At 39.4% G+C, this 72,089-nt stretch overlaps 1 protein-coding gene and 1 non-coding gene across 2 annotated transcripts; one reads left to right on the top strand and one right to left on the bottom strand.

Moving 5' to 3' along the window:
• Window positions 1-24,371: 24,371 nt before the first annotated feature.
• Window positions 24,372-24,444, bottom strand: TRNAA-UGC (transfer RNA alanine (anticodon UGC)). Its single transcript has one exon. It is a non-coding gene; the product is annotated as a tRNA-Ala (tRNA).
• Window positions 24,445-26,821: 2,377 nt separating this feature from the next.
• Window positions 26,822-69,491, top strand: LOC125934344 (uncharacterized). Its single transcript, XM_049647689.1, has 6 exons — window positions 26,822-26,958; window positions 54,400-54,557; window positions 56,384-56,426; window positions 58,123-58,309; window positions 66,981-67,116; window positions 69,070-69,491. The coding sequence occupies exons 1-6, from the start codon at window positions 26,932-26,934 to the stop codon at window positions 69,167-69,169; spliced, it is 651 nt and encodes a 216-aa protein (XP_049503646.1). The 5' UTR covers window positions 26,822-26,931; the 3' UTR covers window positions 69,170-69,491.
• Window positions 69,492-72,089: the final 2,598 nt, after the last annotated feature.

Here is a 72,089-nt window from a genome sequence, read left to right as displayed (position 1 = left end):
ATTAAAAATGAATTAACCTTGAAATGGCTTATTATGCCCCTTTTTGTTTTTACCCCTAGAGAATATTAGGTATATAACAGTAAATACAGATGCTAAAAAACCAGGAGATAAAATAAATAGCCTCCAGAGAGGTCCTCCCCACCTCCAAAGCCTAAATCCTAAGGCTTAGACTATTTTTGGCTTCCTTTCTGAGAAAGCTCAGAAAGGAGTCTCTACAAAGTAAAAGCAGCTCTTTTTTTTTTTTTCTGACCACTCCAAGATCTGTTTTTGCCACAACTTCATAAGTATTTCAATTACTTGTTCCTTCAACAATCCTGCAGAGAAACACTGCCCCCACCCCCCTTTTTATGGATGAAGATATTGAGGTTAAGTGATTTTCTCAGGGTTACAAAGAGACCTAGCAGCAATGAAGGAATGAGAACTAGCAGTTCAACCTTCTGGTGGATGAATAGATTGAGTCTCTGAGCAGCCTTGCTATTATATTGCAAAGAGGCCATGCGGACGCCTGGCTGAATGCGCAAAGAAACCGCGTCCAGGAAATGAAAGGGAGGCTGGGAGGATAGCATTTTCCTTCTTATTAATGACATAGGCAATTGTCTAAAGTTGGAAAGAAAGGCCTTTTAGAGAGAGGCTTTTAAAAAGAGGACAAACAGCAGGGCACTCAATTTGGGACCCCTCCTCCATGAGACCCTTGTTGTCTGTCTACTTGCAGACAGCGCCGCTGAGGAAGCCGGGCTCCAGATTGGAGATGTGGTGCTGGCTGTCAACGGCACGGAGGTCACCAGTGTGGAGCATGCAGAAGCCGTGCACCTGGCAAGGAAAGGTAGGTGGGCCAGCTACAGAGTTCAGCGTCATTCTGAAGAAGCAGAGGGCTTCGGCGCACCAGGGAGTTCAAACACGATGAGGACACTACACAACAGGTGTAACCGCACTTCTCCCGCCAAGCTCCTTTAATACCTTGGCATCAACATGGTGCTTCATAGCAATTAAATCATTTTTCAGCACCACGTTCCTTCTGTAAAGTGAAACCAGAAAATGGCAGCAGAATGTACTCTATTTATTACAAAAATATTTCCTGAAACTCTTTGCCACAAAAAATGTCATCGTAATAATACTCTCATTTACAATATATCTTCCCTTCCTCCTGTCCTCTCTCCCTCCCTTGCCTCTGTGTTCCTTCCTTCCTCTTTCTCTCTCTCTCTCTCTCTCTCTCTCTCTCTCTCTCTCTCTTTTCCTTTCTTTCCATCAGTTTTTAGTGGTAAGAACCTCAGGGGTTTCATGCTTAAAAAAGAGAGAGGAAGAAATAAAGAAATCACAAATCTAAAGCTTTCACAGATTCTCCTAGGGCCACTTAAGGAGGGCCTTTAAACCAATTCTGACACAGATGGAACCACGGAGAGAATAATAATAATAATACACGCCCCTGCCTACCCTTGTATCCACGCACATTTTGTGGAAAGGTTAATACCATCTTCCACTCTGCAAAACAAGTTACTTTCTTGACACCATGTTACAAATCCTTATCTCCCCATAGACCTAAAAATATATAACTGGTAAATGCTGTGTTCCATCAAGGGATTATTTGGTGAAGTGTCCTATTCCTGGCCTCCCAAAGGCTGCATACATATCTCTGTGCTCCTGAAATATATCCTCAGGCACTGAGCTATAAAAATGTGTACATTTTGTTTAGGCCACATGTGCCGTAAGTATTACTTGCTAAACAATAAATATTGTTTGTCCTTTCTCGTGATGCTATCATGCTTGAGGGTTAGCAAGAGAGAGAGAGACTTAGTGTAGACCAGGATGAGAAAATCACTAACAAATTTTGTATCCTGAGTAGCTATTGTAGACTTTTTTGGTGCAGAATTTAGCTGAATATGTGGCTTTTGTGTAGAACTTGTCATGTACTGGGTGCACCAGAAATCCAAGGACACTGTCAGTTAACATGTACACTACCTACTTGTAAGTCCTACCTAAATATTTATCCTATGTGCAGCAGAGATAAGAAATGAAGGTAATATGGTAACAATTATACTAATGAATTGGTGGTATCCCCCATAAGAATGGGATTTAGCTGTTCCTAGGTTCTTTCTCACAAATAATTACTTTTCCAATTTTTTAGTTACAGAAAACCTGATGTTAGTAATATTTCCACTCTTAGGACTTTTTATTTTTCCCCAAGGAGCTTAACATTCTTGGTAACACTGAACCATTCAGCCACACTCTATCAGTTAATGGAAGGCAGAAAACATCTCTAAAACTTAAATAGAGGATTTTCTCTTCTGTTTCCGAAAGATGATGAATTAACATTGATACTGGAAAAGAGCTACACTCAACACCCTAGTTTGTGCTGCTCCTGGCAGTTATTTGTAGCATGCCTTTATCTGCTGTTACAATCTGGGTTCTACCCGCTTTGCCTCCCTACCCCAAGAAGACCTTGACCCTCAGAAGCTCCTTGTATCTTTGCTAAACCTTCTCAAACACAACAGTGGAGATACCTCACAAGCAGGAAAGTGAGTTATAGATCTGAGACGCTACAGTAAGGACAGTAAGAGACTTATAGGGAAACAAGTCCATTGCATACCTGTGTATGTTCTGGGAGATGGGAAGTGTGGCCAATAGTAGAAGAGAGCCAAGTGTCTCACGCAGAAGAATGCTGAGGGACATATTCTTAGAGCTTTTCTCCCCAGCTTGGTGCTCAGCAGCCAAAACCCAACTTAACCACCCTACCGAGAGCCAGACAAACGGTAGCACCTGTTCCTCATGGTCGGTGGGAAACATGTAGGTGGTCCTTGAGCCCAGCTGTATTACGGACTTGATTGCTTCTTCCTCAGGCTGAATCTCTAAGACTAATTGATTATAACACAGCTCTTAATTGGGAAATAATAAAAAAAAGATGCAAATAAACAAAATAGAGAATAAAAAAAAGAGAAAGGTAAAACTTTTAAATAATTAAATACTACTTTGAACAACTATATAACAATGTGAAAACTAGATAAATAAGAACATTTTCCAAAAGTATTTAAAGTGCCAAAATCAGTAAAAGAATAAATAGAAAATTTGTCTAGACTCTAATAAAGGTATTTATAGAGTAAAGAAAGAGACCATCTCACTTCTCCCCCATTTCCACCCCCAATTCATCCCCCATTTATAAGCACAAGATACCAGTCACTTTTATAGATGAAATTTATCCAACTTTCAAAGAACAAATGATTCCTATTCTATAGAGTTTTCCAGAGACTAGGAAAGAGTGAAGGCTTCTCAGTTCATCTTATTAGGCTACTCTAACCTTGATTCCAGAACAGGGTAAGTGTAGTATAAAAAATGAAAGAATATGTCCATTTTACTTATGAGTATATAGATGCACAAATTCTAAGAAAAAATAATAGATACCTGAATAAAAGTGTTTATTAAAATTGCATATAATACATCATAACAAAGTAGGGTTTATCTGTAAATAAGGATGGCTTTATAATATTTTAGTACAATTCGTCCCATTAATGGACCAAAGAAAAAAATTGCATGACTATCTCAACAGAACAAAAAATCATGTAATAAAGTTCAACAAATGTATATATATTTTAAATTCCCTGCATAGTAGGAAGAGAAGTTTCTTCTATTTTATTTTTCCTGCATAGTAGGAAGAGAAGTTTCTTTTTACAACTTGATAAAGATTATCTACCAAAAACCTACATAAATTCCCTGCATAGTAGGAAGAGAAGTTTCTTTTTACAACTTGATAAAGATTATCTACCAAAAACCTAATCGTGAAAAGAGAAAAGTATAAAAGTATATATAAAACAACACAACACTTAATAGAGAAACTTTAAACATATTTCTTTTGAGATTGAGAAGAATAATGCCAATTTTAACAGCCTCTGGTCACCATGATATCTAAGGTTCTGACTTGTTCAATAACACAAGGAGAAATAAAGGTATATGGCCTGGAAGGAAAGAGATAACACTATTATTATTTACAGATTATATGATTATAACAAAATCAATAGACCAATGCTTAGAACTAATTAGAGAAAGATTGACCAAACCAAGGTCTCCTTATAAAAATCAGTAGTGTTCTTCTACACCACTAATAACTGAAAAGAAAAGAAAAGGAATATAATATATGTTTAATAACAGCAGCAACACTACAAGGTAGGAAAGAATTAATCCAACAAAGAACATGCAAGAGCTTCATGAAAAAATATTTACAACTTGACCAAAGTACATAAAAGGAGACTTAAATAACCGGAGATATATAGTATCCTCATGGATGGAAAAACTTTGTAAAGATCTTAATTCTCCCAAAATTAATCTAAATATTCAATAAATTTTCAATAAAATTTTATTAAAAATGTTTGAGTAGCTTTTCAAACTTATCCTTAAATATATGTAGAAAAATAAAAGTCTACAAATAGCTAGATCATTTATGAATAGGGCTAGCAAGGACAAAGGAACCTTTCATACCAAATATTAAGGTATATTGCAAAACCATAATAATAAGTAATAAAAAGGGTGGCATTCACAGAAATATACCAGTGGAATGGAATGGATTAGAAAGCTCAGAAACACACTCAAGTACTTATTAAAACTTGATATATGATAAAAGTAGCAGCACAATGAGGAGAGGATAAAATTTTTACTACATCATTTTTACAGAGAACCATAAATTGGATGGATTCATACCTTCATATATTATGCTTTATATTTTATACCATATATAAAGGTGGACTTCAGATGTATTAAAGACCTTGATTTTTAAGTTATAAGCATAATGTCAATAAAAAACTAGGATAATAACTTTATTTGTGATCAGAGAAATGCAAATTAACAGCAAGGTGACACTTTACATCCACCAGATTAGGGGAATAAATAGAAATCAGATTATAGCCAGCTTTGGTAAGGAAATGAGGAAATGAGAATCTTCGTGTACTCTTGCTGAGCTACTGGCATCTCAGAGAGCAGTCTGGCAACATCTAGTGAAGTGCCTATAAATCCTTTGTCCTAGCAATTGCACTTCTGTGGCTATAAGCCCAAAGAAACTGCTGAGAGGACATATACAAGGACGTTCATTGCAGCGTTCTGTGTGATAGAGAACAGTTAGAGGCAGTCTGAGTGACCATCACTAGGGCAATGGATAAAGAAACCAACAACAGATGCATACTCTGCACCTCTGTGCCTCACTTTGAAACAATATACAAGATGTGCATTTGGCCAGCAACATTGGTAGATGCTAAAAAACGTGGTTTAGAGTGGGGGGAAAAAAGAGAGAAATAGAATGAGATCTTAGCATAACACCGTTTGTGTGAAATAAAAAGACACACACAAAGGAGTGTATCCACAGTCCTATATCAAACATGTTCTGTGAGTACCTATTGTGAGGAGCAGAATGTGTGAGAAGAATTGGGAATGGAGGCAGAAAATAAAGTGAAACAAAACAAAAGGGGTCTGCACTCCAAAGACTATTGTGTGCAACAACCTGAGTGCTATGATGGGCTCAGCAGTCTGCACCCAAGTTCGTGAGCAACAGATGAAGGCCTCCTAAATGGCACGCACCCACACACACTTTTAGTTCCATCCATGTTCTAAAATTTATAGGTGGTAATGATGAGGGAAGGCAAAAACAAAAAACAAAACAGGATTACAGAGAGGCAGTGGGGCTATGAGAAGAATATACATGACCATGAAACTAAAAAAAAAGGGAAGAGAAAAGGAAAGAAATAATGGGAATAATTTAATTTTTATGTAGTGCTTTACACATTCAATTTTAGCGAGGCTGTTAATTGGGCAGGGTGTTTCTGGAATGTATAGAATTTAAAGCAAGCTCTTAGGGGGTTCTCTTTAGGACAGAAAAGTCACCAACTTGTTGAAGAAAGCAATAATCATGAAATAACAAATGGACCTTTTGTTAAATTTATATAATATATAGAGGTCTTGAAAAGTATATTTACATAGTGTCCAACAAAATAACAAACAAACATGAGGTTGTTTAAAAATCTAAATGTTTCCTCTTGCCTCTTGTACCTGTTTGCATAAACTTCTTAAAAGTCTGATATCTTTTTTTTACCTCTCTATATTTCTGTACAGTTTCATTCCTATGTATTTTAAACTTTTGTAAAATCTTATTTTATTACAGGTTGCTACTTTGTCGATTTAGATTATCTAAACATCAAATCACTTTCCTCAAAACCTTAAATCTGAAATCTAACTGTATGTCAGACTCACGCAAGAACCTCTTTTAAAAACAGAATTCCTGGTGGTGGCCTGCATGTTTGTAATTTTAATCAGCTCTCCCTGATGATTCCCTCACAGCAAGCCCAGCATAGCACAGAGCTCAGCATCTTGGAGGCATGGCCGGCCAAAAGTTTGCAACCATAAGATTAAAAATCTATTTTGTTACCTTCCAGTACAGGCTTTATCATGTCTCCCCAGACTAGCATAGAAAAGGGATCTACCATATGTAACAAGATCAAGTTTTCAACAATTCTACTGAAATAATAGTCCCATTCAATAATACTAAATAATATATTAGTATATATTACATTGTATAATATAGAATTATATAATATAAAATTAAAATTATCAAAAATAATCCTATTCAGAAATACTAAACACACACACCTGTACAAATTACCTTAATTTTGCCAATGGGAAGACTAAAGCAGATTTTTAAAAAATGTTTGGGATCCCAATGGGAATAACAATAGCTCCATGTGAATGTTTATTTCATTAGGTCCCCCATCCTTCTGGTTGGGGCTTTTGTAGGGCTAAGTGCTTGCAGACTAACATGGGAGATTTAATCATCAAGGAAAAACACGGAAAAGAAAGAGGAGAGGAAAACAATGAAGCTTTAATCAACCTGGAAGTCCTTTGGGGCCGTTCTGTTCCTTTGTCTCACCAAGAACAGCTTTGCTAAAAATAAGTACAGAAGTGCATTGGGATGTGGAACCTGGGCAGATGAACACAGTGCCAGCCCACCACGCAGCCCCGGGGACAGCGCACGTCTTGCACATTTCTCTTCGGCACCTGCAAGGGTGGTGGAGTTTGTCTGACAGCCGAGGTGCGACTCCGACACAGCTGAAGATTGGTGGCATAATAAGAAGACAGTGATCCAAAGAGAAAGTGTGAATTAGAAAAAGAAATCATTTTTCTCTCTCCTGTAGCTGTAAATAACCTCACCCACAACACCTTACTTCCCAAACTCTAGGCCCAAGTGCTAGGGAAGAAGAGTTTTGCCAGAGAGCTTCTCTTTGAAAGGGCGTCATCACCAAAGAGCTGTATTTGCTAAAGACATGGATTTTCAACCTCGTTCATCTGCACTTGACTCTTTCACTTCAGGCCATTTGTCTTCCCATGTCCCCCAAACAAGCAAGATTTCTGGGCTGTCCAGTAGAGGAAGGCAATGGCTGTGTGATTCCTTTCTCTAGGGTGGGGAGACACTTAGAGAAAGACATAAGCAAGCGGAAAAACTAACAATTTTGTTGTTGCAAAATATTGGGATTGAAAATGAAAGTATACAAGGGGAACTAAATCGTAGTCAAGGAAAGGAAGAAGCATAGTGGGTGGCGACAAAGACTGCTCCTGAGCAGGACCTCTCAGCAACAGAGAGTTGCCTGGCTACTTGCTACTGAAATTGTGGTCTGACATCAGCTGAGAACTTGTTACAAACACAGGATCTCAGGCCTCATCCCAGACCTAGTGAAGGAAGACGGCAATTTAACAAACCCACCTGGTGATTTGCATCTGCATGTACGTTGAGAAGCACTAAACTAGGGCATCTCCATATTTTTAGCTCCCAGTAAATTAACAGATAAATAATAACAAAACCAGGAGGGTGTCACTGTTAGTACTTCACAATTAATTCCTTTAGCACACATTCATGCACACACACACGCACGCACACACAAACACACACACACACACACACACTGCCAATGACTATATAAATAATCTATTTGGAGATAACATAAAAAATCTAAAGTCTCTCTGAGCATCAGACCCCCTGGCCCCTGATAGGACCTGCAAAGACTGTAAAACCACCATCACACAACAGCTGTTTGGAACTCAGCAACTCCCTGTGTGTCAGGATCATGTCCTCACTCCGAATGTAAAAAACTTTCCTTTAGTATGATGACACCACGTGGCAGCAGGACCATCTGTGTCCCTGCCCCAGAGAGAATTTTTTGGTGAACCAAGTTATGTTTATGGCCAGCTGAAGCTCAAGCTCAGCCTGCTCAGTGTCAGAGAACCCCATACGCAGTGTGTGTAAGCAAGAGGAAAATGACCTCAAGGGGCAGGCGACTGCAGCACCACATAAATAGATTGGCAGACGTGTCAGCCATGCATATTAGTCCAGAGTGCAGTCCTTCGGGGACTAAAGTCCAAAGACAAAGACATTTGTGGGTTGCCGGTCAATCTGGAGCATTGCTTCTAATTTTTCTGGATGTGTTTTTGACAGGAGCTTAAGGGCAGTTCAATAAATTAAAATGCATTTACATGGCAATGAAGAATTAGCTTGACACACAGAGTTATTTAATTACCAAGGTGCTTTGCGTGCTGCTAAAGTTAAGACCATGTCAGCCTTTCTGGGACAAATCTTTATTTTCAGGGCCATGTGGCTCAGCCAGGAATGATCCCCTGGGTTGGAGCTTGTCATTTATATAAGAGGAGTCTCCTCACTGACCCCCATTTCCATAGACAGCTCTAAACAGATCGGTAATCTCAATGTCAGACATCACGATGAAGTCACCGCTGCTAAGGCCAAATGTCCCCCTTCAGGGATGTGGCCTCCCTCTCTGAGGAATTGTAAATGAAGTCATACCCCATTTGCAGTCTTCAAAGCGTGTCAGGGTTGCTGTCTGTTGGAGTGACATTCAGAGAATTTCTTGAGGCATCAAGAGGTAGGCATATGATGAAAGTCTGTTTCCATGCTGGCAACATCAAAGCACAATTGGTAAATGGTGACCTTATATTATTAGGTACAGGGACAAATTCCCCCAAGCTATGCACTGTACTGATCATATAGGAAAGGGGGCACCACTGAGGTACAGGCCCCAAGGAGGTCACCCTGAGAAAGACGTACACGGAAGCTCAGAGTCAAACCCTCAGCACTAAGTTGGACAGAAAGAAAAAGGGATAAAAGCATGTGTGCCTCAGCTTTCCTAGAATTTCTGTCTACTTCCAAGTTCAAAGGCTTATCATTGATTTTGATCAGGAATAGGTGACAGATGTATTAGCGGTTTAGATCCTCCCTTTAGCTAACCCAGGTCAAGGAACCTATTTATCTTGAATAAAAGTAAGATAGAAAAGCCAAACATCACCTATATTCCTTTTTCAGATATAAATCAAAATATGTTAAAGATTTAGCTTGACATTATTATAGACAGTGAGAATGAACAGACTTGAGTCATCCATGATGAGACCTGACAAGACCACATGGTTGAATACAAAGTGCTCTGTACTAAGAGCTGGCAATTCCGGGTCCCACATCTGACTGAACCCCTTATGACCCAGTTATGGCCCTCAAAGAAGTCACTTTACCTCCCCTGGTTTCATTTTCGTCCTCGCCATGAGGGACTGAATCACTAAGGAACTCTCTCATCCATTCCAATCGTAGGATTCTATTTCATTTATCCTATGTATGCAAACTGTAACCCCCTTTTCATCCATTCCTTCTGAAAAGTGACAGTCTTTTCTGTTGGTTTAACATTTTCAGCCACTGCACTATCCCAAATTCGTTTCTCTAGGTCCAGACATCTTGACTCTGGTGGTGGGATCTGACATCAGTCGCTGTCCCAATACGCCTTGGCCCACCTGCCGCGGCTACTTACATAAAAGGACTCACTCCGGTTTTGTGAAGGGTTGGAGGAAGAGGTGGTTTGTGCTGAAGCATGATGGCTGCCTCCACTATTACAGACATAAGAAGGTAAATTTGCGGGGAGAGGTAAGGTTGGAGTGGGTAGGAACAAGAAACCCTGGGAAGTGCAGTCAGTCCATTACCAAAGTAGTGTCTTGTAAGGTACCACGTTGTAGGATTCTGGAAACAGTGTTCTCTCCTGTGGCTTTTAGAGTTTTCCTTCCTCAGAGGTACAGAGAATTATAATTTATTTTCTCTGCTGCTGCATAAATCAAGGCTGGCATAAATTTCTATCTCGTTTATTCCTATTTTCACATCCTCTGTGAAAATTTCCTTATCAAAGCCCAGAAAATAAGAACGAAACTGCATACCTAGTACCCTAGAGAAATCAAAGTGGACTAAGGCAAAGTGCAGTAACATCTCGCTGGACCACAGAGCCTGCACACTGTTCCCTAGGTTACAGGGATTGACGTTAGCAAGGCTTCTGAAGCCTCCGAGAAGCTGCCTGGAATACCTTGTTTGATTTCCCAGATTTCAATAGACCTGTGATTTCTGACTGTAAGTGGAGGTTGGATTCTTTGGGGGAATGTTCTCCAAATAGGCAGATGCAGTCCTTCTCCCAGACTTTTCTCATTCTGCAGGTGTGGGATGGGGCCTGTGCCCGGGGATCTGGGGAAGGCACTTCACGTGAACTACCAATCTGCAGGCCATGTCCTGTCAGCGCAAGTGTTTTCTTAGCCCCTATGCAATATGGTGTTTAATTTGTTTATTTTTTACTTATTTTTGAGAGAGAGAGAGAGAGAGAGAGAGAGAGAATGAGTGGGGGAGGGGCAGAGAGAGAGGGAGACACAGAATTCAAAGCAGGCTTCAAGCTCTGAGCTGTAGCACAGAGCCCAATGCGGGGCTCAATCCCACAAACCACAAGATCATGACCTGAGCTGAAGTCGGACACTTAACTGACTGAGCCACCAAGGCGCCTCTAATTTGTTTAATCAGATGCAAACATCATAAAATTCAGAGATTTCTCACAGAAATCCTGATTTCCAACTTCTCTTGAAAAATTCCCTAGCGCACTTGTACCCCAATGTTTATAGCAGCTCTCTCAACAACAGCCAAAGTATGGAAAGAGCCTAAATGTCCATCAACTGATGAATGGATAAAGAAATTGTGGTTTATATACACAATGGAGTACTACGTGGCAATGAGAAAGAATGAAATATGGCCCTTTGTAGCAATGTGGATGGAACTGGAGAGTGTTATGCTAAGTGAAATAAGCCATACAGAGAAAGACAGACACACATGTTTTCACTCTTATGTGGATCCTGAGAAACTTAACAGGAACCCATGGGGGAGGGGAAGGAAAAAAAAAGAGAGGTTAGAGTGGAAGAGAGCCAAAGCATAAGAGACTCTTAAAAACTGAGAACAAACTGAGGGTTGATGGGGGGTGGGAGGGATGGCAGGGTGGGTGATGGGTATTGAGGAGGGCACCTTTTGGGATGAGCACTGGGTGTCGTATGGAAACCAGTTTGACAATAAATTTCATAAAAGAAAAAAATTCCCTAGCAACAGTTGGTGGGAGCTGACTAGCAGCTGCCTCTTCTAGGAGCACATGGGCTGTCCAGTTCAAAGACGAGCTCACTGTGTCCTACTGACTTCTACCCTGTTGGCTTCATTCAGAACCACATGTGTGAGCTACCTCTAATAAGTGTGAAAAACAGGAGTTTGGGTTGTTTCCCTTGTATGTGACACAATCTTACTTTCTGAAACAAGGAAAGAAATATATATCAATTAAGAAATCAATACCCTTTGTAAAATGAGGAATGATTTTGCACATTGAATCATCGTGAAGAATCCCTTTTCCTAGCTTGTGAGTCACTTATTCATGACATACACAAAGAGGTGTCTGACTTTTGCAGGAATGTGAACCATTGCCACTTTGAAAAAACTTTGTCTCCCTCCAGTGCAGGAAAATAGGATTCTCTGTAATGAAGATGAGAAATGATGAGCCAGCCTTGTTCTCTATATATTCTGATTATTAAAGTGAAATGGGCCAGAGGTTTCCAATGTGGGTATGCTTCAGAAGGCCCTGCAGAGTTTTCCAAAGTACATGCCAAAACCATCTCCTTCCTCCAAACCTCTTGAATGGGATCCTGATAACCGTATGTTCTTTTCTAAGCTCTTTCAAGGTAATTCTCATAGAACTGATTTGTAACCTGGGTGAGTCCCAAGGCAAAGTGCATTCCCATCTACAGTCAGAAGACAAAAACAAAAACAATAATGCAAGTTTACCAGTTTTTCTTTAATGGGATAGAGAGTTCTTTATCTTGAGATTGTATCCTTTCTACCCTTTGCTGATAATTTTTGTTTCATTGTCACTATGTGACATAGTGACAAGACAACCTTAACTTTTCTTTAATGGCCTTCCTTAGCAAAACAAATACATAAAGCAACCTATGTCAAGTACCCTGGTCCCTGAACATTCTCATTATACAGCACTGAGCCCAACCATTCTTAACCACCTGATCCAATATTTTCCTTTGACCAGCATGCATAATGGCATTTATAGTAAAAAAATTTTTAGGTTCCCCATTCTTGAAATTCAGAATGGTTCATGGGATCCAGTGTTTTAGGGCTGGATTTGCCAGGTGGCAATCTCGGGACTGCTGCTGCCTGCAGATGTTATGTTTGGCTTGCACGATGTTTTTATAAATTTTTTAATTAAATGCATTCAGGTGAAGCATGTGCTGTCCAATTTGCCATAATCCCTAGTACTCCTCATTTCCTTACACTGAGTCCAGTCATTTAAGTTACCCAGTAGGCCCTCTAAGATTTTGAGTGTATGAATCCTGGGGTAGAATTTATGTGGAAAAATTAAAAGTGTAGTGGCATTGTGGTTAAAATTAAAATAGTTTTTTTTTAAACTGTTTCTAGTCCTCTTTGGGAAAGAAATGTGGATCTTATAGTCAGTTTGGATACAGAACATCATTGGCACAATAGGTTTTAATGTGGAGATAGAATATAAAAATAAGGCTTTATTATTTTTTTTTTTTTGATGAAGGACCAAAATCAGATCCCCTATGGAGCTACAAATTCCAGAATACATTATGTATGATCTTTAGAATAGACAGCAAGGACTGAGAAGAACTAAGGGGGCATAATAAGAACATGCCAGGATAAATTAGCAGAAAATGAACTCAGCCATACAGTATTCACTCAAGCAATAAATATTTATCAACTGCTTTTATGAGCCAGGCATTATGCTAAACTGTGGAAACATATATGAAAAAGAGCTGGTACCTGCCCTATTTGTGCTAATGGTTACATAGAGGAGACTGATATTAAGGAATACATTCATGGGGCACTTGGGTGACTCAGTCAATTAAGCATCTGACTTCAACTCAGGTCATGATCTCGCGGTTTGTGGGTTCGAGCCCTGCGTCAGGCTGTGTACTGACAGCTCAGAGCCTGGAGCCTGCTCCAGATTCTGGGTCTGCTTCTTTCTCTGCCCCTCCTCTGCTCACACTCTGTCTCTCTCTGCCTCTCAAAAATGAATAAACATTAAAATTTTTTTAAAAAATAATACATTCACAAAAAAAAATTGCAATTCTGAATAGTGCTATAAGTAAAATTACAAGGTGAGAGAAGAGAAAGTAGCAGTCTGGATCCAACCAAGAGATATAATCACACAGTGATTTAAATAAGTGAAGTTTAATACAAAGTTACTAAACTATGATAAAATAATAACTATAGGCTATAAGAAAACTATATGGTATGGGGTGGGGGAGGGGGTCCCCAAGCAAGGACAAACTTAGAAGTAGTTAGAAGTAGGACCCCTCTCCAAGGCTGGGGATTCAGATCTCCTTGGGAAATGTAGTTGAATCCATGGAATCGCAGGGAAGCTCACTGATTTGCTGGGCCATCCAGGGGCCTGCAGATTAAGTGTGCAGTCACAGGGCAAACAGGAAGCAACACTTTGGATCACAGATGGGGCAGATGTACAGAAACAGGTAGCCTGTGCATGGCTAGGTAACAAGAGTGGGGATGCCAGTGTGGCAGGAGGCCTGGAGCACAAGGTGTCCTTGTAGGAAAGACTATTTCTAGAGGGTGGTGGTATGGGGAAAACTGCAGGAGACAAATGTAGGGAAGAGGAGAAGTGAGCACATGGAATCAGGGTGCCAGCATGGCCAGGAGACCTGCAGCATAAGATGTCCATATGGAGAGGGTCACAGGAAGGTGACCACTAGGCCACACTGGAGCTGCAAGGTCTACAGGGACAGCATGTTGGGACAGAACACCCCCAGGTGTCCACATACCCACACTGCAGGACCCATCCTGAGCCACTGGCAAAGGCAGGAGCGCCCATGCTTCCTCCAGCAATGTGCCTCCAGCGCCCTCTACTGAAAAAGCTTAACACCACACTTACTGTAAGAGAACTGTAGAAAGGCATTCCATCCATTATTGCGGAGCCTATACTGAGAAGTAAATTCGGAGCTGAGAATCAATAAGTTCACAACTGGCACGAAAGTAAAATGGAGGGTCTAGGATAAATTAAGAAAAGGGGGAATAGGTAATAAATTCCTTCTTGAGGATATAACATTTTAGCTGAGGCCTGAAGGTTGAATACAAGTTAGCCAGACAGGAAGTTGGAATGAGCATTCTCCAGGCAGAAGAAACAACACATGGGAAGTCCCTGAGCTGTAAAAAAGCTTGCCAAGTTTAGATATCTCCAAGAAAGCCCAGTGTGGTTAAAACAGAGTGCACAGAGGAGGGTGGGGAAGGTGGGGGGTCAGGTTAAAGAGTTAGGTAGGAGGTTGGTGATATGAGAGGTCTGAGTCAATGACAGGGATCTTTGGATGTTCTCCTAACTACAATGGAAAGCCACCAATATATGTTAGGCAAAGGAATTCTCTAAAGTTTATTCCGACTGTTACATGGAGAATAAATTGGAAGAGGATAAGAGTGGAATGAAAATACCAGTTAGTTAGCTAGTCCCATAGTCTAAGCAAGAAGAGATAGTGGCCTTGACCAGGGTGGGAATAATAAAACTAAGTGGACAGATCTCCACACATATTTAAAAGCTAAAATCAACAGGATTTGGCAATGAATTAAATGTGTCAGGGAAAGGGGATATAAGGGACAATCAAGGATGACTTCAAAGTTTTGGCAAAAGTAACTGGCTGGATAAGGAACCATTTACTGAAGAGGGAATAGGTTACAAGAGTACAGGTCAAAATGAGATTAGTAGTTCAACTTGAACTACTATGGTATATATAAAGAGAGAATTTATAACATTGTATACACTGCATATGTTATAGTATAGCATATATATAGTACTTAAAGCCACATAAATTGATGAGATTGCCAAAGGAGACAATATAAAGTGAGATGAAAAGAGAGCCCTCAGCTTAAATCCCAAGGGTGGACAGAGTAGCAGAAAATAGGAATAGAGCATCTGGGTGGCTCAGTCAGTTAAGCATCCAACTCTTGGTCTCAGCTCAGGTCATGATCCCACAGTTCGTGGAACGGAGCCTTGTGTCAGAGTCTCTGTGCTTGGGATTCTCTCCCTCTCTCTCTCTCTCTCTGCCCTGCTCCTCCCACCTCCTCTCTCTCTCTCTCTCTCTCTCTCTCTCTCTCTCTCTCAAAATAAGTGAACTTAAAAAGGAGAGGGAAATATGGAGGGGGGTTGAGAGGGGTAGCCAGAGAGATATAAACAAAAAGTGTGTCATGAAACCACGATTTTTTTAAAAGTTTCAAAAAGGAGGGTTACCAGTGTCTCCCAGTGCTGCTGAAAGGCCATGCCATGATGCGTATTAGGAAGTATCATTGAATTTGGCATCATGCAAGTACTTGGAAGTTTTAGTAAGAGAAATCTAGCTTACACAGTGTGAAATAATTAATGTGCATTGAAAAAATGTAAACAGCATTTGTAGACCAGTCTTTTGAAAAGCTTGCCTATAACAGAGACTAGAGAAGTAGTGTGATAACTGAAAAGTATTTAGTTCATTTAGCGTGAATTTAATTACCTATATAATTGGGTTTACATCTACTTTTGTTATTTTTACTTTCCATTTGGCTCTCTATTCTGTTTCTTTTCCTTACCTTTCTTGCCTCCTTTCAATTAATTAGTTGTAAAATTCCACTTAACTTGGTAGTTATTAAGTCTTTTATTACTCTTTTGTGATTATCAAAAATATTACAACATGTGTTTAAACTTATTAGAATTGAATATAAATTTGTACACATACTATTTTATGGGCACAAATAATATGTTTGTGTTACCATGTATTTTAATTCTATACAGATTGCAAATCCTCTAAGATATTATTCTTTTAAACAACCAATATTCAAATATATATACATATATATGTGTATATACATATATGTATATATATATAGAGAGAGAGAATGAGAGAGAGGAAGCATGAGGAGGGAAGGGGATAGAGAGGGAGGAAGGGAGGGAGGGAGAGAGAGAGAGAGAGAGAGAGAGAGAGAGAGAGAATGAGAGAGAATCCTAAGCAGGCTCCATGCTCAGCGAGAACCCCAACACAGGGCTTGATCCCACAACCCTGGGATCATGACCTGAACTGAAATCAAGAGTTGGACACTGAACTGACTGAGCCACCCAGGTGACCCAATATTTTTTTATATTTACCCACATATGTATCTTGTTCTATTGGTATTCATCTGTTTCTGCATCTTCAAGCATTTAACCTGGCAACATTTTCCTGAACTTGTCAAGAGAAAGCCAAAAGAACACTCTCCTTGTCTCATTGTGCTTTATTCTGTATATATTCTTTGGACATACTTGCAACTGTATAGTTTAATAGCAAATTAACCCCCAAAGATCTTAATTTTAATAATTATATTGTCAGTACTAGTTCCCATTTGATTTGTTTTCTGTAGTTTCCTGCATATGCTGAAATGCTTCAACTTGTTCTTTATTTTTGAACGTATTTAAAAAACTTTTTTGTTGTTTTTATTTATTTTTGAGACAGAGAGAGAAAGAGACAGAGGGTGAGCGGGGGAGGGGCAGAGAGAAAAGGAGACAGAATCTGAAGCAGGCTCCAGGCTCTCAACTGTCAGCACAGAGCCTGACACAGGGCTCAAACTCAAGAACTGTGAGATCATGACCTGAGCCGAAGATGGATGTTCCACCGACTAAGCCACCCAGGTGCCCTTATTTTTTAACATATTAATCATAGTCATTCTAATGTCCACCCTTTATTAGGATCCCTTATAGGTCTGTTTCTGTCATCTGCTTAGAATGATAAGGCACTAGTTTCCGTTAGAATGATAAAGGTACTAACTAGTCCCAGATCATCTTAATCTAATCAGTGCTAAAATAATTGTAAGACAGCTTTCAGTCCTTGTGAGGGTTGGCCTTTTTGCCATTCACCCTGACTCCCAGGGCCATTGTTTGGGGTACTAACTCAGAGTCTGATTTATCTGGACCACCTCCCTGATGGGGTCTGAACTCTATTAAGGCTATTGAAAATTCTTAGCTTCTCAGCCTTTTCCGATGAAGTGACCCCAATGTTGGGCTCATCTCCTGCTGGATTTTAACCCCATTATTCTTTGCTGTCTTACAAGCTCTCTGAAGTATTTGAAGAGGCATTTATAAATATACCTTGAATTTTCTATTTTTCTCAGTAATAGAGTTGGTATTAATTAATTAGCCTGCCATTACCAAAACAATTCTAATGACAGCAGAAAAGGAAGTATGAGGGAAAAGTTGTCTTGTTTCTGTTTTTAAGGTACAAGGTACCAGTTTAAGTGTGAATGTTGCTGAGGGTAAAGTCAAACAGAAAGAAAAAAGTTGAAGATATAGGTAAAAAGAAATAACTGATGGATATGTTTACCTTATAAGCCATCTATCTTAAAATTTGGGTGTATCTAGCTCAGAGGTACCAGAAGAGAAATTGAACTTTATGAAGGTTAAGACTGAATGTTCAGCCAGATTAAAAACAAAAGGAAGCATTTTCTGCCCATTATAGAAAACAAGCCAGCTTTTGTCTGTTCTATAAATCTGTGCATGCAAGAACCCAAATGTGGGTGTGGGGTGTGGGGGCTAGTGGGGACTGGAGACACTTCTCACACTGGGCTGTACAGTGTTATGCTTTAAATATTTGTCTCTATTTCGGGAGTTCTGATCGTCACAGCATATTTACTTTGCTATGTTGGAGGAGGAGCCCAAGGGACTGAATAACACACAATAGTGTGAGAGACTTCATTTTGAACAAAAAGTAAAATTTGGAGCATGAAATAAGATTAATTATTTTGTTATATGTTTTGAATCTCTTTTGTAAGTGAAACTTGCTAATCTTCGATTTCCTTTTATGAAAGGAAAGTGAATGATATTCCCTTCCAATGTTGCCAAAATGCTAACAATTCACTTGCAAAAGCTGTAAATCTCTAAAAGTAAATGGAGACAGGGCGACATAGGATAGAGTGCAGGATTTGAAGGTGAATCTAGCTCTATAGCCCCCAATCTTAGAATAGTTTTTTATTATGACTTTTAGTAAACTAAGGGTTACCAGGAAATGGTTAAGTCTTGGTATTTGCCCCAGAACTGATCCAAGAAGCAGAGGAAACCAGGCTCACAGAATTGGTTTGATTGAACAGTAGAAGGAAGCAATAGAGATGATTTCCGATGGCACCTTATGGTTTTGCTTGTTACCAGAATGTTTCCATACTTTTAGATGCCCAGGTAACCATATGAGGAAACAGGATATTGGAGGTCTGGGGAGAAATCTGGTGAGGGATTCAGTTGTGTTAGTCATTTGAATATAGAATTGGCACCATATGCCGTGAGATAACCTAGGAAGAATGGAGATTACAACAGAAGGAGCTTAGGTCAAAGCTATTGGGATGAGGACAGAGCCAGTCAGAAGTCTGGCTCAGGAATGAAGATCCAGTATTAGAAGTTGAACAGGAACAGACAATGATACAAGAGAAGTCTTATGATCCCAAATGCCAGAGGCAAATGTGTTTCTAAAAGGTAGGAGCAGTCAATGGAGTCAAATGCTGCTATGAAGTAATTTCCTTCTGGATACATACCTCTTAGTGGGAGAATGGACCTCCCTTGCTATGGCTGGCCATGTCTGCCTACATCTTTGATCTTACTTTTTCCTGATCTAAGGTAATTTGTCTCTGTCATCCTGAGGGGAAACTCCCTTAAATGCATATTTCTTGTAATATTCTCTCTTCTTCCCCTTTTAAGGCAAACTCTCAGAGTGATCTATTAACATCTTTTACTTTTTTTCTTAACCCACTGCAATCAGGTATCTGTTTCTGCTCTCATGTGATTGTTGAAATTATAATAACGTCTAGATTATCCAGGAAAAGAGTGTAGGATGGGAAAAGCAATGGGCCACTGACATTTCATGGGGCATGATGTCTACCTGATAAGGCTCTTATGTGGATTAAATTAAGTAAACTAATAATTACAGGGTCTTACACATAGTTTCAAATACTAGATTCCATCTCCTTGATCCATTGTATCCTCTTCTAACTACCTGTGGTCACATAGTTCATAAGTGATTGCAGATTCAAACTGAGGTCTGCTTGGCTGAAAAGGCTGCCTGCCTGCAAACTACCTGCTCCTGGAAACCACAGTCCCTGTCCCAGTTCCCAGGTTCACACCTCCACACTGGACCTCACCCTGCTAATCTGCTTCTACCCCAGATATCAGCCTTCATTGGCTGCCACCCCACTTGTCCCGACACCCTGACTGTGTCAGCCCCCAGAGAAAGTTGCAGGATAAAAGGGAGGTTAAGGTAAGAATTATTAAGTAAGATGTGTGAGCATTATTTGCCAAGTTCACAGGAATGAAGCAAATAAATACCCAATGAATGGAAGAATGCTTGTGGCATTCAGAAATCAGGGAATGAGTCAATATATGCATGTGATCAATATAATAGGGGCTCTGCAAATTTGCAGTAAGATTTCCAATAAGTTCATTTCTTAAGTTTCAATACCTTATGCAAACCTTAATTTGTAATTTAAGAGATGCCCAGTAGGTGGTGTGGCTTACTCACAGATGGTTTTTCAAAGCCAACCACGGATAGTATAGTTTGAATCATAAAATTCTTATTAATGCAGGAAGAGTTTGGAAAAATAATTTAGACCATCTTCCCCCTTTTCCAAAATAGGAAAATGGGGATTAAAAAGTATATAATTTACAACAGAAGATCCAGCACTTAAACCAGGTGGCTGATAGTAACCTGAAACTCTCCTATTTATACTAGATGCTAGCCTCCAACTTCGGGTAACTTCCCCTAGGAAAACCATGCAATCACTAAGCAGCTAAGACTGGGTTAGGAGTGTGTAAGTATACACAAGAAAAGTTTTCTGCCGTGGTATGACCACATTCTTAGGATGGAACTGTATTGGAGCTATTTATACAGTATAAGAAGTCTCAATAAAAAGGGACATTTAAAATGCGAAGAAATGCACTCCTTCACCTTTCTGACTTTCTCCCACCACCTCCTGCTTTTTCCCCTACAACAAAATCCCACCTTCTAAGTGTTCCCCATTCAGGCTGTAAATTAGAAGAAAGCCAGTTTCCAAAAATGGCTTACTTCCCAGCCTACCTCAGAACCCAGAATTCCCAGAGATAAAGGCAAGGTCATCATGTCATGTCCACTTCTAAAAGACATTCCTGGGAGAAGTTCACATCCATTCCATTACTGGAAAAATGATTATTGAAAACTTATTATATGCCAGGGATAGAACTGTAAAAATAGTAGTCAACACCAACTATTGTCATGAAATTTTATCTTACTGTAGGAAGAGACAGAAAAGAAACAAGATAATTTCAGACACTGTTAAGTATTTGGATTTGAGAGTGGCTACAGGGAGGGATGGGATTAGGAGGCTATTTCTGAGGAATAGTCAAGAAAATTTGTCCGAGAAGATGATATTTCAGATATAACAAAGATTCGGAGGAATGATTTCAGCAGAAGAAACAATTAGTGCAAAGACCTGAAGAGGGAGTATTAAGCTGTTTTCAATCATTATATCCTTAAAAAGCATTAGGTAGTTCATCAGATTGCATCTTCAAACCTGTCACCTGATGAAAAGAAAGATATTGAAGGAACTAAAGTTTAAATCAGAGAAAGGGGAAGCTGGAACGAGTCAGGTGTGTCCCTTTGCCTTAAAGCGTAGACGTTGGGGAGAAGGGAGGCCAGCAGTGGACACTGGGCTGGGGCGGGGGGTTCCAGAGAGGAGACATCACAAGAAAGCAGAAAAGATTTACCAAACGGACAAACTAAGTTCACCAAATACAAACTGTATTTGGTACTTAAGAGGTACTTAAAAGTAGCTCTTAAAAGAGCTTTTAAAATAGCCTGCTTATTTCCATCTCAGTGGTTCTTAAAATGTAGTCTAAAAGTCACAAATTAGAGGGGTCCTAAGTGGCTCAGGAGGAGCCTCCGACTTTGGCTCAGGTCTTGATCTCACAGCTTGTGAATTCAAGCCTCACATTGGGCTCTGTGCTGGCAGCTCAGAGCCTGGAGCCTGCTTTGGATCCTGTGTCACCCTCTCTCTCTGCCCCCCCCCCCCCCCCCCCCCCCCGTGCTCTGTCTCTCTCTCACAAATAAATAGAACACTAAAAATTTAAAAAAAACAAAACAAAAAAAAACCACGGGGCGCCTAGGTGGCTCAGTTGGTTAAGCATCCGACTTCAGCTCAGGTCATGATCTCCCGGTTTGTGAGTTCGACCCTGAGTCAGGCTCTATGCTGACAGCTCAGAGCCTGGAGACTGCCTGGATTCCCTCTCTCTCTCTCTCTCTCTCTCTCTCTCTCTCTCTTTGCCCCTCTCTCACTCAAGCTCTGTCTCTCTCTCTCTCAAAAATAAATAAAACATTAAAATTTTTTTTAAAAAGCTACAAATTTGAATCACCCAGGCATTTGTCAGAGACCTCTGGGTATCATATCAGGTTTTTCAAATCTCAATTTATGGGATGGGAATTATAATAAATAATAGGTTTATTATAATCAGAAATTATAATAAACTATAGATTTATTATAAGTAGAATATGTATTACAATAAATAGACACAGACACACTGTGAATGTCACACACACTAAAGTTGAGAACTGATGCTCTGTAAAATTTGCATTTTACCAGAGATGCAGCTCCTCAAAGAGTATGGCCTTCTATTTCTGCTAGCACAGGCTCTGTTGTTCAAAGTAGGAAAAGGCTAAAACACCTCTGAGGAAAAAAGGGAAGATTAATGCATGATAAAAAAACAAAACCTGCAAAACTTTAGGAACTTTTAAAGAGATCTTTCTTTAATAGTTCCCTTTATAAAAAACACATAGGTCTTTGGTAATGTGTGGGGTTTTTTATCTATAATATATAAAGGAGCCCTTTTCTTTCTAGATTTGAATAAACAAAGGACCTTAGGCTTTCCTCGAGGGTACAGTATTATTTTTCCTATGGATATTGTAATTTTGTGGGCAACATGTTCTCTCCCTACATCTCAAGAGCACTGAGTTCTCACCTCATCCAGCTCTTGGGGATGCATAAGAGAGAAAGTTCCATACATGAAATTGTGGGTTGGGAGGTTGTGACTTCAACTCCCACAGTAGACAACCATGACAACATGGCAAGTGCTTTTGGAATGGTGAAGAAAATTAGTATGTTCCTCAATCCACTGGTATCTTTGTATTTGATTTAGAAAACTATCACCAAAAAAGCAAGAGTAAATTTGGACTTCTTACCCACCCACCTCCCATCTGTAATTAGGTACTGAGGTGTTTTGTTTTTTTGTTTTGTTTTTTTACTAACACTTCCACTTACCCAACCCCAATAAACAAACAAAAAGAATAGGATTATATCTGATTGCCTGATACAGCCTGATACATTTAATGCTTGATTTCTTTCTTACTTTTTAGCATCAAAAATTTGAAGAGAAAGCATAGAACTTCTTTCTCCCATAGATTTTTCTGGTAGGCCATAGTGCCTCGCAGTAGCCACGGTTGTAGCAGTGGGGCTTTGGAAAGATGTTTCAAAAGCCTACAACCTTTGCTTAAAGACTCTTCAACCACTGTTCACATTCCAAATGCTTTAAGCAAAATGTCAGAGGCTTCATCAGGATGAAAATTATTTTATGGTTTCATAACACACTAATTTCCCTGGAATTGCCTTATCTCCTTACCTCAGTAAAATATCTGCTAAACCAGCAAAAGGAGAATCAGTCAATTAAAGTTTGTGTATTTGTTCTTCACAAAGAATTCTTAGGATACAAGTTTAAGAACGGACAATTAAGGCAAATTATTCATGAGGTATATATGCCATTTGCATTTTTCCCTTTGGGATACATTTGTCATCGTCATTTACATGGAAGGTATTTGCTTGCAGATCTGCCCTTTTGCCTCAGAACTAGGATAATGTTTCCATTTCAGCTGAGTCATCCTTGTCCTAAATATTGCATAGTGGCACAGACTGACATCTGCTGTTTCCTTGGGCCAAACACAATGATGAGGCAAACAAGGCTACGGTCCCCAAATCTCTTGTTGTGTGCCATTTTGTGTGGTGGTCAGATGTGTTTGTATATTGCAAGGAATTATAATATTGAATTAGTTGCATAAAATCCTACCCAAGAAAATTTTTTTTCCTGCCCAAGACATTTTAAAATAAAAGGCTTGCAAATGGAGTACCTGCTCTAGCTATGAAAAATGTGTTCTGAAAGCACAGAGGGAACATTTGCAACTTGAAACTTTTCATCAGAAATTGAGAGAACTCAAGGTCAGTTTAATATTAATTCCCACCCAGCTCTTTCATCTAACAGATATCAAGTTGCATTTGAATCTGGTAAAGAGATATAAATTTAGGTCAGTTTAGCCTTCATAGGACAAATTCCTTGAGAAATATTCTGTATCTGTCTATTCAGTCTTGAGTATCATTAGGTTATTTTAAGGTGAAAATGACCAAAACTTACCTTTTTCATAGAAAGGGAAATTCATTTCTGGCAAGTTGAAATTGCCTTTGAATAATTTATAGGGAACAGAGAATTCATCAGATCTCATATCATCAGCAGCCATGAGATTGCCTTGTTCTGTAATGGGTGCTATGGGAACTGGGAAGCTGGAGTTGGTTAGCATAATTTCTAACCAGAATCTCATACAGGTTAAAGGGAGGCAACATTTAAGAAATGGAAAGTCTGAGTCAAAACTATGTAAAAAGGAACCTTAAAAAAAAAAAAAAAACAGCCTCAGTATAAAGGATATTCTCTAGACCTCCTACCCCAATGCTGATATTCACTGTACCATAGTTCTCAGACAATATGCAGGGCCTTGTCTCATAATATCACCACCCTCTTCTCCTTTTCATTAGGTGGGGAGGTGATAATAATAGAAACAACAAGATAAAGTAATATAGCCAAATAAAATGAAAACAGTTTAACCTGAACAAAGCGAGAAAAGACCTCCAATTCATTGCTGATTAGCTGCTTATTCTTCTATTCAAATATTAGAATTCTCTCTCCCACTCTTTTCTTTTTAAGTAAACTCTATGCCCAAGGTGGGGCTTGAACCCATGACCCCGAGATTGCAAGTCACATGCTCTACCAACTGAGCCAGCCAGGTTTCCCTCTCCTACTCTTTCAAACCTGCTGCTGAAGCAACTACCTTGAATCCTTTTTAAAATTTAGAAATTTATCATCTTGGGACTTCCTCTAGATCCCATGTATAATCGTCTTGTTCATTAGTTTAAAATGCTTATTGACCACCTTTTGTGTGCAAGGGACACAGCTGATCATTAGTCTAAAAACCAAGTTGAATAGTACCAAGCTCCTACTCTCATAATGGGTGGTAACTGAACTTAAACTTGTACCTTGGGTCGTATTTCTGCACACATAATGGGGGAATAAATTCCAGATGGAAGTAATAGCCTGGGGAAAGGCTTGATAAGAATGTAGTTGGACCCAACCAAGGAACTCTAAGTGGACCAATTTGATTGCATCGTGAGGTATATAGGGAAGACTAATAGAGACAGATTGTAAAGATAGACCAAAGCCAAATACTAACAAACCTTAAATTCACAATAGAGAGCTCTACCTTGTGTGGGTGGCAATGAAGAATCACTGAGTAGTTTTGAACCCCCAAAGCATAAATGAAAGATAAATTAAGTTATTCTTTAGATTGTGGGGCAGTGCTGGGAGGTTGGGTTGTAGGGTGAATTAGAAAGCGTTGCATTAATTCAGGCAAGAGATAAGGGGCTAAATTTGGGTGATGGCACCAATCAAGGAGAGAATCAAGGAGAGAAAATCGATCTCAGAAATATCTTAGTTATGTATCTGCTATTCCAAACTTTTTCTTGCTATCCTACCTTGCTCTCCACCACTCTTATATACTCTATCCCACTATAGACACCCACTTTACAGTGCAGTGACCAACTTCTCCAGCCCATAGATAAGGAAGTCCTTAACCTGGAGTCCAAAGACCGCTGAGAGTATAATATTAAAAGCTCCTTGGACCTGGATGGGGGAAAAATTACATCTTTATATTCAGTCACCTCTAACTGAAACTTAAGATTTTCCTCCATTATAAAATAGGAAACAAATCACTATAAAATTAGCTGTTCTGTCAGCTTTTTAGTAACAGAAATTATAGATATGTCATATTACAGTTATTGTCCATATATTAATATATAGTTTGTATTCATCACTATTTTAAAAGTAAGACAGCAGTTAGGCCCATTACCACATCCTATTGTCTAATGTGTGACTAAAGAGGCAAATGCTACCGTATCTCAAATTTGTCTTTAATATTTTGATAATGGTATTTCAGTATAATTGATTTCCTTTGTAATCCTATGTGATTTTGGTGAACACATTTTAAAATGTTAGTCTTAAAAAAGATACCCAAGCTTCTCCAGACTGCCAAATATCAAGAAGCCTTGTAGAGATCTGGATCATCATTTGAGGTCATGTCCTGACACAATTTCATCACCATCTTCAAGGTCTAGCTCTCTATGCTTGAGAGAAAATATTCCATCTGTCCCTCCTAAAGGCAGCTTTGTTTTTGTCCATCACCTGTAGACCAGGGAGGGAAAAATATCCCCTCATTTGCCACTTTATTGCTAGTTTCACCTCTTCCTTCCTACCCTCACCTCTATTAAAACTTCTTGTATTTTATGAACTTTCTTTCGTATACACTCAGAATGTCAATGCTTCTGTAACCAAGCATAATCTCCATCTCCATTTTGTCCTTTTTTTTTTTTCCTGGAGAATTCTTTCTATGTGAGATAAATACCATACTATTCCTGGATCTAGTCAGTTTGTCCTTGCTGCATACCGGAAGCCAACAACGTTTAAAGGTGAACACCAGTCTGTATTAATTCACTTCCTTGTAAGTGGGAGCAGGAGGTGAGAGAGGAATTTCCTGCTGGGAAATTAATGCTGCAGGAGGCACCTTGACAGGACTGTTGACTATCCAGTAATGTGGGGAGAAAAGGCAGGAAGGATATTATTGACTGAACAATGGATAAAAGGTATTTTTAGGGGACAAGATGTGCACCAAACTTAAATTTCATCTAGGACTGACCCTGACTGCTCCCACTGAATTCTTGCGCACTGCGAATCTTGGCACATGTGCATAAATTGATAACCTCTGTTACATAACTTTTGAAAGGGCACAGGCTTAGGCCACACACTGAAAATGAAAGCACAAGGAATATCTTCTTTGTTGACATTGTGATGAAACTAGAATAATGTTTAACAGCAGATTTTGTTTTCATGAAAGTGCCTTCCAATTTACCTCATTTTCTATAACCAAGAGATGGCAATGGCGATGGGAAAGAAGAGAATATGCATACTATAGAACTTTGTGGGGATTCCACTGTGCTTTTGTGTTGTTAGGTCTTTTTTTCTTTTAACATATACATTCAATGACTAATGAAAAAAAATAATTAGCTGGCAAATTGTACAAGACATTTTCATCAATATTCTCTCCCATATTGCAAGTAAATAATGAGGTTTCAGGGGTTGTTTCTGAAAATCTGTAACTTGACACTTTCAGCAATAATCAAGAAAATAGGAATGTGAAGTTTGATCTTTGAGATTGGAGCTGTGGATGCAAAGATTTCTAGTGTCACAAAAGGTAGGCTTAGAATTCAAATGACTTTCATAATTTGAAGGAATTAATGGGTGGGGACGGATATATACTAAGGGAAGGGGAGTCAAATGCATATTTGTGTGAGACCAAAACTGTGAAGGGGTTAGTGTGGGCCATAAGCATCCAGAAAGCAAAACCTACCTTGAAAATGCAAAAATGTTCACTCTCTGGCTACTGTGAAGCCACTGTTTCTCTAGGACCGGGAGTGCTTTTTCTGACTGCAATGTCTGTGGAGACAAGAAGGAGGAGGGCAACTGTCACAGGAGAGGTCAACATCCATAGGGTACTAAGAAAGGAATTACTAGGGGTGCCTGGGTGGCTCAGTCGGTTCAGCATCTGACTTTGGATCAGGTCATGATCTCATGGTCTAGTCGTTAGTGGGTTGGAGCCCCTCGTCAGGCTCTGTGTTGACAGTGTGGAGCCTGGAGCCCACTTCAAGTTCTGTTTCTCCCTCTCTCTCTGCCCCCAAAATAATTTAAAAAAAGAAAGAAAGTAATTACTAAAAAAAAACCCCAAAAGTGCAAGGATATGACATTTGAAAAAAAAGAAGGTCGTGGGAATTAAGATGAACAGGCCAGTATTGCTCCATAGTGGTATTCAAAGAGGCCACAGGACAATGTGCTGAGCTGTTCATACATAAATTATTTTCAGTTTAAGGGTTTATCCTTTCCTCTGGGATTATGTCCTTCCTAATTTTCTGGTGTTAAATTGCCTTTTCTTTTTAAATTACAAATGATAGTAGCTTTTCCTTAAACCCTCCTTTTGGGGAAATTTTTTTTTTTTAAAGAAAATTGAGAAGTACATCCCATCTCCCCAACTCCTTTTCATTCTCTACTCTTAGCATGGCTAGTCCGGACTAGTGAATACCTGAACTTGTTCATTACATAAACCTTTCAGAAAAATTTAAGCACATATTCTCAGTATATGGGACTTATAAATTATATTCATATATTGCCCTGATAATATATACTGATATTATTAAACTTACACACATAAAAATATAAATTTAAAAGGATGAAATGAAAAGTAAACATTAAAACTTTTTAGTTATTAAAGATTCTAGGTCACCTGGGTGGCTTATTAGGTTTCAGCGTCTGACTTCAGCTCAGGTCATGATCTAACAGTTTGTGAGTTTGAGCCCCACGTGGAGCTCTGTGCTGACAGCTCAGAGCCTGGGGCCTGCTTCAGATTCTGTGTCTCCTTCTCTCTCTGCCCCTCCCCCACTCGTGCTGTCTCTCTGAAAAATAAACATTAAAGAAAATTTTTTTAATTAAAAAAAAGATTCTAAAGAACCCGTATGTTCTCTCTCATCTTAAAAGTATTGTTGGGACCAACTTATTTAATATACCTTATTTAAAAAAAAATCTTGGCACTTTATGAGACCCGAATTCAAAGGCCTAGCTAAGAATTCAGTTTATTTTCATACATAGTTTTAGTGGCTGTCATAACTAATATACACACTTTACAAAGATAGGGATCCAAACAGAAGAAGTGCCTTATTGGCTACACTTCTTAAATCATGGTACTCATTTTCAATCCCATTCACCAATTGTGCAAAGGTTTTTCATTTACATTTGGCTAGTAAATTTCCTTCTTCCCTGATGTCAGTCACTCATCCATGCAAACTATCTATTTTTAACAAATGGATTTAGAACATCTTACTTGGAAGATTTTTAAATTCTAAGTCCCTAAAATGTAGAAATATGAGTTTTTATAGATGAAACCCACTCTGTATGGCAACTAAAACATTAATGAGAGAAATATCCCCCAAATACTTTCTTCATAACATGAGTTTCTTTCAAAAGCAGCTCCTTTCTCATCCATTATTAAAATGTGACCTTTACCTTGAAGGGGCAAATCAAGTCTGCTTATTTTTTCAAATATCTGCTAGGTAACACACTACTGATAGCTACTTGTCATCACAAAAGGTCAACAAAGCTGCAAGTGAGGGTTTTTTTTTTTTTTTTTTGGTTGGTTGGTTTGTCTGTTTGTTTGTTTAGTAAAGAATACAATATATGATGAATCTTAAATTTGACATGTTATCTTCCTGTAACATAACCAGGAAACCTCTGTATTGTGCAAAATTTTCAAGATCACTGCCCCATATCATTATAAATTATTATAAAGTGTTTTTAAATATAACGTAATCTAATTTCTTAATTCCCTTACCCACATCCTAATTTAACATTGCAATATGCTGAGAGTGAACACACAGCCGTGGGTATGCAGTTAATGCCTCCCAGTATGGAACGCACACGCTGCCCTTGGGAGGTGGAAACGTGGGTGCATGTTCCTAGCTGGTAACTGCCTGAACTACAGGCTACATGACAATATATAGCAGGGAGAAGCTATATATTAAATATTAATAAAGCTCAATTAAAATTATATTTGTAGATAAAGTTCTAAAAATAGAAATTCTATTATTTTCTTCTTGCATCTCAGTCACTGAGGTGTACATACCATGGATAGCAAGGTCTTAATCAATTTGGATAATGTGCTTTTCAAATTTTTTAATTGACTGCCAAAGGCCAATTTGTTTAAATGGCAAAGTTTATTAATTAACATTTTCAATTCTCTTTATGAACACATTGGGCTATTGTATAGAGCATAGTGTCCACAATTCTTTAATTTGTCTAAGAACAAACTAAAGAGCTTAAAGAACTTTGTTCTTAGACAAATTAAAGAATTTAAAGCCTAGAAAATAACTATAGATAAATTAAAATAATGAATTTCTCTTAAGGAACATTGTTGAAACAAAAACAAATTTCTGAAAACGATCTTTCTCTATGGATCTTTTCTAAAATATTAAACTGCCTGAGACGAAAGAAATCTATATTACAACGTGGTATTGGAGCCAGACTCTCCTGCTGATCTATGAGCACATAGCTCTTGGGCTTCTGTGTCTGAGTTTTCACAAGAAGAATCTAGACACAGCCTTTCCTGCTGGTTCACTAAGAATGACATTCTCACTATTAAAAGATGTATTTGGTTTCTATTAATACCACTATTATCAGGATTTTGTGATTGTTACTCAAAAAGCTCAACCATTGAAGTTAAATACAAACAGAAATTTAATTGAAGGTTACTAAGACATAAATAGCCTGAAACAAACATCCAAGCAGTAAAATAATGAAAACACTAGCCTTTATATATTGTTTTAATTGATTTTTCATGAAATTGATAGTATAAAATTAGGAGACTATAACAAAGAGCTATAAAAGCATAAGCTAATGAAATTAGTATAATTGTGCCATATAAAATAGCCAAGAAATAACAAATTGCCAGAAATTTTAAATAATATTTTTATATTTGCAAAGGTACATATTCTTGCGTTTATTGATTACTGTACTCATTGTTAAAAGGATGAATTTCAAAAATACAGTCAACTCTCATTATTCTCAGGAGTTATGTTCTGTGACAACTGCAAACATTGAATTAGTGAATACTGAACCATTCTTCCTAAGGGAAACAAGGTTAGGTTCCCACATGCCTCTGGTCACAACACTTTTCTTGAACCTATCAATATACAACCTTGTTTTATGTGTGTTTCTGTTTAAATATACTTTAATATCTACTGTTAATTTGTTAACATTGAATTTGCAGTCTTACAGCACTGTAACTTAGGCTTGAATGAAGCTAATCTAATGCAGATGACAAGCTCTGACAAGCTCTCCATGAGGCATGTCATAGCCTTCTTGCACTTAGGAACTCTTGCCAACAATTCAACGAGAACAAAATTACCCACACACAAAGTAACAAAAACAAAAATGAAAAAATGTAAAAACACAAAATACATGGCCTAAATATACCAGGAAAAGGACACTACAAAATAAGACCTGAAACGAGAAGACAGAGAGCATTACTTTGTTCAGCCTCAGCTGGGCACACAAGACAACTCAATATTTTGCAACTTTACACATGACCGTGAATGACCATGAAAGTGCTATGAGTATTAATTTGGGGGTTACAAGTAAATTTTAGTAAGTATGCACATTCACAAATATGGAATTCGTGAATAATGAGAACCAACTGTTCTGTTCCTTATAAAACCCAAATTAACAGAAAAATAGGGAAGTGAAATACGAAAGATGATTGTTTTTTCATTGTCAAGTTTTACTAAAAAACGGAAGACAGGTATTAAAGTAAAAATCGCAAATATTTATTAAGGGTTTCTTATGAGCAAATAGGACTCTGTTAAGCTCTTAACAAAGTTTTAATTTCAATAACTCACTTATATAGTTGACATTATTAGTCACATTTACAGATGAGAAAACTGAGGCTTAGGAGGGAAAACATATTCCCCACATTCATGCAGCTAATAATTGGTTTAGCTAGAACTCAGTGTAGATTCAAAGGTCAGAGTGCTCCTGCATTTCCATGAAATACGACTTTCCTAAATGTAATTGTAGGCTCTTATTTTGATATTGACTGATAAATTTACTACAATGGCCCTTTTCATCCATAACCCAGTGGCAGTTTTTAAAACATTTTTTCCTTTTTTCAGGTTCTTATAAACTTTGCATCTAAATATTGTTCATCTTAACCATGCATAAATATTCTGTTGACATTCTTGTAAATTCTGTGGAACATAAAAAAGTAAATGTAGACTTTCAGATAGCATAATTCTTTTTTTCTTGTATTTTGTTCAGGAACACACTCTTTTGAACTTATACTTGATCAGAGAGAAATTAGGAAACGTGTTCTTTCAGAAACCCCTAAAGTAAATCACTCCTTGCATCTGAAACATGCAGCTAACTCTTCTCTATATTTTGTTACGAGTAATTGGAGATTGTGTCACTTCTCTGTTCAAAGTTCCAGTCATTCTTTACTATTCATAAACAAAGTCAAACTCGTCAGCCTGGCATTTAGAGTCTCCGTAACATGAGTCCAACTTCCAGACTTAACCCATGTAGCTTTCCTTAGTGCTTAACTCTGCTCCATCTAGCCTCTTTTAGTTGCTGCTACCCCAGAATACTCTTTCGCTGCAATTCTGTGCCATTTCTCACATCGTTCCTTGGCTCTCTTACCCTCCAACATCTATAGATGCCAAAATATGGCCTCCTTCATAAGACCGTGTCAGTATCTGCAGATTATAATTAACTTATTCCACCTCCATACTTCTGTGTCTGTGTCTTTAAGAAAGTGCCTACACATCGTAGGTGTTCAACAAATGTTAGTTAAATTGAAATGAAAGAAAAGAGTCATGAATATCTGAAACTTAAGCATTATCTCTTAGGACACCTTCTACACAAGAAAGCAGAGATATAATTTCTGACTCTTGTTGAAAATTTTCCGTGAGGACAGACTAGCTATTTGGTTATCAATCAATAAGTCGACACTTTATTTTATTTTTAACTTTTTTAATGTTTATTTTTGAGAGAGAAAGAGACAGAACATGAGCAGGGGAGGGGCAGAGAGAGAGGGAGACACAAAATCAGAAGCAGGCTCCGGGCTCTGAGCTGTCAGCACAGAGCCTGACATGGGGCTTGAAGTCTTGAATGGCAAGATCATGACCTGAGCTGAAGTTCGACACTTAACCAACTGAGCCACCTAGGTGCCCCAATGAATTGACACTTTGTACAAGTTTTAAAGCTTTTTGTTTTTGCTGGCATTTTCTATACCATCTTAACTGCCTATAAAGGTATTTACTACCCACGGATTTCGTGAATCCAAATCTTGGTCTGGTGAGATCTTAGACCACGTTAGGAACTCTCTTCTGATCTGTAGAAGATGTGGGGATAAATTTCATTCATGGTGCTCTTGTGAACATAAACATGTCTACATCCTTGCAGTTAATTCCCAGTGTGAGAATGAAGAGCAACTAACAGCACCTTGTTTATGAAGTGGAGGGTGTGTTGAGGAAGTAGTGATGGAATGGGGAAGAGTGCCAAGAAATAGAGCGCTGAAAAGTAGATCAGAATGAGATGATAGAGAGCCTTATTAAACAATGAATGGTGTTTGGGCTTTATTCTATAAGTTATGAGGGCTCATTGGAGGCTTTAAGCAAGGATATGACATATTCAGAGTAACATTCTTTTTTTTTTTTACAGATCTGTCTTTTAAGCATGGCAGCATAAAGCATTAGCTAGAAAGGAAATTGTTAGCAGGGGAGTTTAGGATAAATGCTTTATTTACCCTCCTGGTGGGATAGGAAAAATGTAGCTTTCTGGAAATCACTAGGGAGACAATCTCATGAGGAAACAAGAGTTTCTGGGTCTCAAGACATCTTCTCTCACCCGCTTGGAAGATTTCTCAATCCTCAGCTTCTCGTGTCCCAAAAGAACATAATTTCAGCACTGATAAATTGACTCTTTCCTGTAGATTTTGAGTGACTTACAAAATGTTCATTACTGATGGGGGAACCCGCTTCAGTGAGTTTCAGCTTGAGAACATTTGTGACAGGAAGAAGTAATGATAAAAATATGGGATACTAGGGGTGTCTGGGTGGCTCAGTCGGTTGAGCGTCCGACTTCGGCTCAGGTCATGATCTCACAGCTCGTGAGTTCAAACCCCATGTCGGGCTCTGTGCTGACAGCTCAGAGCCTGGAGTCTGCTTCGGATTCTGTGTCTCCCTCTTTCTCTGTGCCCCTCCCTCATTCATGTTCTGTCTCTCTCTCAAGAATAAATAAAACATTTAAAAACATTTAAGAAAAAAATATGGGACACTATTAACCTGGGGCATTTCTTTCAAGTTTTCTCACTCAAGCTTCTTTTATTTTTAAAATTTTAATTCCAGTATGATTAACATACAGTGGTATATTAGTTTCAGGTGTACAATACAGTGATTCAACAATTCTATACATTAGTCAGTGTTCATCATAATGAGTGTACTCTATTTTTTTCTTCTAAGATTTCATTTTATTTTTTTTAACATTTTATTTATTTTTAAGAGACAGAGAGAGACAGAGTACCAGCAAGAGAGGGACAGAGAGAAAAGGAGACACAGAATCTAAAGCAGGCTCCAGGCTCTGAGCTGTTAGCACAGAGCCAGACATGGGGATTAAACCCACGAACTGTGAGATCATGACCTGAGCCAAACTAGAATGTTTAACCACTTAAATCACTAAGCCACCCAGGCACCCCTCTAAGATTTTATTTAAATTCAAGTTACTTAACATATAGTGTAGCACTGGTTTCAGGAGTAGAATTTAGTGTTTCATCACTTACATACAATACCCAGAGCTCATCACAACAAGTGCCTTTTTTAATGCCCACCACCCATTTAACCCATCCCCCACCCACCTCCCTTCCAGCAACCTTCAATTTGTTCTCTAGAGTTAAGTCTCTTAGAGTTTGCTTCCCTCTCTGTTTTTATCTTTTTTTATTTTTCCTTCCCTTCCCCTATGTTCATCTGTTTTGTTTCTTAAATTCCACATGAGTGAAATCATATGGTATTTGTTTTTCTCTATCTTATTTTGCTCAGCATAATATACTCTAGTGCCATCCACATCATTACAAATGGCAGTATTTCATTTTTTGATGGTAGGGTAATATTCCATTATATATTCATACACACACACACACACACACACACACACACACACATATACCACATCTTCCTTACCTATTCATCAGTCAATGGACTTTTGGGCTCCTTCCATAATCTGGCTCTGAAAATGCTGCTATAGACATTGGGGTGCATGTGCCCCTTTGAGTCAGTATTTTCATATCTTTTAGATAAATACCTAGTAGTATAATTGCTGGGTCTTAGGGTAGCTCTATCTTTAACTTCCTGAGGAAACTTCACACTGTTTTCCACAGTGGCTGCACCAGTTTGCATTCCCAACAAGAGTGTAAGAGGGTTCCCCTTTCTCCACATCTTCGCCAACATCTGTTGTTTCCTTAGTTGCTAATTTTAGCCATTCTGATAGGTCTGAGGTGGTATCTCAGTGTGGTTATGATTTGTATTTCCCTGAGGATAAGTGATGTTATGCATCTTTTCGTATTTCTGTTAGCCATCTGGGTGTCTTCTTTGGAAAAATGTCTATTCATGTCTTCTGCCCACTTCTTAACTGGATTATTTATTTTTTGGGTGTTTAGTTTGATAAGTTCTGTATAGATTTTGGCAACTAGCCCTTTATCTGATATGTCAGTTGCAAATATTTCCTCCAATTCTGTAGGCTGCCTTTTAGTTTGTTGATTGTTTCCTTTGCTCTGCAAAGTTTTATATCTTGATGAAGTCCCAAGAGTTCATTTTTGCCTTTGTTTCCCTTGCCTCCAGCAACATGTCTAGTAAGAAGGTGCTATGGCCAAGGTCAAAGAGATTGCTGCCTGTGTTCTCCTCTAGGATTTTTTGATAGTTTCTTGTTTCACATTCATGCCTTTCATCCATTTTGAATTTATTTTTGTGTACAGTGTAAGAAAGTGGTCCAGTTTCATTCTTCTGTATGTTGCTGTCCAGTTTTCCCAACACCATTTGTTGAAGAAACTGTCTTTTTTCCATTGGATATTCTTTCCTGCTTTGTTGAAGACGAGTTGACCATATAGTTATGGGTCCATTTCTGGGTCCTCTATTCTGTTCCATTGATTTATGTCTCTGTTTTTGTGCCAGTACTATACTGTCTTGATGACTACAGTTTTGTAATACAGTTTGAAGTCCAGAATTGTGATGTCTCCAGCTTTGTTTTGCTTTCTCAACATTACTTTGGCTGTTCAAGGTCTTTTCTAGTTCCATACAAATTTTAGAATTGTTTGTTGTAGCTGTGTGAAAAATACTGGTGTTATTTTGATGGGGGTTGCATTGAATGTGTAGATTGCTTTGGGTAGTATAGACATTTTAACAATATTTGTTCTTCCAGTCCATGAGTATGGAATGTTTTTCCATTTCTTTGCATCCTCTTCAATTTCCTTCGTAAGTGTTCTATAGTTTCATAGCATAATAAGTGTACTCTTAATCTCCTTCACCTATTTCACCCACTTCCCCTCTGGTAACGATTAGTGTGTTCTTTATATTTAAAAGTCTATTTATTTGTCTCTTTTTTCTTTGTTCATTTTTTTTAATTCCACATACGAGTGAAATCACATGGTAATTTTCTCTGACTGCTTATTTCCCTTAGCATCGTACATTCTAGATCCTTCCATGTTGTTGCAAATGGCAAGATTTCATTTTTTATGGCTGAGTAATATTCCAGTAAATATGTGTATGTATGTATGTGTGTTATATGTTTGCATATATGTATATATATTATATACCACCCTTCTTTATCCATTCATCTATGGATGGACATTTGGGCTGCTTCCATAATTTGGCTATTTAAATAGTGCTGCAATAAACATAGGGGTGCATATATATTTTTGAATTAGTGTTTTTATATTCTTTGGGTAAATGCCCAGTAGTAGAATTACTGGATCATATGGCAATTCTATTTTTAATTTTTTGAGAAACCTTCATACTGTTTCCCACAGTGGCTGCCCCAGTTTGCATTCCCACCAACAGTGCAGGAGAATTCCTTTTTTTTTCCACCTCCTTGCCAACACTTGTTGTTTTTGTGTTGTTGGTTTTAGCCATTCTGACAGGTCTGAGGTGATAGATATCTCACTGTAGTTTTGATTTGCATTTCCCTGAGGATGACTGATGTTGAGCATCTTTCCATGTGTCTGTTAGCCATCTGAATGTCTTCTTTGGAGAAATGTCTGTTCATGTCTTTTGCCCATTTTTAAATTAGATTATTTATTTTTTCACTCAAGTTTCTTTTAAAGTAGAGGGAAGCAAAAAAGCAAAAAATGCCTCTTCTTGAGTAGCAGGTTTCTATTAATAATATTTTACACCTATTATTTGCTAGCATTTACTTTACTACCAGGCATTGTGCTACATACTTGGGATATCTCATTTCATTTACTCTTCCTAACAAAGATATGAGATGTGGAAACTGAATTTCACCAAGACTAGGCACTTACTTAGAGTCACACGATTACTAAGTGGTGTTGCCAGAATTTAAGTATAAGTTCACAGCCCAGGCTTTCTCCTGTTGGTTACACTATCTGTAATATACAGGTATGTACAATAGTAATTGTACTGGATTTGGTGTCAGACAGGCTGTATTCAGATTCCACTCTAATACTCACTAGCCTTGTAAATTAGGTAATTTACTTAAGCCTCAGTCATTTCTTCTGTCAAGTTGGACCCAGAATGCTTGACAAATGGGGCACTTGAGGATTAAGCTATAAAAGGTTCTAGTCACACAATTAATGTTATATTCCTTCCTTACAATAAAGTGGATTCCATAATTGGAAACACTTCTGCTATATTCTTGCCTTCAGAGAATGTGACATTTGGCCAAAGACTCAAAGTCAGAGAACAAACAGCTATGTGTCCAGTCAGAGAATAACAACCACTAGGATCCACAAAAGGAGAGGGTCTGGGGTTTTAAGAAGAGCAGGCATAAGCCATGTGACAGGAGCAGAGAGCCAGGGAAAGGCTGGCTAAGAAATGGCTTGAGAGGTGGGCAGGGTCTTGTAAGTCAGGTGTTGGGAGTGTGGATTTTATTTTACACTCAATGGGAAGTCATGGATCTTTACCAGGTGGATGGTATGATGCCTGGGTAAGCAGAAGAATGTATCCCATTCCCCACACCGTGCTCCCAACCCAAAGATGCCCATATCTGAATCCCTGGAACCTGTGACTATATTACTTTACTTGGCAAAAGGAACACTGTGGTGTGATTAAGTCAAGGGTCTTGAGATGGGGAGATTATCCTGGATTTTCTGGGTGGGCCCAGTGTCATCACAAGGATCGCCATCACTGGGAGATGGGAAAGTCAGACTCAATGACAAAGGAAGCAGAGGTTTAAGTGAGGCAGGGCCATGAGCCTAAGAATGCAAGCAGCCTCTAAAGCTGGAAAAGGTAAGAAAAGGATTCTCCTCCAGAGCTTCTAGAAGGGACACAGCCCTGCCAACACCCTAATGTTAGCCCAGTGAAGATGATTTCAGATTTCTGACTTCCAGAACCATTAGAAAATAAATGTATCATGTGTTAAGCTGTTAAATTTGCTACAGCAGCAGCAGCAAACTAATCCAATGCCTATGGCTTCTGAGTGGAGAATGGCATGAAGATGGGATGGAGGGTAGAACTGGGAGGCTAGCTGAGATGCTATTACAGTGATCCAGACAAAGTAGGTCTGTCCAAGCGTAATGGTGGCTGCACAGAGCTGCAATAACGGGACACACTGGAGATATATTTTGGAGGTAGGGCTGATAGGACTTGCCAAATTCCCCTAGCTCCTAAACCATTCTTTGTTTTGGCAGGACCTGGAACCCCTGGGTACTATTTGGCACACTAGAGTCATCAGTCCTAGGAAGCAAGTGCTTCTTTACTAGGTAACTGATTTGACAAATAAATAATTTACTCACCAACCGGAAACATCTAGCCAATGGGAAAAAGTAACAGAACAACAACAACTCAGAGCCCAGACTGAAAAAGTCAAAAGGCAAACTCTTTGGTTTTATACTGTCATAAAGAATGAAAAAAGCAAGGCCCAAGACAGCAGCTGGCACAAAAGTGAATGCCTTTGAGGGTGAAAATGTGCTTGTGGTCTAGTTCCAGGCTCTGCAGAATTTCCTTCTTAGAAGGAGTAACAAGAATGATTTTCTCTGTAGCAGAAAAGAGAAGGAAAGTAATAACCTTTTTAACCGAGCAGCATTTGTCAGACCTTTCCAAGCACCATCCTGCACCCCTTCAGGCCACCCGAAGGCCAGGCCTCCACTTGCTATTCCAATGAGACATTCCTATAGGCAAGATTTCATACCATGGCCTCTGCTCACCATCCTTGCACCAAAGCCCAGAGCTGTCTAGAATGCCAGCTTGAGGACTGAAGACCCAAGGTGGGGCGAAATCCCATGGGAGACCAGCCATCCTGCCCTGTCAAAATATAGGCATTTCCTTCCCAGGGAAAAGACTAAAATAAGACTTCACTCCACCAAAGCTTCCAGGACCTTATTGGATTTCCCTAAAATCACCTCCCCAACACGAGCTCCAGCACCCCAGCTCATTGCTCCTTTCTCCAACAGCACCCACAGTCAATCTCAGCCTCCTAAGACTGATTCCCAGCTGCCCCACATTTTGCCTCATTGTGTTTTTCTGTGTGTGCCACACACTGCCCCTCCCCTCCAAGAAACCCTCTTTGAATCCTTAACTCTCCCTAGTAATTGAATCCACACCCAGTAGTTGAGGGAGGAGGCGAGACTTCCTCGCTTACACCACAGGCAGTGTGGAGTGCTCATGGGGAACCCAGGGGTTCAGCATCTTAGGGTGAGAAGCCCTTCTGCAGGGGTAAGGGAAGAGGGGAGTGTGCAAATGAGTTTCAGAACAGTGCATATCCCCTCTCTGGCCTCTAAATCCCTGGCTTGCAGGCTTGCATGTCATTGCTCTGTTCTCCCTTGCCTGGGGGTCTTCTATTGCTCCAGACTTTTGTCATAGAGTTTAGGAAGCCTCACCTCAACCCGGCCGGCAGGCCTCATTTTCCCCTTGCCCAAGAGAGCCAGAACAGATCGCTTTTCTGTTTTTTTATGTACACCACTTTGATTTAATGGTCCCATTTATGCCCCAAACTTGTCACTCTCGACTAATGCCACACCTTACCTTCTTCACACTCCCTAGATCCCCAGACTGATTTGTGGGTTAGTATCTCCATTTTTATCAATAATAAAAAAAAACCAAACTACTTTGCTATAAGAATAACACAGATGCCCGATGCTCATAAAGAAGGCGCCCTCTAGCTCTGATCCCTCCCATCAGAACTAGACTTCATCCCGGGTCTCTATTTTGGGAAGCTTTTCATCCCACAGGCCACAAAGGCAACCAATTGCCTGAAGAGAATAGCATTGTAATGAGCACAGAGGTCATTCTGGATACCATGTGCTGTTAGTTGATTACACACTTTTCCAAGGCTGCCCTTGGTACAGATGCAATGAATGCTAAATGGCATGTGCTGCTCGTTCCAGCAATTAGTTTTGATCTCTCTGGCTTAATGCTGTGTCCAGTTGTTCTGAAAGAGAAAAGAAATGCTCTGCCTCTGCACCATTTATTTTTATAGATGCATTCAGTGAAGACTTACTGAAGCCTAGGCCCTCCTAGGCATTGTGCAGGATAAGAATAAAGCATTCTTCCCCTCCCTGGAGAAGCTCATAGCATAAAAAGAGGAGGAAAACATGTAAGGAAAATATGACATGCAGTATGCTACAATATTAGGAGGACGGAAAGAGCCCTTTATTCAACAAGTACATGCCAGGCATGGTTTAAGGCCTGTGGAAGTAAAGAAGGCAAAAGAGGCCCTTACTCTTCTGGGAGAAATGATCATTGCACTAGTAAAAAAATTAAATATCCAAAATTAATTTAAAAAGTGATAACTACAACTAATGGAACAGGAATGGGATGAAATGGAGGTTAGCTTAGAGCAGGTCTTAAGATAGACCTCTCTGGAAAGATGGCCTTCTGAGTGACACAATGGATCTAGCTGTAGAAGATCTAGAAAAGGAGCCACATGAGTAGGGGAAAGAAGTGCAAAGGCACTGAGGCAGGCACAGGCTGGGAGCTTTAGGAGAGAAGTGACAGTTTGGCCTCTAAGAATGGGTAAAATGACATTTCAGGAAAATAAAATGGCTTGAGCAAGGGCACACAACTAGGAAAGTATGAACTGCATTTGGTCAGAAACAAGCACAGATTCGAACCAAGGCCTAGCAAAACATGAAGTTCAGAAGATAAGATGAGGATAGACTATTTACAGAGAGCCCAGGGCCAGGCTGTGGCTATGGAGGATATTCTACGAGCAGGCAATGCTGCAGGTTTTAGGTCAGTCTCTGACTTGATAAGAATGTGCTTTAGCAAGATTGCTCTGGTGTTAGTGGAGACCTTTTTTTTTTTGCCTTGGACAAACAAATATTCCTTGTGCTTCCTATTCACTGATAAAAATTCATCTTCATGCCTAGATTTCTTGTAGGCATGGGCTACAAAATAGGCTGGGCTATAAAATAGTTTTAAGTAGGGATGGCAATCTAATTTGTGGGGTCCAGTGCAAAATGAAAATGTATGGCCCTTTGTTCAAAATGCAGTTTAGAAGCTTTTTCTTTCTTCAGCCATCTCTGTCTTGACTTGCCATGATGTTTTGTATTATTTAATATAAAATGACTCTCTCAAACATGAGGATACTTCCAGGCAAGTGCAGACCCTCACAGGCACCAGATACCTTCCATTCGACCCAACACTGTGGCATCCACACCCAGCACCCGCAGCAAGGGAAAGCAGCAGTGGTGTCTGGGCAGGATCAGGAGGCCAACACTCTGTCTCACAGAAGCAGGGAGGTAGAACCACATGTGTGCAGAGGCTCCAAGCCCCTGGCACATACCCCATTGTTCATCTTATTTCACTTACAAACGTAAATCCAAAGATAAAATATTTAAGAGTTTCAAGATGCTGATTGCATCCTTCTGCGTGTGTGGCTTTGTGAGATGGCATGGGTGGCAAGCCTATGATGCCCATCCCAGACTGAGTCCTGAGGAGAGGGTAACTGCATCTCAATGTAGACTTCTTCCTCAGAACTTAAACCCAGTGAGCTACTGCCCCTCAGAAACACCTGTACTACTATCGTTCTATGAGATGCTTAGCATGTGTGTGTGTGTATGTGTGTGTGCGTGCACGCCAGGAAGAATGAGTGAAGGGTACACATTTCCTTGATTTCCCGTGGATATACAATTGTTTGAGAATAAAAAGTTGTGTACAGAAAGCCTTCACACATGTGCTGTTTTTCTGAAGGAGAGGAGGGAGGAAGGAGTCTAAGAGCAAGATCGACAAGATAAACCTAAAGCCACTTAGTGGTGCTTGGCTGGACATCAAAGATTACCAGGCTTCCTCAGCCAGAAATGTAAACCTTGTCCTTGAGCTAGGAAAGGATGAAAAGAGAGTGGTCGGGCTCACATTCCAAAGGTAAAGGACTAACTAGCTTGTTTCTGACCACATTCATCCTGTTTAAATCCACTAAATGATCATTTACTAATTGCTCACCATGTGCAAGGAATGAACTGCACTGCTCTTTGCTCTCTGGCATTACAATTCAAGACAACTGCATTTTATGTAAGGAATGTTTTCCCAAGAGTGGACAGAATCCAAGACTAATCTTGACAGAGAATGGTGAATTCTAATTACCAGCTAAAGGAACACTACCTCAAGACAAGAGAGTTCTCTTGGTCCAAAAGTTTTGAAATTCCTGTCAATTTTTAAGTTTGGGAGTATTCACCTTATTTCTGATTTTGTGTTTGATGTTTACATAATACTACTCAAAATTTGCATAGTTCAAATCGGCATAAAGGATCTATACATAACACCATACAATATCATACAGGGATATTGTTGTAAAATAACAGATATAAAAAAGTATCTAGCACAATCTTTGGAACAAATGGGAAGAAATTAAAGAGACCTATTCTTTTTGCTGTTATATTCAATAATATTTCCAATAAGTCACAGTCTCCAATCCCAAGAATAGTATCACTAAGCTATAAAAATGGGGCACATTTCATCTTTTTTATATGCAGGAGAATAAAAGTGCAGCTTAGAGAGCTAAAACATTTTAATATACCTTTTTTTAAGCTTATTTATTTGAGAGAGAGAGTGTGAGCAGAGTAGGGGCAGAGAGGGGGAAGAGAGAATCCCAAGCAGGCTCCATGGTGTGAGTGCAGAGCCTAAAACATTTTATAAGAAAATTCCATTTAGCATTGAGGTTTTAATGTTTTTCCACTGAAGAGAAAATTAATACCTAGTCAATTCTACTTCTGTGCAAATGTGTAACACGTTAAACCAACATATCATCCCAAAGCTGTGGTCTAGTCAGCATTTAGAGTACCTCTTCCATTATGTTGTTTTTCTTTGCCCACACCATGGGGAAAGGACTAATGATCAATGAAATCTCTTAATCAAAGGCTAGCAGTGGCAAAAGCCCTGTGCATGATCATTTGAATTGAGATACATAGCCCATAGTGTCCTTCAACTCTTGGGTAACAGCTAGTGAGTGAGGGACCCCATAAGCAGCAGAGCCACGACCAGGGCACTAGGGTTCAGATTGCTCAGCACCATCTTCATGCATATGACCATCTTCATGGCCACCCTTTGGCTCTAGCCATTGTCTGTGCTGTGTAGCATGTCCTCCAGGACCAATCTTATAACTTGGTGGAGTCTCAAGAATTGAAAAAGACCAAAGCCATCAGACAAGTGGTGGCTTGTCTTCACACAATTCCATGAAGGGGGAAAGTTTTCTGAAAACAGAACTAGGGAAACTTGTCTCTGGAGAAGTATGTCATAGCTGTGAAGAAACACAGCAAAACACACTTATCCTAAAAGAAACTGGTGCTGGATACCAGGACTATAGGCTCCTTAACAGTTGTCTGCTTTGATCATGGTGTGTGTAACTGAGCGCTTCCTCTGGATCCAGCCCTGTCTTAGCTACTTTTGGGGGAAAACATATAATCTGCTCAAATGGAGTCTGTATTTACCTGGGTCCATAAGACCCACATGAAATAGTCTTTTGAACAAGAGATTAAGAGTACCAGCCCTGGGTCTCACAGACCGGGATCCAGCCTCAGTCCTGCTAACTTGCTACCTGGGTGGACCCAGGTAATTCACTGAGTTTTTCCAAGCCTTTCTCCTGAACTATGAGGATAACAAAAGCCCTGACCTCCCCAGGTGAATGTGAGCATGGAACATAGTAAATCTGACCTTTATGAAATAAATCTCATTTCATGGAGACAGTCTCATGCTGTGCTTCAGTAAGTTTTGATTCACCTCCTAGATTTACCACCTATTAGCTGCATTTCCTTGGTCAAATTACTTAACCTCACTTGTCTCCATTTCGTGGTTTGTAGAATGTGGATAATGCAACCCTCACAGTGAAATTGTTTTATAACCTTGCCACAATCAACAAGGAGTATTAAGACAATCCTTTTAAATGTGAAGAATCAGGGCCAGTCTGCTGACATTTTATTCTTCACTCAAGACAAGGTCAAACAGCATTCAGAGATCTTCTGTATTATTTTTAACAGTATGTTGGTGAAATTTATTTTCCATTTTCCAAAGATCTGAGCCATTCAGATTACTTCACCTGGACAGAAAGGGGTTTGCTAGAAACTCCCAGTCAACTCTGCAGACATGACACAGCAACTAATGAAAGATGGGGGAGGTGTTCTGACCCTTTCTGTCACCTCCCTGGGATTTCAGAGTGGAGCCCAGGATGGGCTATCTCAACCGAGGCAGGTTCATTGAGAAGGGTTCTCTCTATTATTGATTAGAAATGCTAAACCAGCAGGCAACTATAATTTTCAGATGCACAGAGAGATTTCTCACAGGAGTTTGACAAATATCACGTTCTTTCCCCTCACTCATATATACCTGTTGCTTTTCTTCTGAAAAGGGGGTACCCTAGTCTTATGGCATCTTACTTAAAAATAAGAGACCATAGTTCTGATTTGTTAATCTCATTTGGTTCTTCAAAAAAAGAAGAAAAATTTTAATTGTTTACTGAGTGTGAGAGGAATAAATAGGCCCATACAAAGAGCATATGACTAAAAAACTCCTAGATGAGATGATTAAATGATTAAAAGTATATAGCTCAGTGCCTGGTTCATAATAAGAACTCAACCTCAATAAATATTAGTGAGTGCACACATATACATATATATATGCATCTATGCACATACACACACGTACGTACACACATACACACACTCATCCACATCCACACAAACTAAATGAAGCAATGTAATTTAGCTCTCAATGATAGGGCACAGGCATTCTTTGTAGGCAGAGAGAGAATGGTGATGGCTCCAAGAGGTAAAAAGACTTCATGAAGGGAGAGGAATTAGAGCCAACCTTGAAGGTTGGCTAGAATATGAACAGGAAGAGGAGAGACAGGAGGACATGAATGGTGAGGGAAATGGAGGACAGGCAGGGAAGGAATGAGTGCTGTGTTCCTGGGACGGACGCTGAGGACAATTAATGAAACTGATAGAAATGATGGGGTCAGGTAATGGAGGGTATTGGGAATCAGCAGGAAAGACTTGACTACTTATTTTTTATTTGTTCATAAGTCTATGTATCTGAGGAGACAGAAATAGCACAGTGTATTATTCAGGGAAACAGAACCAACAGGAAGTGTGTGTATATGTTTATGTATATATACACACATACACACACACACACAGAAGGGGATTTTAAGGAATTGGCTCATTGTAAGGGCTGGCAAGTCTGAATTCTATAGGGCAGTCCTGCTGGACACCCAGGGAAGAGTTGATGTTGCAACTGGAGTCTGAAGGCAGAAATCTTTCTTCTGGAAGACCTCAATCTCTTCAGAAATCTTTCTTCTGGAAGACCTCAATCTTTTTATCTTGAGGCCTTCAACTGACTGGATGAAGCCCGCTAACTACACGGAGGGTCATCTGCTTTACTCCAAGTCTACTGATTTAAATGTTAATCACATCTAAAAAATACATCGCAGCAATATCTAGATTAGTGTTTGACCACAGGTCTAGGCACCATACATAGCCTAGCCACTTTGCCATAGAAAATTAGCCATCACACACAGTAATTTAAACAGAAGAAGTTTAACATGAAGAACAATTAACCAATGATAGGAAAGTAATTAAAAAGACAAAAAAAGAGAACTCTAAAAGGAATCTTAAGGTAGAAAGAGAAAGTACTCAAGGAAGCATTAACTTGGAAATAGGGGTACAAGCCTCATCAGAGAAGGTTGGTTGCAGTCACTGGTTGATGGAAGATTTTGCTGGTCTGGCATGGCCAGAGTTGGTACCTAGCCTCTGGGCTAGCAGAAACAACCCCTGGGGCTCAGGTGAGCCAAGGCTGCTGGCCAGGTGTACAGTGAGTCAGAAGTACTGAGTGTGTCAAGCACTGCTGCTGGTGTGAGGCCCAGAGAGCTTGGTGTCTGCATTAGAACAGCCACAGAAACAAACGTCCAGGGCACTGGTGAGGTGAGGTTGACACTTGGCCATGCGGAGTGAGTTAGGTACATAGAAGATGCTGGAGTGCCACTGTGGGTGCTGCTGACACTGGGAGTTGCAGAGGAAGTCTCCCTCTATAATAACCTAGTGTACTTTTAGGTACCTCTGAGGCCCGGGGGCCATTTCCTACACGGCCAGCTCCACAGGGCTGAGGAAAGTATGCCACCAGTGCCCAAACTGAGAGCTGTGGAACCCTGGAGAAGCTATATCCTATAAGCACTTAGCACTAAAAGAAATCTCAAAGGCTGAGAAATAGAGAAAAAATGTAGTCCAATCTACAGGAACTAGGAAGAACAACCCTTCTTCCTGCAGTGTCCCTCCAGAAGTATGTGGTAGCAAGGTTTAATTTCATGCCAGCTGGCAAAGGAAAAATATTATAATTTTATGTTTAATATTAATATTAAAATATGAAGGTCACAGGTCTGTTTTCACAAATCAGGCAATGAAGGATAAATCTGGAGCTCAGAGGCAATAAACTGGCAAGTAGTATCATGGGAAGTGCCATGGAAGCAGACCTTGGGTGAGCGATGTCAGGCCATTCAAATTACATTGTCAAGATTGTGCTGGCATCGAGAAGCTCAGCCAGGGGGCTGCTGTAGTGACATAGGCATGAGAGGCCAAGACCTTGGATCAAAGTGCTATCACTAGGAATGAAGTACAAGTTTGGAGTGAGATATTTCAAAGGAAAAACAGAATTCTTGCTTTAGGTTATCATCCTGCCTTAGTCTATTCAGGCTGCTATAACAAAAATACCATAGATTGGGTGGCTGAAACAACAAACATTCATTTCTCACAGTTTTGGAGACTGGGAAGTATAAGATCAAGGCGCTGGCAGATTTTGGGTCTAGTGCAGATCTTCTTCCTGATTCATAGATAGTGTCCTTTGTATGTGTCCTCACATAACAGAAGGGGCAATGGAGCTCTCTGGACTGTCTAATATCATTAATGAGGGTTCCATCCTCATGACTTAATCACTTCCCAAAGGCCCCACCTCTTAGCACCATCACATTGGGGTTTAGGATTTCAGCATATGGATTTTGGACTTGGACACAAACACTCAGTGCATAACATACCCCAAATTACAAAAGCTTGGGGAGATCTGCAAAGAGATTAGAGAAAGAGAAACACTTTCCCTCAACTCCGAAGTGCTAAGCATGCTATCGTGTGTGTGTGTGGATAAACATCTGAATCCACTGAGGATCAGAACACTCCCTCTCAGAACTGGGTCACTCCTTTCCTAATGAGGGTCAAAATAGGGCAGAATGAGGTAGGCAAAAGACCATGAGTAATAATGAGCACATTAGGTTTGGGAATCCCAGAGCCTAAGAACATGACCAGAAAAGGGGCTAAGGAATTCATTGTCCAGAATGAGACTGGCTGAAGACTAGCAAATCAGTCTAAGGCTAAAACCCATGGTGGGTCTTAGTACTTAGCATGAAGTCTGGCAGAAGGTACAGACACACTCAGTAGGTGTTGGAGAAAGGAAAGGAGCAAGAGAGAGCAGTAAGGAGAGAGAAATTCATTAAAGCCAGGATGTTAATCCAGGCATGACTGGACCAAAAAGCAGCCTCTCAGGACAGAGGAAGGGAGAGCCATTAGTAAGCATCTGGCTCTTCCAACAGGCAGCTTCTATCTATGGACTGTGGGAGACTCTAAGCATAAGTATAACCAGAGGCAAATACTGACTCCTCTGAATCCCTGAGTGAGGGGCAGGTTAACAGGAATCCAGGCACAGAAGTCAACCACTGAAATCATCACAACTCCCTTCCAAAATAAAACAGTGAAATTGCCCAGACTACCTCCCTTTTTCTACCTTCTCCCTCTGTTCCGGCCCCATCCCCACCCATGTCCCAGCCCAGCCCAGCCCTCCTCTCAGTAATAACCACTGCTGGTTCTGGAACAGAACTTTCCTCATACAGCATCCTGAGTCATAGCGATAGTGTAAGGACACTTCATTTGCACTTAAACTGATACAGGACCCCAGATACAGGAAAGAAAAATCCTCATTGTTATGTGCACTTTACACAGATGATCTCTTCTCATCCTCAAAAGGAGGGTGCTTTTACCCCTATTTTACAAATGAGGACACTGAGATTCCCAGAGTTTAAGCCCTTCCCCTTGTTCATGTAACCTGTAATTCTTGGAGAGAAAAAAAAGAGACAGCTATAAGAACTTACTTTAAATAAAGTTACTTTGACATCCATATTAAAGATGCTCAGTTAACAAATATACTAGGTTCTTACTCTTCATTTTCATCAAATTTCTACGTAAGAATGAAAGTTAACATTTATATATCACTTATGAAGTGCCAGGCAGTGTTCTGAAAACTTTACATATGTATTAACTAAATTCTCTGTCATAAGGAAACAGAGACACAGAGAGTTGAAGTAACTTGCCCAAGGCCACAAACATAAGGATTCAAACCCAGCCTGTCTGGCTTCAGAATCCACCTACAAACTGAGAATATGCTGAGTTCAGAGAGAAAGCTTGTAGGACAAACATTCAATTGCAGAGCTTAAGATGCAGAATATCTTGATTTTACAGTTAACCTGGTAACTTTTTGACAACTTTGGAAAGGTCATGACTATGACTCAGATTAACTGCTCCACAGTCTTTCTGTTCTCACTGGTTGGTAGTTGTTCCACTCTAAGGGATAGTTGAGGAGCCACGGAAAATGGTGACAAATGAGACATGTGACTGAGGCCAGAAGTGTCTCTTCAAAGCTGTAAAGCATGGGCAGCTCAGACTCCAACTTCATTATCATCCCTCCACTTAGCTGACTTTCTAGCAGGAAGCCTGTCTGTCTGGGAGCAGCATAATGCATTGGTCTGTGTGCACATGAACTCCTCCAGCCCCAAAAGCCACTTGTGTTTCCTGGAGCCTGGAGTCTCCCCGGTGCCAGGAAACAACATGATGCTGCCAGCCTGTATTTATCATTCCTAAAACATGGCTCCCTACTCCAAGCAAACTGAAAAGAAAAGCACAAAATTCTGAGTTTGCAGCCAGTTACCTCTGCTGGTGTTGGTGGCAGCCAGGCGTTATAAAAGTAGGGAAAGAGCAGGAAACGCACTTCTATTCAGACAAGAGTTCTTGCAACTGTGGGGAATAAAATCGTCATCATCTCCATTTCTTGAAAAACGCAAAAAAAGAGAAACGTTAAATTCACAAAGCTCTGTCAGAGAACCCAGTACCAGCCACAAACAAGAGTCTGACGTGCATGCTCTTTATTCTCTGTCCTCTTTTCTTCATCTATGCTTTCTTGCCTACTTGGAGGGAAAAGAGGACATCATAAATAAATAAACAAATGCATACATACATGTATGTAATAATCTTGAGTGGGTCATGAGGGGAGTGCAGTCCCTAGGGTCAAAACTTCCATTTAATCAAGAACAGAGATAGGTAACACAGGCTACTCCAGCGAAAGCATCCTGTATCTCTCCTTACCTTTGCAGGCTTTGCCGCCCTCCTGATCCAGTCAGCTATGACATGGACAGAGGCCACCGCCTCCTAGCTATCAGAGTGATGGTTTTCAGACACCAGGGAGGAGGGAAGCCTCCAAACTGCTGCCTACAGATAAAAGGCTCTGATCATCATTAATAAGGCTCCAAGAGGCACTCACCCCTCAATTTTGCTTCAACCTGCTGGCTTTAAGTATAGCAGTCTAGATGTGTGTTTTATGTACCTTTCATATGCTGTTTTGCTTTAGGACATGCTTTCTTTCCCTCTAAATTTATTTTGGCTCTGTTTTCCCCACTGAGAATTATCAGTTCCTTTTTCTGGCTAAAGATGCCTTTTTCCTCCTTCTTAGTTTATGGATTTTCATGGCTATGCCTTTAGATAAAGTGAAACATGTTGGTATAGTGTCCTAACCTTTTCTCTTTCCTTAGACAAAGAGACGCAACCACAAAATATTTCTGCCAAGTGTAAACCAAAATTTTGACCGAAGCAAATAACTAAAAAAACCTCTGTAGGTAATTTTATTTTACCAGAAAGCCCAGGTTGCAGACAGATACAGATGTCCTTGTCTGTATTTTTCTTTATAGAAATAATTTAATTTATAAGTGGATTCACTCTGGGTTGGGTTTTTGTCCTTATTATTTACTATTTCCCTTTTCTGAGCAGTCTGACCTTTGGAATCATTTCTGTAGAAATCTTATTTCCATGACAGACACTGTCAACATTATCCAAGGCCACCTGGCATAAACAGCCTAAATTCCTCTATCTCAGTTGATAGCTTCTGGACCTCACTAAACAATTCCTTGGTATTATTCTATTCAGCATCATTTCTATTTTACTCAATCTCGTATCCATGAAGCAACTGGATCTCTCATTTGGCTCAGGAATAAAAAAATGAAGCTAGAGTCTTTCCATTCCTTGGAAAGGAGAATATAAAGTTGTAGGGAAACCAGTCTTTTTTTTTTTTAATGTTTTTATTTATTTTTGAGAGAGAGAGGGACAGAGCACAGGCAGGCGAGGGGCAGAGAGAGAAGGAGACATAGAATCCAAAGCAGGCTCCAGGTTCTGAGCTGTCAGCACAGAGCCCGAGGCGGGTCCAACCCGTGAACCACAAGATCATGACCTGGCTGAAGTTGGGCTCAACCGACTGAGCCACCCAGGTGCCCCTAGGGAAACCAGTCTTTAAAAATTCTTTGCTGTTTTCAATACCTACATAAGTCAGACTTTTGGCAGAGCCAGAGGGAAAGACTCAAGCAGAACCCATTTAAGAATTAAACTGAGGGACTGAGTTTTGCTTAAGGGAAGAGTTAAAGACCCCAAGGGCATGGCAGTAAGACACATTGGGGTTCTCATTGTTGTTTATCTCTAGAAAACATTTGATTGGAGAATACAGACCCACAGACCAAGCAGCATTCGGATTCAACTAAAAGAGAACCTTTTCTGAACCCCCTATCTCCACAAGAGTGGAGTTTAAAGGTGCTTGGACTGGTGAAACCGAGAGAAAAGAGTAAGATGAATGAGCACGGCTGCAAGAGTACCACACCCGCTACGTGGGCTCTGTGTGCCTGGTCTTATTGCAGCTGCTCCCAGGGCCACAGCAGGCTCATAATCATGGACAATGAGGAGCAGCTGAGAGTAGCCAAAATGGAATCCAGGCCGTGTTAGAGGCCATGTAAGAGACGGTAGCATTCAGTTTTTAATCTAATCCATTCATCAATCATTCATTCTTCTGACATAGCTGCTATGTGAGCAGAGGAAAAAGAGCCTCGTAAGTGACTTAAGGCACTATTCTGGGTTGTGTCACATGCCATATGAATGTAGTCCTTTGCATTCTCTTACAGCAAAGGATGTGGAGAACATGGTAGCTCTAGAGTAACCTAATGGTGCTAATGCTGAGAGACTGACATATCATCTTATCTATAAAATGGGCCCAAAGGAAAGCAAACCAAGTGAGTGTTTGCTCTTAGTAAATGAGCACATCTGTTACTTCTCATGAGAATAAAATTTCCAGGCTTCATTTGTTTTTCCCATATCTTTTTATCGTTTGCAATGCTCCTGTGAAAATGATATAAGTAGCCATTATGGGCATGTAAAGCCTTTATCCTTATTAAAGCAAATGAAAATATATTCTTCTGATTTTTAATATCATAGTATTGACCATGTCCAATGATTACAACATGTGCTACTTTCTTTATATTTACTAAAACAGACTGAAATTCTGCATCTCTGTCTCTATTCCAGGAAAGTTAGTGGCTTCAGGACATACTGTGTCTCCTAAAATGTTCAATATTATAGCCTTCAAATGCTGAATCTAAGATCCAGCAGTCTCCCAAATTTCCAAGGCCTAAGAAGCCAGACACATGGCAGAAGTAGTGTCGAGGACAGAGACAGAAGACCAGTGTCCAAATTCTATTTCTATGTAACATTGGGGCATCTCATTGAAACTCAGTTTCTTCCTCTAGAAAATGGGGATAAGAGTGGCTTCCTATTTTTTTTTTAATTTTTTTTTAACGTTTATTTATTTTTGAGATAGAGAGAGAGACAGAGCATGAACGGGGGAGGAGCAGAGAGAGAGGGAGACACAGAATCGGAAGCAGGCTCCAGGCTCTGAGCCATCAGCCCAGAGCCCGACGCGGGGCTCGAACTCACCGACCTCGAGATCGCGAGATCGTGACCTGAGCTGAAGTCGGACGCTCAACCGACTGAGCCACCCAGGTGCCCCAAGAGTGGCTTCCTATTTTATAGAGTAGTTATAAAACATGAAAAGGCAGAGCCCATGGAAATGTTTTATAAACTAAAGTGCCATACAACTATGAGATATTACTTTTGGTCAAAGAATATTTTTGTTTCCATCCACCCATGAGTAGCAAGAAAATTTCTGCATATGCATGTACACACATGTGTGTTTATATGTACCCATACATGTGTATACATGTAACATGTCTCACACATGTATTTACATGCACACATGTGTGTATATGTGCACATATAAATGTATTAGGGGAGGGGTGAGAGGGTTTTCATCTGCATCTCAAAGGAAGTCGTTACCTAAAACTGGTTAAGAGCCTCTGGTATGGACGATGCTCCACAACATCAGCCATTAGAAATATGCAAATTAAAATCACCAGGAGATTCTACTATATGCCCAGTAGGACGGCAGCTATTATAAAAAAAGACAAGCACTAGAGACTATTGGTGAGGGTGTTGGGAATCTGGAACACTCATAGACTACTGGTGGGAATGTAAAATGGTATAGCCGCTTTGGAAAATAGTTTGGCAGTTTCTTGTAAAATTAAACCTACGATGTGACCCAACACTTTCACTCTTAGTAAGGTACCAAAGAGAATGAAAACATATGTCCACACAAAGACCTGTACACAAATGTTTATAGCAGCATTATTCAAAATAGACCAAAACTTGAAAGAAAAATCGCCATTATCTTGTGAATGGACAAACTAAATGATGTATACCTGTATAATAGAATAATAGCTCAGAAATAAAAAGGAATGAAGAACAAATAAATGCTACACTGCGGATGAAACTTGAAAACATTACACTAAGTAAAAGAAGCCAATCACAAAGAACATAGTACATGATACTACTTATATGAAATGTCCAGAAATGGAAAATTCATAGGAATAGAAAACAGATGTGTGATTACCTATGATTGGAGGAGCAAGGGTGGCAATTGACTGCAAATGGGCTGAAAGAAAATTTGGAGGTTGATGGAAAGTTCTAAAACTAGATTGTGGCAACGGTTTCACAACTCTGTACCTTGCCTTAAAAAAAATCACTGAGTTGTACGCATATAGTTAGTGACTTTATGGTACATAAATTAAACGACAATATAGTCATTTTTAGAGAGGACATGAATAGTGGACAGGATGTTTTGAGATATAATTGTAAAATAAATATAACAAAATATTTACTTGTAAAATTATTTTACTCTTGCATACATAGGTGGTATTTTAAAATACTGTCATTTAAAGAAAAGTGTTCTTGATTCTCTCTGTGTTGCAATTTCCTGATCTGTAAAATAGAGATGATAAAAGCAACTACCTTGCAAGCATTTGTGAAGCAAAACCAATTAAGAGATGTGAAGAATTTAGAAGAGGGCCATACTCAGTAAGCATGGAGTACATGTTAATTGTAGAAACTAACTAGAGATCTCATGTCACTACCAACCACATATATTTTGTAATGTGAACTTCTTTTATTTTTTTAAGAAGCTTTATTTTGTGATGGAGTGCACACATGTGCATGTGTGCACACACAACTGGGGGAGAGACAGAGGGAGCAGGAGAGAGTGAATCCCAAGTAGGCCCCACGCTGTCAGTGCAAAGCCCAATGCAGGGGTCAGACTCATGATCCGCGAGATCATGACCTGAGCTGAAGATGGACACTTAACCACTGAGCCACCCAGATGCCCCTATAATGTGAATTTAATTTTTTTAATGTTTTATTTATTTTTGAGAGAGAGAGAGTATGAGTTGGAGGGGCAGAGAGAGAGGGAGAGACAGAATCCGAAGAAGACTCCAGGCTCGGAAATGTCAACAGAGGGCTGGCATAGGGCTTGAACCCATGGATTGGGAGATCATGATCTGAGCCAAAGTCGAATGCTTAACCAAATGAGCCATCCAGGCATTCCAATGTGATTTTCTTTTAATGTTTTTTCTCATAGGAAAAATGGGCATTAATAATTAACTATACTTTCCCAAGTTGGCATAAATAAAATGCATATTAATAGAGGGTATTCAAAAGGGATGTGGAAAAATATAATAGCTGGAGATCTGAAGTTCCATGGAATATATCATGGGGAGCATAATCAACAAAAACTCATTTGGGTTATAATTTCATTTCAGATCATACAGTCAATTATAAAAAAATAACTTCAGTCCTCCTTTCTTCACTCACGTTCGCTCTTATCTGCTTAGTTGCAGTGCCCATGCTGAACCTCTTCCTTATCAATTACAGGATGAAGGAAAATGTTCGCCTCTAGAAGTAATAAAATTAGAAGGTGCAGAAGTTGGCATTGATAGCAGTTTGGGAAAACCATTTGTGTTTAACTGTGTGCCTCAGTCTGGAAATAGAACGTTTTGCCTCTGTGCAACCTCAAACCAAGAAATGAAAAGGTAATTCATTAATCTGTGATCTTACCAGTCTCACTTTGGGTTGAGGAATGCTTCTTCAATAGCAGTCTTATTGATTTGGGGGTTGGAAGTAGAGAAGGGAACAGCAAGTTTATAGTGTGAGTCAATCAACTATCTTTTTACTAGGTATGTAAAGTTGCGTTCTTCATTATTCCCCCAGTTTTTTTTTTTTTCTATCAGAATTGCTAAAGAACTGAAACATCTTCTCCTAACTCATTTACTTTAGATCTACACATTTTCTAAAAAAGCTTAGTAGTGTCACGGTCACGTCTAGCTTCCCTAAGTTACCAGGTTTATATATTTTAAGCCCATCAGATTGATAGTCCTAGCTATAAAAATAATGTAGTAGGGTTGCAATTTAGCACACTACAGGGAGATGAGCAAAATAAATAGTAATAATGTAGCTTTGTGGGGAATGAATCCAGTTGACATTTTTAAGCATACAACCCAACTGGAGGGGTAGAGGTATGCAGGCTTTCTAAGAGGGTAGCCTACAAATTCTAAGCATTTAGTGGCTTATGATCATTACTTCGCTGTATCACCCTAAGGGAATGGAGATCACTGGTCAATCCAGTGAGTCAACTGAAAAGTGCAGTGTAAGTGCTGCTAATTTAGGGTGAAGGTAGGAAGGAGTAGAAGTAAGGGAGACTGACAAAAAGGTAAGAGGTCAACGGTGTTGAGTGTTTCTTTAAAAGGAATTGGACTCAAAAAAAAAAAAAAAAGGAATTGGACTCAGTTCCAATCTTAAAGAGAAGCCTAGGTCTGAAACCTCTGAGACAAACAATATACTGTTCCTACTTGTAGAACATTATTGATTCAAATGCATGTTGCTTTAAAGGACAAAGAGGGAAACATGATGATGGTAACCTGACTGTATTTCAATTCAGGAACACAATATTTGTTGGTTAGCTAATGTGCCCAAGACAGTGTTTTAAGTTCTCCACAGACTATTAGTATGATTAAATGCCAATTCTTGCCTTCAAAAAAGCTCAGAACTAAGAAGATAGGGCATTTGGTTGCATATTTGTAATGCCAAAGAAACATTAAGAAGTGCTACAGGAGAAGACAAAGTGGCACAGGAACTGAGTGTAGGGAGTGAGGATCTCCCAAGGCGGGGATGAGGGAAGAGTTTACAAAGGGTGTGGCACAGGATCAGACAAGCGTGCAAAAGAAGAAATGGAACAGAAAAAGGCAGAGGGAATAAATCAAACTTTGGGGAGAAGAGCAAGCAGTATGGTTTGATTGAAAGTTACAGGGTTTAAAAGAAAATTTAAAAGATTGGCAAATGGGGTGGATAGGCTGGTAGCTGGCTAAGTAGACGAGACTAAGAAAATATAGACCTCAAGTAGGAGCACTAATGGTGCACTAAATGTGTCTACTCTGTCCAAGGAACACTTGGGGAGGGAGCTAAGGACAGTGACTGCCAGTCTTTCCATATTGTAATAGCCCGTGCCTTATAGTTATTAACACCAAATCGTTACTAGCCCTGCTGGTGGTAATTAATTCACATGCCTTGGTAAAATAAAGAGTGAAGAAATTTTATCTTAGTCACTAATTAAACAGTGGTAAAGGAGAGGGATAATAATTTATTTTAAATATGCCTGGCGGAGGTGGGATTTTGCCATCCAGTAATACCAATTTTGTAAGAATGTGTTGCCTTTCGACCATCATCTTCCAGCCGTGAAATATATCTGAGTCTCAGGAGTATTCTGTCTGGAAGATGGGTTTCCAGGGAGACGAGCAAGCCCCTCCGAATGATACTTACCCAGTCCCCAAAGGAGAGTTCCTCTCATTTTACTGTCTTTCAGGTGGCTGGAGGCAATGGACAAAGCAATCCATCCCGTCCGCCAGGTAAGGTATCCTTGATATTCATCTCTGCCTTCATCCTGCTCTTCTCCTCAGAGGGGGAAAGGATCAAGTCAAATGTCATGCAGTTCACCCTGGGACTTCTCAGATCTGCTCTAAAAGCTGGGAAAGAGGATTTTAAGTTAACAGGGATTTCTATTCAGATTCCATGAGGGAACTTGCCTTCCTGCTGTTCTTTTTATTTTCAGGGGTTTGTGTGACATTTCTCTCAGTGAACTCGCTAGGTAGTCACAAATTGGGGTGGGATTTCCATTTTACAGGGAGCAGTCCAGGAGGTTAAACCACTGCTTCTGTTTTCTTTTCAATCCCCAAGTACAAGATCTCAGGAATGTCCTAGGATAGAGCCGTAGGCTGAGCAGCATGTTAGAAACTGCATGTCGCATGTTCAGAAATGCACTGCTTAATGGCCATACCCTTGTTTTGGACACATACTAGCCCAACTTTCACTGTTCCTACCTGTTCAAAACTCCCAGTCTTGAAGCAATATACTTTCTAATTTGGGCTTGACCTTTAACTTCCTAACATCAACAGGTGAGTCATTCCTTTAGCCCCTAAGACATTTGATACCCCACTTTCTGAGCTAGTGCTATCACCTGGCTGGTGGGGAGGGGATTGCTTTAGTGCCCAACTGTTTCCTTTGTATGCTATGTGTAAGATTTCTAATAAGGTCATACACTTCCTTTAAATATGCTCATTTCCTCACCACATGTCATACAAGCAAAAGGTATTTACTATCCATTATCTTCTCTACATGTTTCGGCTCTTACACATTCAGGGAAATTTGGATTGTTTGAGCTTAAATGTACTGCCCTGTGTCCTGTAAGTGGACTTTCTGAACAATCACTGGCATCATCATATGAGAAACAGCAAGACTTGTGTTTCATTTTACCTGGAACACAATGCTCAATACACTCATCCATCTCTCCAATGTGTCATCCTAAGTAGGCTGATATTTGTAAGAGGGCTCTAGTCGGCTGATGCATTCAGAGTGTCTGTAGCAGAATGAAAAAGGAACACCCAAGCTCCCCACAGGCTCCCTCTTCACAGCAAAGAATACAGCCGGCTCTGCCTTCTGAAATCTTCTGCACTGCCCTTTTAAAACTAAAGAGCAAAATGGAAACTAAATATGGAAGAGAAACTGGCCGGCACCTGGTAGGGCATTGTGATAACGAGATGAAGCATTGCATCTACTGCCTCAGGTCAGGTTACAGAGAAAGCCTGCCTCTCAGGCCTATGGACCAAGGACTGCCCTCCAGGGTAGAAGATCTGGATTTATCATGACCTGGCACATCACTGACCATGTGAGCTTAAGGCCAGATCTGGCCTGGGGCCTTTAACTTGGTCCTTTGCACAAATGGGAGTTCTAAAGTGAAGCATGAACCAACGGCTGCTATTAGACACAGTAGGCATGCCAGGAACAGGGCTAAGAGGACAATCCCAGTGGTCAGTGAAATAATCTTTTGATTTCCTGACACTAGAACAGAAACCAAAGAGAAGGGACGTGAATTCAGGTTTTCTGGCTAGTTGCTCAAGTATTAGATTGCCTTGGCAATAGAATCACTGAGGGCAGTGCTTTTTCTGAAGACAAACAGCCTTAGTGCTGATGTCATTGGCTCCTGGGAGTCAATGACCACTGGCACAGGATGAGCACTCAGAAGATCCCTTTGTGCTACACTTGCAGAACCATGTCTGGGAAGACGTTACCCTGCACAACAGTAACCTCCCACCCCTGGCTATCAAGAACCCAGAGTGCCTAGGCCTTTTGCACCAACTGGACAGAAATACAGACATGTGGGTCCAGCACTACTGCATTCTGAAGGATGGCTGCTTGTACTTCTATGCTAGCATTCGCTCCACCCAGGCCTCAGGTATGGACTCAACTTTCAGTTGAAATGATAGTAATTACAATAGTAATAGGAGTGACATCCTACCTTTATGGACCTCTTACCAAGCCTTATACTGTGTGCCTTACCTAAATTAGTTCATTTATCCTCCAGTGAAGAGATACTGTTATTATCCTCCTTTTACAAAGAAGAAAACTGGCTGGAAAGCCTACTTAACTTACCAGATCACACATAGTAAGCAACGAAGCTGAGTTCTAAACACAGCCAAGCGAACTCCAGATCCTGTAGATGTAAACCCAAGCTTTTTTTGCCTAGAAAAGCAAAAGTGAGCTCCTTCATTCTTTTGGTTACTGATGGCATTCAGAGTTAATGTCAATAACTTTCTGCTAGGAACTCCCTTTTGTCAGAACATTCCTAATGTTGGATAAATGAATAACAAAAGGAACATTAACTGTCACTTTTCCTTGGGCAAGTTACTTCACTTCCTAAAACTTACTTTCCTCATTGGTAAAATGCAAATAGCTATTTCAAAGGACTGTTGTGAAGATCACACGAGGTAATTGTTATCAGGGTGACTTAAGCTCTACATGTAAAGCTCTCTCTATAAAAAGCTCTCACTCTATAAAATGTACACATTTACATACTTATTAAACTATATATATTAAAAGCTATATATGCAAAATGGGCATATAAACAATATGATTTAATAATTTGTTTTTTTTATTTTAAGTTTATTTACTTATTTTGAGAGAGGCAGAGAGAGCAAGCAGGGGAGGGCAGAGAGAAAGAGAGAGAGAGAATCCCAAGAGGGTTCCACACTGTCAGCACAGAGCCCGATGTGGGACTTGAACTCATGAACTGCAAGATCATGACCTGAGCCGAAACCAAGAGTCAGACACTTAACCGACTGAGCCACCCAGGTGCCTCTTTGATAATCTAATAATAAAATAGTTGTGTCTGATTTTGACAAGAAATATTTTGCCTTCTTGTAGTCTTTTTTAAAGATTTTATTTTCAAGTATCTCTACACCCAGTGTGGGGACTGAACTCATGACCCTGAGATCAAGAGTCACACGCTCCACTGAGTGAGCCAGCCAGTCACCCCTAGACTTTTGCAGTTTTTGACAAAAGCGATTATTGCTATTTTATTTGCACTTGGATTTTTTTCCCCAAATGAATAACCTTAAATAGTTAGCAGTAGTAAACATCCTGGAATCCCAGTCATTTTTTTAGCATTAATGCTTATGTTTATTTAAGCTAGACAGCCATGCCAAATGGGAAGGAAGTATCTGGTGACCATTTCAGCCTTCTTGGAAAGTACAAAAGAAGTACGAGGTGAATATCACACTGTGGTCCATTTCTTATCACTCAGGATGAATGATATAATGATTCTCTTTCACTTATTGAACTTTCCATTTGAGAATATTATAACATGACCCAAAATATTTTCAACTATTAAGAGATAGCCAGCATCTCTAAGCACTTACACAACAGGCTGTTGCTATTTAACTCCAAATCCATAGTTTTTTTTTAAGTTTATTTATTTATTTTGAGAGAGAAAGTGAGAGTGGGGGAAGGGCAGAGAGAGAGAGAAGGAGTGAGAGAACCTCAAGCAGGCACCATGCCGTCAGCACAGAGCCCACCACAGAGCTCGAACTCACAAACTGTGAAATCATGACCTGAGCCAAAAACAAGAGTCTGAGGCTTAACCAGCTGAGCCACCCAGGCACTCCCCAAGTCCATAGTTTTAAGCACCTGATACCAGGATGGGAATGAAGGTAAATAAAACAAAACTCCAAAGTAGTCATGGATTGGGATTTTTATTATAAAATATCACCACAAAAGTCTGAATCATTTTAATTTCCAAATCAATGAAGCTCATTTTTAAGAGACTGTTTCCATAGATTCAAAGGGAATGTTTAGGATTGATGCTTAGATTATTCCAAACTGAAATATTAACAAAGTGCTTCCAAACCCCTGGGGCCCAGAGACTGCTACTGACTCCAAGTTTAAAACAGTAATAACAGCCACTAGGTGGCTTCCCTTATTCTGAAAAGTCAGAAGGAGGTCCTACTTAGAAAAGTTCTACTTGGAGAACTGGAAAATGGCTACTAATAAATGGCCTAAAAATAATAACAAAAGTAGAGTTGCCATTTAGTAAGTCCTCCTTTTGTATTGGTCACTCTGTTAAAGTATTTTTACTTACCATTTTATTTAATTTCAACAACACACTCAGAAAATAGGCTATTATGCCACCTACCAGTTTGCAAACTAATGCTTAACAAGGTTAAATCATTTGCTTGTGGTCCCCTGGATAGTAAATGGTGAAGAAAGTATTTGAACCCAGGTAGCCTAAGTTACACCAAAAAAAGAAAAAAAATAGACAAAAATGGACATCTTCTTTATATTCAGCTCTTATCATTTCACACATCTTTCCAGAACCTTCCATGGTTCTTTGTTGACTCCATAGATAGTACTCTAGAGTTTTATACTTTGTCTCAAAACCCTTCTCTCTGGTTTTCTTTTCCACTCCTTGTGTTAAAGCACCTTGCACTCTAATCAAACATGGTCATGTTCTATTTCCATAACTCACCACATGTCTTAAACCTTTTTCTGGCACCATGTCTTTGCTTTTTCTAGTTCCTTCCCCTGAACCGGTGTATATCTACTGATTCCTCAACACAAGTTGTTCAGATTCCACCTGCCCTTCAAATTTTTATTCAGTCACCAGTCATCTTTCCTGTCCAGCAATCCCAGATGGTCTTAGACAAAGTGTCTCCCCTCTCTGAACTTCCACATTTACCCATCTTGTGACACTTACCACTCTCTACCTTGTATGTTACCTCCAGAGAGCCATATTATCTCTTCTAAGAGACTATATGCTCCAAAGATGACCCTATACTATGTATTTTTAATGAATGAATCAATGAATCAATGAATCAATGATTAAATGACCCCAAGTGGCCATTACTCTCATGAAGTGTGAGTAGTTTGTCATCCCCTCATGTAATAGTAGAGAATGGTTAGAAGATTGGAAAATCAATTCAAAGGCAAAACCAGAACTCAAGCCACCAGAAGCCTAGTCTTTCTGACACATCATACTCTTTCTAGCCCTAGGAAGTTACCTAATTTCTATCAATTTTTAATTCCTCTCTTAAAAAAGATCATTCTGTGACTAATAAAAATATGTAATCCAAGCCCATTCATTCTTAACCAGCCATACATCTTAAATATTCCTATGTCCACGGGCCCTCCATTTCTAGCTTAAATTATCTCAAATATGGATTAAAAGAACATTTTTCTTGCTGAAATTCCAAAAGAAAATGCTATGTCTAGGCCATGTTCTAAAATCGAGGCCTGTGATTTAGGGTTTTACATGACTCTACTCTTTCTTGAATAAAAAGTGCCATTTGCCTAAGCATGCACCTTGTGCCAGAAAATACACTTTACTTCCACCTCCTCCCCACTCTCACCCTGACAGCTGCTGGGTCCGGATGGAAGCTCTCCCAAGGTTAATCAGCAGCTCACTCTTCATTAGCATTAAGGTGGCTGTGCAGGAGCTCTTCTGGGGTGCTTTACCCTTCCCAAGATTGGAATTTTGCAGTGAGGTTTACATTCTTTTCCTAAGAGCCCTTCTCAATCTTATACATCTTAACTTGCATCGTGACCTGAGGCCCGTAGCCAATGATCTGGCACAGTGAGACCCAAGCTGAGACAGAGGCATATGGAAATCTCCTGTGGAAAATCCCCAAAAGAGAAATGCTTCTCTCTACTGTCCACTAAGAATCACTGCCCTGGGGAGCCGCATTTTTTTGAGAGGCCTGGATCATTCTGCTCAGGTGTATTGGTGGCAGAAAGTATGTCTCATTGAATGCTTCCTGTGTGTCCAGCACTTAAATAAGTACTTTATGCTCATCATCTAAAACTAATATTTGCAAAACATCCACGGTTATTGCCCCAGTATAAGTCAGAAACTAAGGCTTAGAGAAATTAACTAACATGCTGATGTGGTCACCTAGCTGTTAGGGGACAAAATTTGAGCAAATGCTATCCAAATCTTTATGCCCAAACTCTTAGCCATAATGCTATATATAGCACTCCCTGCCAGAAATTAGTCTTCTTAAAGTAGTACTCAGTATTTGGCATCTAGTCTCTGGAAATCAGCACATTGGCTGCCATAGCCATGATCCGCACAGTCCAACTATTTATCACAACAACTGGGAATTGTAAGGACAGTGAAGAAATTTATTGAGTTAGGGCTGAACCTATGCTGTGCCATGAACACCACAGGCACTAAAATGAATCAATTAAAAATAAAATAAAGTACTCAGTTGAATGTAATCATTTTTATATGCATGGAATGTGAATCGTTATATTTATAAAGATTGTACAGAGTTCTAATACTTATACTCAGTTCTTCCAGGTTATGCTAAGTGAATGACCTTTGTGCTGGTCTGATCTATAGTTCCTCCTTCACTTGTATTGTCCAAGCTCTGCTTGGCTCTTGCATATCCTACCCTTGCTTGGTTCCTTATTCTCCAGCCCAGTGAAACAGGCCCTGGTTACTATTTATAGCATTATTCGCCAAACCACAGGTTTTTACCCCCTTACTGAGCCATGCAGTCAATGTAGTAGGTTGTGGCAAGTATTTAAAAGTACAACAGAATAAGGGCTCCTGGCTGGCTCAGTTGGTTAAACATCCAACTTTGGCTCAGGTCATGATCTCACAGTTTGTGGGTTCGAGCCCCATGTCGGGCTCTGTGCTGACAGCTTGGAGCCTAGAGCCTGCTTCGGATTCTGTGTCTTCCTCTCTCTCTGCCCCTCCCCCGCTCAGGTTTTATCATTCTCTCTCTTTCTCTCAAAAATAACTAAACATTAAAAAAAAAATGTACAACAGAATAGAATTTAATTGAATAGAAAATATCATGGTACATCACAATGTTCCACAAAACTTTTGGTCTAACTGTATGAAAACCCATAGAGCTCTGTATTTATCACATCTTTGGATCACAGGCAAAAAGCCTGGAAAAATACTCATGTACAAAAACATTGTCTCTGCATTCCTGGTCAGTTTTGTGTTCAGAATCTTAGGTTCTTTCCTTTTAATTATCTTTGTCATCCACCTAGGATATTAGTTGCTTTGTTATTAAGACTCAACTTTCTGTGGTCACCACTTCATAGAGACATGGTCCCCTGACCACAGCATCTCAGAGGCTTTACTGCTTTATTTTCATTTTATTTTATATTAATTTTATCCCATTGATTTATCTTCTTTATAAGAGATCCCGAACACCTCACATGATATTTCTTCTAAAGGTATGTGTAGTATTTGGGACCTGACTTATTTACTGTAACAGTCACCTGAGGGACTGAGACAATCCCGGGGACAGCAAAGAGAAGGCAGGGAAACGATAACAGTGAAAGGGGAAAGTACGCAACGTGAGAAGCCACATGGCCCTAATTTCCTGGAAAAAACAGGGTAGATGCGAATCTCACATTGTACTTTCAGCTAGATAAACATGCCTCTAATGTGTATTGTAAGAGTTGTAGAAATAGCACTGGTCAGCTCCCTGAAGTCTGTGCTTACTGTCAAGGAAAGTGCTCATACTTTAACAATATGCATCACGGCCTCTCCTATGCTGGCTAATATTAAAAAGCCACTGTACAAGTATTTCCAAAAGCCCTTTGGTCAAATGCCTCTTCATAGGCCCTCAGGCTCCTTGTCATTCACCATATACTTGATTTTTTTCCCTCTTATCTCTCTCCAGCAAAAGCTGAAAGTAACAAATTGTGACTTAACTATTGTTCTTGAATAAATCACATCAAGGTCTATGTGCACTTCTCAGATATATTTTACATTATTGCAACAAATGGAACACTTAATGCTTGCATAGTTCTTCTGAGAAATCTCTGTCCAAATGTTGCGCCAGCTTGCTATTTATTGCTGCTACTTAATAACAGATAGAGACTGGACCAATGAGGTCATCTCAAATGAGGTAATAGGGTTATAGTCAGACGTCTTTACTGCCAATCATTTCTACCCTGCAACTGGTTAGAAAAGGGGTCAGAAACTTTCCTGTTTGTAGCAGACATATTTTTGGACAAAACTTTCCATCCATTCTCAAAAAGTGTAGGGACAGAAGAGGGTATTCATATCTGCTTAGACATATGAGAAAGGGAAATCTCACAAGTAAGAAGACGTCAGAAACCAGTACAGTAATATAAATGCATTGTGCTATTGTTGGGAGCAGAGAATTAAGACAGCAAAATAACCCTTGGATATGTCTTTGGGTAGCCTATAGTTCTGACACATCTAGCACATTGCTTATTCTAATTCTAGGATATACCCCAAAATATATATCTATGCAAAAATTTGTATATAAGTATTCATAATTTTAATCATTATAGTCATGAAAATGAAGAAAACTCAAATGTCCATCCATGAACTAATGAATAGATAAATAAAATGTGGTATACCCATACAATGGAATATCATTTATCCATAAAAAGGAATGAAGTACTGATACACGACACAACATGGATGAACCTTGAAAACATCATACCGGATAAAAGAAGCCAGTCACAAAAGACTGCATATTGTATGATTCCATTTATATTAAGTTTCCCAGGAAAAGCAAATCCATAGAGATAGAAAGTAGGTTAGAGTCACCTAGTTGGGGCAGCAAGTGGGGAATGACTGCTAATGGGTATGGAGTTTCTTTTTGAGGTGATGAAAATGTTCTAAAATTAGATTATGGTGATGGTCACACCACTCCATAAATAAACTAAAAATCATTGCCCACTTCAAATGTGTGAATTTCATGTTGTGTAGTGTAGATTAGCACAAAGACACAAGTCACTCTCTGATTTTTATAAATACCATTTTACTGGGACCTACTAAAGGGGAAAAAAAATCTAACCATTTCTGAAATGAATGCATTTCTAGAAGTTAGCTTTGAAACTCACTCTTTTTAAATAAAAAAAAAATTAATTTAGTGTTGCATCTAAACCCCCCCTATAAGATCATGACCTGAGCCATAGTCAGATGCTTAACCATCTGAGCCATTCAGGTGCCCACAATAGCCAAATTATGGAAAGAGCCTAAATGTCCATCAACTGATGTATGGATAAAAAAAATTGTGGTTTATATACACAATGGAATACTACGTGGCAATGAGAAAGAATGAAATATGGCCCTTTGTAGCAACATGGATGGAACTGGAGAGTGTTATGCTAAGTGAAATAAGCCATACTGAGAAAGACAGATACCATATGGTTTCACTCTTATGTGGATCCTGAGAAACTTAACAGAAACCCATGGGGGAGGGGAAGGAAAAAAAAAAAAAAAAGAGGTTAGAGTGGAAGAGAGCCAAAGCATAAGAGACTCTTAAAAACTGAGAACAAACTGAGGGTTGATGGGGGGTGGGAGGGAGGGGAGGGGGGGTGATGGGTATTGAGGAGGGCACCTTTTGGGATGAGCACTGGGTGTTGTATGGAAACCAATTTGAAAAAAAAAAAGAAACCAATTTGACAATAAACTTCATATAAATAAATAAATAAATAAACAAATTTTAAGGAAAAAAAAAAAAAGTAAACCCCCCCCTATAAAACAGACAAATTTTAAAGTCCAAAAGCCACTCTTTCGGTTTAAAAAGAAAAAATGTCTGACTTCCGGACAGTATACATCAGTACCAAATATAACCAAAAGGAAAACAAAGGTCAGCCATAGTCAAAGGGATGAAATTTTTCCTTCATGGTTTCGTTTTGGTATAGAATAACTACCAGATAGGGCAAACATCCAAGTTGTATTTTTGTATTTTGTTAGTACAATGCACTAAAGTGGCTCCTGGGAGGAAGTGGGAGATTAGAATAAGAGTTAGCAAGAGCAAGAAACAGGTTTAAACATCTAATCACTGATATTAATGACGTTACCTAGATTGTGTACACGAGATTCAGGTTACCACAGAGCATCAAGACACTATAAAACACATAAAGGTTTTGAGTTTTTAGCCTCTTCCCCCAGACCAATATCCTTTCTCTACCCCCAGACAATGGAAACAAAATTCAGGCCAAGAAATATATAACCACTAACTTGGACTCAAAGGACCATGGGGAAAAAAAATTATCTTCCAAAACCAGTCATTTATTCTCATTTTAATTCAAGTTGGCTCCCTCATATCACCCTGTGGGTTCACATTTTAAATGTGCTTTGCATATTCACAAAGAAGGTGAGAATCTACATTGGTTTTAGAAACTGCTGGCAATCTCCATTATTATTCAGGAAAGCTGTTTTAATGGTTCTGCCTAAGCAAATAGTATTTAATTTTCCTCTAATGTGATATTGCAGGTGTCACTCTTTGATACCAAAAAGTTTATTTCAAAATGTGTCCTCCAGGTAAAGTACCTGGTTTAGACCCACAGTAACCCAAGCTAAATACTGAACACATAATGAGAAGACCACAAAAATGAAAACTGGGAAATCCACCTGTATTACCAGTCTTGCCATTAATCGTTAGTGGAGGACCTTAAATTACATATTCTTCCAAGTCTCAGTGTCTTCATCTATAAAATTAGACACCTAGAATTAGAGATTCCTTCAGATACAAAGTTTTCTTGATGCTTTTTCAGATTCCCTTTTTTTCCCCCATCTTACTCTTTCCCTATTCTCATTTTTTTTTTTCTTTCACCCTCTGTAGGTGGTCTATATCTGCAAGGATACAGGGTGAACGAGCAGATCCTTAGCTTCAAGCAGTCAGTAATTGAACTCAAACCTCCATCTGAAGAGTTCAAGACTTTCTATTTCTGTGCAGAAAATAATACAGAAAACCAACGGTAAGTCAAGGTCTGCATATTTCTTCTTCATCTGCTTTGATAAGTCTTCTTAGCAAAACCCTTACCCTTACTCTCCAACTTCAGTTCCCATCTTCAGTTAACTCTCTCCCTTTCTTGCATAGTCTTCATAGCTAATACTCCCCAGGATTGTTTTTTCTTGCAATGCATAGAAGATGATTCCTCCAGAAGTACTTTTTTAAGTGGAAAAGGAGTCCACAATTCTCCCCAAGGCAATGGGCTCAGACTTAAACATAAAAAAAAAAAAAATCTACTAACACAGTTTTCCATGAATACTATGTTATTAATTCAGATTTGCTGTCTCACCTCCTTTCATATAACTCTTATTGATATGTCCATCCGAATTTGGTCAGTTGTTTGGCTTTGTTATAAGCCATTGAAGGATATAGAACTTACCTATCTAATTCAATATGTTCAGTATCCACTTTGACATGCACACATGGGCACTTGGGTTCATGATGATTTGGGGGAAAAAATAGCAGTAGAGTCAAAAGAGACAAAACCATGAGGCAAAAGAAGGATTCTCTGGTACCTAGAGGATCATCCTCCATCTAATTTCAGTACTCAAGATGTCCTGTGCCCTCCATCTCTCATTCCTACTATCAACTACTTGATGACCATCCCTCACCTCATCCAGATGCTTTCTCCCAACTGTCTGGGTTAAAAAGATCTAATAAAGAAATTCACAGTAATTTATTAAAACAGAGGACATGGTAAAATTTCCATGGGTATTTACAAGAACCAAATGCATTGCTTTAACTCAAAGAAATAAACTCTGAAAGTAGAATTTCAGGATTTCTAGCCAGTAACCTTTAGGGAAGAGAGGAGTCTCCCTACCTTCTCCCATTATGTAAACCTTGTCTGCACCACTCATTCCTAAGGATAGGCTAGAGTGGGAGGTTAATGAATATAGAATTGCTAGATATTTTGCCAAGATCTTTTTCCTTGGGCTTATGCTATACAATCTGGGTGGCAAACTAAGATGGTTCCCTTGAAGGTAAGACTCCAGCTGGCATATTAGAAAAAGGGTCAGTAAAATAAAATTAACCCTTATCTGTTAAAATCCACTGTCTTCTCTAAGAGTGGAGGTTGAACAGTTAGATTTCACTGCCAAATCCATGAGTCAATATTATCGATAGGAAGCAATAGTGAGTCACTAGAGAAATACTTCAAAGCATACGAGTAGAGTTTTGCAAAGTGTGGTTCATGGAATTCTGGCTCCACAAGATGCCCTACTCCCGCAAAATAGTTTTTAGGAAATGATCCATATCATATTTCCATCTTAGAGAATCACAAAACATATTAACTTATCAATGTTCCTGACACACCCTGCTAGAAAGAATCCTGGTTACCTCTTCATAAATCCCACTACCCAAGCTTATCTGACCCAACCTTTCTTTTAAAAACATGACACGTGCTAATTACCCTTAGAATAAATTCTATATGGGTACACTTTATAAACCATCACCAAATAAAATGAAAAGAAGGAAATAGAAAAGAGAGGGGAGCTAACCTAGAGAGTTTGCTGTGGTTAATAGAATGTAATAAAGGAATATCTTGCTCTAATGGCAATATTTGATAACTCTATATTTGATCAACTGAATTTGAAATTTCTATAGGAACAGTAAAGTACTATTAATAATTGCAAAAGCCCTATAGCTCCATTAATCACTGTCTACAAACATTGAACATTCTTCTCATCCTAGTATTTATATGAACATAGTTTTACTTCTTTGCTAAACATTACATACTCTGCATTTGGTGTTTTACCTTTCATTCAATCCAAACCTAAGGATGAGGGTTTACTCTATTGATTTCAAACTAAATAACCGAGAGAAATTATTAGAAAATAAATTTAAATGATTTTTTAACATTTCATCTTCCTACAGTCCAATTTTTTTTTAAATGAACTGGCCTGTACTGTTATTTCTACAGCTGGATTACAGCGCTGAAAGCATCTATCAAAAAGTGGCTTCCTTTGCATCAGGCTATTCAAGACTTCATGAATCGACCTCTAGAGGAGACCAGAATGTAAAAGAAACCCTAATCTTAAGAGAAAGGACCCACAAAATCACTACCAGCCTGTTGTGGGAAGAAACAAAAACATTTTTTATTACATAGCATTCAACTGAATGTTCCTCCAAAACATTAAAATTTTGTGATAATATTATCACTTTGTTTTTGAACCAAAGCACCAACATCTAATGTGACATTCAGAAAATAGAATATCTATCAACATCATTAATATCTCACGTTTCTGCCCCTCAGGCTGCTCGTGTTAGCATCAAAAAATAGTATGTTCCATACCCATGTCTTTTGAAAGCATAAATTCAATAAAAGTTAATTTCTTTTTTGTATTCTTTGCTAAATCTTCCATTCTTTCCTTTGACTGTAGGCTTCCCAGAATGCCTATAGGCCATGATATGGGAAGCTGATATTTGGAAAAATTAAGATCATGGAAATGAAGTGGCTTAAATGGTGAATAAATAATACAGCTAAACAAGGTCCTCTCTGTCACGTCATCCTACAATCAACTAACCCAACTACCTCCCAGGACTTCCCAGATGAAAGAAAATAATAACAATTATTGCTATAAAAATAAGGAAGGAAGTAGGCTGAATTTAGGGGAGCAAACTCAAAAAATGCATCGTATGATTACCTGAATTATTACCTGAATATCTGTCACACTGCAAAGGGAAAACACAAAATAAGTCAAGAATGTCCTGCCCTGGAAGTAACATTCAGAGAAATTCAAAAGTAAATTCTAAGTAGTGACCTCATTTCTTAGTGGAACAATCCCAGTGTGGAGCCATGATGTTGTGATGCACTTGGAAGTCCCATGCCCTTACTAATGGAACAAGGAAAACAAGTTTCAGGGAATTCAACTGTCAGATTTAAGTGCTCTGGAACAACTGAAAACAGTAATAAAAACTTACGGTCTTGTTTGTTCACAAAATAATAGTATTTCAGAGCTCACAAACACCTTACAGCTCAACCCCTGTTTATGGCGAAATCTCAGGGAGGGAGTTGCCTGTTGAAGATCACCAAGGTTGTTAATGAAAGACCAGGAACTGAATCCGGGTCTTCATCCCTCCATCCAGTGTTGTTTCCACTCATCCTACAGCTCTTCATTGTTATAAAGAATGTGTGGTTTCACAGAGATAATGTAATCACCCACTTTCCGAAGTTGTCCAATGCTTCTAGTCTTTGCCTGAGATTGGAAACACATCGATTCCAGCAATAAATGTTTATATCTCTACAATCTCATGAAGAACTTCGTGTTGATTCAAATTATATCATTTTACAGAGAATCTTAAATGTGAAAAAGATATCAAAATTCATGCCATTTTTCATACACTCCTCACCTCTGCCCTCTCCCCCAAAGACTGCGAACTCTTCAAATAGATGGCAACAGTTTGCAGCTGTCATTCACCACAACTCAGATAAAGGATGCGTGAGTGTGTGAGCATGTGCTACTTAGTTCCTGTATTAAGAGAAGCTGCACAAATGAATCCATGCCCCCCAAAAGACATGCCGTAATACCCTAACCAACCTAATACCATAATCAAAAATATTCAATTAACAATAACAGATAGTCCTCTGTTCTGACAATGGTCTCTTTGTTCTCCCAGTATTTGCCATGACAATAATGAGGTCTTTCAGTAGGGGCATCATCAGTAATGTTCATGTCAGAAACCTGGAGCTCATACATCCGCTCCCCAGTGGAGCACTCGGCCTCTTTGGAGCTCCGCCATGGAATGCACAAACTGTGCCGTTACCAGGCAGCCAGCTAGTGACCACAGCCAACTGTAACACTGGCACAGAGCTTTCTCCTGAAGGGGAAAAACAAAAGCAACTACCTCAATAAAATGTGAATACAATTTTCCCTGAATTAAGCAGTTGTATAACTCACTTGAAAGTAAAAGGTATCAATGTTCAAAGTTACTCCTCAAAAACTACTGTTGCTATTCCTGGAAGATTCTAGAGCTCTAAACAGTACCATACATTATGCCAAAAAAATTTGTGTGAGCATTTTTATGTGGAGTCAATTTTAAGCTTTTATTTGATTTTCAAGGGATATGTGACTCAAAAAGAACTTTTTAGGTCTAAGATTAAGAACATTTCTCAAGATCCACAAGGTTTCCATCTTTAATAGATACAATATGGAGGGGAAAGGGCAGGGCCAGTCTTCTACATATGCACTATCTGACCACACATTTTAGGATTAGCCCACCTTTTGGCAAATCAAAGAGAGCTTGCCATGAGTCCAGTGGTCAGTTAGTCAATTATTTATTCATTGAGCACCTACTGTGGACCAAGAACTGACTGCCACCAGCCTACTACCATTAGGAGAGGCGAAAAAATTATTAAAGTCTGTTCTCTGTAGCCAGAAGGCCCAAGTTCAAATTTTAGCTCTGTCACTTCCTGGCTGTGACTTTACACAGGTAAACTTTAACCCTCCCTGCTTTAGCTTCCTCATCTATAAATGGGGATAATAGTATCTGTCACATGTGTTTGTGAGAATTATATGAATAGTGTACAAAAAGCACTGGAACAGTGAGTGTCCCTGATGAACTCTCAATATGATTATCAATATCATTAGCAAGGATTGTCAGCCAATAGTCACATCTCTGTGGACTCTTCCTGAGGGAATACATCTTGTCTCCATTTCACTACCCACAGGTAGAGAGGATAAAGGAACATTCCATCAGGGTTTCCATCTTAAGTGGGCTTAATAGAGAGAGCCAAATATAGTTTCAGGTTTTGTGGGTCATCTGCTGCATAGTATTGCCTATTTAGAACCCAAAGACTGGCCTATAGTTGTCTAAACTCTGCTAGCCCCACTCCTTGATAAACTTGGAAGATTTTCCATCAGTATTCCTAGAAGCCCTAAACTAAGCCCACATTGTTCTCAGGAGGTCCCTGATGGGCCTAAGTAGTGCTGATCTCGCTCC

This window comes from Panthera uncia (assembly GCF_023721935.1).
Source record: "Panthera uncia isolate 11264 chromosome A1 unlocalized genomic scaffold, Puncia_PCG_1.0 HiC_scaffold_17, whole genome shotgun sequence".
In the NCBI taxonomy this organism is placed as follows: domain Eukaryota; kingdom Metazoa; phylum Chordata; class Mammalia; order Carnivora; family Felidae; genus Panthera; species Panthera uncia.
The sequence above is the reverse complement of the archived record's forward strand: the minus strand, read 5'-3'. Positions and strand labels throughout refer to the sequence as shown.

What these genes read in the sequence shown, in the direction of transcription:
- LOC125934344 (XM_049647689.1), top strand. Translation starts at nt 26,932, where the DNA reads ATGCAAAGATTTCTAGTGTCACAAAAG. An exon ending in GATTTCTAGTGTCACAAAAG is followed by an intron (nt 26,959 to 54,399) that starts GTAGGCTTAGAA and finishes TATCAATTACAG; the next exon opens with GATGAAGGAAAATGTTCGCC. An exon ending in AATAATACAGAAAACCAACG is followed by an intron (nt 67,117 to 69,069) that starts GTAAGTCAAGGT and finishes TTATTTCTACAG; the next exon opens with CTGGATTACAGCGCTGAAAG.